Raw genomic sequence first — 72,089 nt, forward strand, 5'->3', positions numbered from 1 at the left:
GTATTTGCTTATGTTTCCGTTCTCTAGTTTAGTTCCCATTGATTCAATCAATGATCGTTAGCTCTCTTCTTTCTGCCTCACTCGCCTCTCCAGGGCCCTCACGCCGCCCCCGACTCAACTCCAGCAGCCTGGTTCCCCGGAGACCCCAAGCCTTCTGGATCGCCGGCTGTCCCTCCACGGGACTGTCCCGGTCCCCGCCAGGGGCCCCGTCGTGGGTCTGCTCCCTGGAGCCCGAGCTGGCCGGCGCGGCACGCTAGTCCAGGCGGCGGACGCGCCGGGCAGGAGCAGGGAGTGAGCGCACAGGCTGTTCCAGCTGCCTGCGGCCCGGGGCTGGGGCTGGGGCTGGCCCCGAGCCTGGAGGCAGGAGGTAAGCGGGTAACACCCCCGCGCGGTGCTCAGGAGAGAGACACCAGCCCAAGGCAAGGTCACTCGCAGAGGGAGCTGCGGCTGGGGTGGGGGACATCTCCTTCCAGTGGGTGCGGTGGTCACCTGGGAACAGTTTGCCGGGCCGGTGCGTCCGAGGGAGCTCGTGGGCATCTGGCGGGGCGGGGCGGGGCGGGGGCGCCCTGGGGCTGCTGGCCCCGAGGCCGCGGGCAGAGGCGTGGCCCGAGACCCCGCGCGCTTTCTGGCGGGCGGACCCAGGAAGCCGCTGCGCTTCTCAGTCGTCGCCACCCCAGCTTCTCCCGGCTCAAATTCAGCCTCCAAGTCACAGCTGCGGGAAGGGCTGCCGCAAGGGAAAAGAGGGTGGCGTTTGCTTAGGTCGCAGCGGCGCGGAGGACTGGCGAAGCCGCGGGGGAGGGTCCTGGAAAGCGCCGGGGAGCTCCGCAGCCCGGCCGCCGTCGGGTGGGAGGCGAGGGCGCAGGCTGAGCTGCAGGTTCCGCGGCCCGCGAGTGCCTTCGCTGATGTCTCGCAGGAACCCTGCGGCCGCCCAGTGTCCCTAGCCTTGTCCTCAGCACCCCTTCGGACGACCTCCTCGGTGCGAACCTCTGATTCTGTTTCCCAGGATTCCCCCTCGGCCCCCGAAAAGCTGGCAGGAGCTGCAGGTGTCACCCCGAGTAGTCTGGACCTGCGGTCCCTGCCGAGAGCCGCGCCCGGACGAGGAGGACGCTGATAGGGCTGAGATCAGAGCCGCCCTCTGCCCGGTGGCCCCATGGTCTGGTCATGGCTGGCAGGACTAGGGGCTGGAATGGCCTTCCTGCACTTTGTGCAGAAACTCCTGTTCCCTTACTTTTGGGACGACTTCTATTTCCTGATGAAGGTGGTGCGCAACGGGATCCAGGTGGGGCTGGGCCGACGGAGAGGGGCGCTGCGCACCGTGCTGGACGCCTTCCTGAGCCAGGCCCGGAGGCAGCCCCGGAAGCCTTTCATCATCTACGAGGGAGACGTCTACACCTATCAGGATGTGGACAAGACGAGCAGCAGAGTGGCCCGCGTCTTCCTGAACCATTCCTCTCTGACAAAGGGGGACACGGTGGCTCTGCTGATGAGCAACGAGCCAGACTTCGTCCACGTGTGGTTCGGGCTGGCCAAGCTGGGCTGCGTGGTGGCCTTCCTCAACTGCAACGTTCGCTCCACCTCCCTCCTGAACTGCATCCGCACCTGCGGGCCCCAGGCCCTGGTGGTGGGCGCAGGTAGAGTACGGGGTGTGGTCTGCTCATGCAGAACCGCCCGCCTGCTTTTCTGACCTCCTTTTTCTTTAGAATAGTTCGTAACTAATACTTTGGGTGTGTGATCGAGTATGCATGTTAAGGGTACAAAATAGTTTTGCAATTTATGACAGGGAGTTTAACACCTGTCTCCCTTTTCAAGCACCTACTCTGTTGAGGCTTAGTAATATCACACCGTTTCAGAAAAATTTTATGAACTTTCTGCTTCCTACCATTTTGGGGTGAGCGGTTTTACTGTTATTGGTACTTTCAGTGAATGCAAAAACACGCAGAGTTAGAACTTGTTCCAAATTTTATGAGCTCTGACAAAGTGTTTGATGAGTAGGAAAGTTATCTTGACTCCATTGTGGAATACTTTCATATCTCCAGTTGTAACTGTGTCAAGGATGACTACATTTGCAGAACAGGAATGTTTAATCAGAAGTGCCTGAATTCCTATCTTCTTGTCTGCAAGCTAGGATTTGCCTAGCAAGGTAGGGCCCCAGCCTGGAAGCCAGTAGGCGGGCTCTTGGCAGACTCTAGCCCTTTTCTCTCTTCCCTGCCCCCATCTGTGCATCATTTTCTTTCTTTCAGTAAGTTCTACCCTTCCTCTTCCCCCCACCTTGGATAGGATGTCCTTGGATACAAGTATTTATGCAGAACTATGAAGAAAAGTCTTTGACTTAGTGCCTGATTAACAAAGAGCCTAGGAAGATGGGTTGCTTAACAAGATAGAATTGAAATGTGAAAACTGATATTTGAGAGAATCTAAATGATTTATGCAGATTCATTGTGCATGGGAGTGGGAAGATGCAGGAAGAGGAGGATCCATGGCAAGGACCTTAGTGAAAATATTGAAGTAGTTTGGAGTAATAGATACATACTGATACCTCATATAGGGTTTTTACATTCACAGAGTGGTATGGAAAAATACATTTACACACTGGTTATCTCTAAAAGTATAGAACTTTCCAGGTAACATCAGTCATATAATATCTGCACATCACATAAAAATGAGTTAGGCAATATACAGACAAAAGGCTAGCCCCTCAAAGGCGTCACTCTTCCTAATTCTCAGTGTCCTTGCGGCTCAAATTGTGGCCTGATAAAGTGGCAAATGTTTACTCTTAAACACTAATTTTATTTTATTTAGGCCACAGGAATAGAAGGTTCAGAGTGTTTCTTGAGTATTGTTTCTTCAATTTTACCACTTGTGCGGGGGCCAATAAAAGTGTGAATGCAGGAGGAAAAATGCTCAGCATCCATCTCTGGATGTAATCGCACCCATAGTATCCCTCTGCCCACAGGATCACTCTGTTTAATTAGACTGATGAATCTCTGGAGCAAGTGCAAACTCCAAATTATGCTCAAAATAGATGAAGCCTTAAATTCCCTTTAGAACAAACTAAGAGGACCACAGTATCCCTGAAAACATTTCTGTGTCCGTGATGTTGAGGCCAACCTGAGAAACATCCCAAAGCCAGTCTCCTGAGGAATTCCTCTTAAAGTGCATAGAGTTGGTTACCTCTCAACATAGAGCATTGAAACTTTGCTGTTGACTGAATTGTTGCTTATTTAGGACTAATTAATCTTGCAGTTTTACTTGTGCCAGCTTTGCTTTGCTTGCCAATAACTAATTGCATTGTTTCCTTATTTTTGTTGTTAACACCAGCAGTCAGTTTTTGTACATAAAAAAGGCACTTTGGAATGCTGGAGTTTTATGCCAAGACTGGTTATTCAATTGGCTCAGGAAGTGGGTCACTGGAGAAATCAACGATAAATTTTACTAGCTATTCTTTTTGGCATACCTCCAAACCATGAAGTGCATATGTTTTGTAAAGATGGGATAATTCTATTTTGATTAATTGATATATTTTTTTGATGAGATGTAGCTTAGAACATAGTCACTTTTCTGCATTTAAAGCTCTTACCCTAAATACTATATTCTCAGCATCTTGAGTCTCATCATGGAACTATATATATATTATTTTTAGGACTTTAAATTTCCACACTCTTGGATTCTTACTGGATGTTTCTGATGGAGATGTACTATTCAATCCTTTCATCTCCAGGGAGAGTATATTGAGGTAGAAAGACCAGTCAAGGGGTTTACACAGAGACAAGGGGGTCTGAATTTCATGTGTGGTCTGCCACTCCCTAGCTGTGTCATTTAAGATAACATCATCAGCTACCCTGAGCCTCACTTTTTATTTAGTTGTCAAATGGTGATAATGTTGTCTACTTGACAGTGTAATTCTGAGGATTAAATGATGTAGCTTTTCTACAGTGGCTAGCTGAGTGCCTGATTTGTGCTAATTAGATCCTTAGTGAATTAAAATAGTTGCTATTAATATTATGATTATAGAGTCATACCAGGGCTTTTAATAAGGAATTTCATTTGGATTGTGCTGCTACAACCTAATTCTGTAAGAAAGACTATTTTATACATTCTTGTATCACTTAACAACAGAGTTACATACTAAGAAATGCATTGTTAGGTAGTTTCATTGTGTGAACATCATGGAGTGTACTTACATGAACCTGGATGGTGTAGCCGACTACACACCTGGGCTGTATGGTGTGGCCTGTTGCTCCTACGCCACACACCGGTACAGCAGGTTACTCTGCTGAATACTATAGGCAGCTGGGAAACAATGTTCAGTATTTGTGTATTTAAACATATCTCAACATGGAAAAGGTATAATAAAAATACAATATTGTAATCTTATGGGACTACCATCATATATGCCTTCCATCATTGAACAAAATGTTGTTATCATTGACTATGTGTTGGCAGTCCGTTAATGGCAGAAGTAGGACTCAAGCCCATGTTTGTCTGACACCAAGATGTATATTTCTCACATTCAGCCTTGCCACCTCTCTGAGCAGGCACAGCCTCCCTTTCAACTGTTTTTGCTTCTGCCAGTATTCGAGCATCGTTCCCTCACAGTAAATCCATGTTCAGCAGATAGTATAAACAAGAACTCCAGGGTCAGTGTCCCCATAGTCAGTAAAGAAAAAAAGATGGATGCATCAGTGTTTAGAACACCACCATTTCCAGCTACTGAGTTATGAAGCCGTTTAAACTTCCTATTAAAGTCAATTGTTTTATTTTGGAATGGAGGTAATCCTTGAACTAGCTGAGTCTAAGATGGAAAAAATACAAAATAGCTATTCTACAAATACAACTAAAAATTGAGAAGTGTCCTAAAAAGTAAAATAGATACAACATAATGATATCTTAGTATATAGATAAAATAATAAAAGTTCACATGAGCTATTTTTTAAGTCTATCTGAAGACGTAATGCTTTCTATAAAACTTTTAAAGGTCTTTATTTTCCTCAAACTCTTCATCTTGTCCTTGAAAAGCAGTTGCCTTTGTGGTTCAGGTCATTTGGAGAATTACAATGGCTTGGTTATTAACCAAATCATTTGCCCTGCACTGTCTGAATGCAACAGTTCCTGAAAACTAACAGTGCAAGGCTGCATGCATTATTCTGTGTTTCTAGAGAAGGCGTGGGATTTTTACTTTTGTGTGAAGAGAAACCCAAAATCCTTCAAAGTAGGTTGAAGCATAAAACACTATCAAATCTAAAGTAAAAGAGTTCAGGGTAATATGAATAGTGTTTTTTAGCTATCTATTTATAGTTATAATGATGTAATATGTCATATATTAGCAATGAGAGAGAGCAGAACACATACCACATGCATGTAAATCTGAAACTTCATGGATGGCTAGTTTATCTGTAGTACTTTGTACCTTTTGGGAGTGGTGGTTCTAATGCTTAGCAACATTGCTATCGACACAACAAAGAAATCCCAAGCTTATCTCTACCCTCAAAACCAGTTACCAAATGGACAGCAGAGAGTGGACATTTATTAGCAAAAATGTGCAAATAAGTTAGAAGTTACCATGTACTCATATGTACCTGCTAGTTTTTTGTTAGGTCTTTCTTTTATTCATTCATTTAGAAAATAAATACTTATTGAGTATGTCCTTAGTCCTAAGTCCTGAGAATTTCGCACTGAACAAAACAAACTTCCTCAGCTCTAAGAGCCTGCAGTCTAGATCTTGACCTGTTCCTCAAGGCTGTGCCAATATCTGTCTGTGAATCGTCTAGGAAAACTGTATGATTCTATCAGGTTGCTGTAAATAGCCGTCGTGTACCTGAGGCAGGTGAGTTCAGAGGAAAAGATACTGAGAGAAGGTAGGTAGATAGAAGGTTAGAGAAACAAGGAAGGGATGGGGAAACAACGGGGAAAGGGAGGGGATGGGAGAAGATGGAGATGACGGAATGAACAGGAGCAGAAAGGAGGACACAGTCAAAGGGGAAACAGCAGGTTTTTAGATTTAGCATCGGAAAATCTGGACCATACTGCCTTGCCTAGATGTATGAGCTTGAGTGTATTACTTGCCCATTATAACCATGCTTTCCTCATCCTTAAAATAAGGGTAATTACCTCTCATGGCTGTAGTGAAGATCACAAAAATAATGTGTAAAAACAGTTTGTAATCTATAAAGTACTTTAAAATGAAAGCGATTATTGTTTATCATAATCATCATTATTTTGGCTAAAAATGTTAAAGGATATAGAGATGATTGCATATACTTTTTAAATGATATACAAGCACCCCAATATTTTTCTATTTGCACTAAGAAAATCATAGATCAGTAGATGATAATCTTGGCAGCAGACATTACTGGAAATATCAGAGATGAAAAATTGAGGGGAAAGGTCTAGGTTTAATCTAAAACACCTTAATTTTCAATGAGTGCTAAAGTTTTCAGAAAATTTGAGATGTCACGTGATACATCTTCTAACCCAAAATATACAGATATTAGAATTCTTTGCAAGTATTTTTGAGTCTGCAGACCATGTGGGAAGGAAATAATAGTTTTATTAAAATTTTGACTTTTTTCCTAATTATCTATGTATGAAAAACCTGATGGCAACTTTTATTTTCATTTTATTTAACCTGAATGCATTTTTAATAATCATATCAAAATGCAATTGACAGTCCCAGAAACAATTGGACTATATAGGACAGCACAGTCTTAGAGACCAGGTTTTGAGTCCTTGCTCTGCAACCTACTAAGCTGCGCTACCCTAAACAAGTTACTTAATTGATTTGCATCTCTGTTTCCAAAATGTAGCACTGCAACTGCTTCTCAGAGCCACTGGCAGTGCTTTATCGTAGTCAGCCTTGAGTAAATGGCAACTGTTAATATTTTTGTTAATGACAATAACACTGAGAATAACATTTGCCTTGTGTCTATTGCCTTTGGCTTATTCCTGAAGACCGTTACCAGATACCAACCGTAATGGAAACTTCACCTATCACCATGGATGTTACCTGGCCTGGCCTATAAAACCTGTTTGAAATTGGTTCCATATAATTTATAAGAAATGGAATTTTTCTAAAACCTACCAAAATACTGTGTTCAAGGTCCTATTTCAAACAAATTACACTATTATTTGAAGCTATCTGGAAATGTTTAAATATATAAAAAGTACCAGGAGATATAAATTAAAAATATAACACAAAATAGTTATAACGACATTTTGGTCAACAACAGAATGCATATAAAACATCCCCCAAAATTATAATACTGTATTTTTATGTTTAAATATGTTTAGATACACAAATACTTGCTATTGTGTTCCAATTGCCTAGAGTATTCAGTACTGTATTACAAGTGCTATATGGGTTTGTAGCCTAGGCTATACCATGTAACCTAGGTGTGTAGTAAACCATACATCTGGGTTTGATGATCAATGAATATCACTGGGTATTGTGTGAATTAAATGTTAAAGACCCGATAGAATACTTGGGCCGTGATGTATATTTAATAAATGGTTGCAATCATTATTCTTAATTGCACAGTGGCAGACAGACACACGTGGTTAGGGGTCAGTTTTGCCCAGGCCTCTTTGACATGTGTCATGGGTACAGGGCAACTAGGAGACCCAAGGCGATGTGTTACACAACTCTAGTGAATCAGCCTTAAGCAGCTGTCTTGTTCTCCCCAGTAGCAGTACAGTCACACTACTTCCCAGCCCTAGGGTCCAAGGCTGGAATGCTATCAGACACAAGTTTGGAAGGAGAAGTTTAGCTCCCCTCTGGCCAAAAAGAGGAGGGTTCTTTTACCATTAATAACTAACAAGGCATGAGGAAAACAGCCCTGTTGGGATCTGAATCTTGCAGATATACTACCTTGGAATTAATTGCCTTTTAAAAAAATTATAACCTACTTGCTCATGAGTCTAGCTGTGTATAGAGGGTTTTGCTCTGCATTTATTCTACTAATTTCTACTACTTTGCTACTGAAAAATAGCAGGCCTGGTATAACATATGATTTTGTCCCATTTGATTAATAATTATTCACTGGCAAAAGGAGATGTGTTGGAAATGACATCAAATGAAGTATTATAATTTTTCTTTTTTGCATAATTTTGTTCATGGTAAATATACTGACTCTTTCCCCCAAAAATCTGAAAACAGCTGAGAGTGAAAATACAAAAACTCACTTACAAGCTTGTGTTTCAGGGCAGTAAAAATCATGTCAAGGAAGAATAGGTTATCACGATAGAAAGACTTGTGCTTCTGTCAAACATCAAATTCACATCTTGTTTCTTGAGAACTTTGATAGTTTAAGTGAGCAATGAAATCCCCACTCGCCCTTGCCTGGTTTTGTACTTTTCAGTAGGAAGAGGAAGAGCAGTGGTCTGACTTGGAAACTACACTGACCAGAATCCCCAAAAGCTCCTTTCCCACGTAAGGTCTGGAATTCCCAGTTAGTTCCTGCCCTTCCAGTCTCTGTGATCTCTTCTTTTCAGGCTTCAGCTCTCTATGTAACGAGTCTGAGCTCATTACATGGCCATGATCATCACCATAATCACAAGCAATAGTAGCAATAATAACAACAACATTAGTAGCCACCATTTACTAAGGACCAATGCTGGGCCGGACACCAGAATGAATGATGTGTGTTTATCACTTAATTTTCCCAACAACTATAAGAGTCGTACGGAGGCTCAGAGAAGTGAAGTGACTTGTCCAAGGTCATGCAACTGGCAAGTGGCAGAAGCAATGTGTAAATCCAGATCCTCTGGTTGAAAATCTGTACCCTAAGAAATCAACCTAGAATTTCAACATTTTGCTGAAACTCTATGTTTTTATTTGAGTAGGGTCCGCACTATAGGTTGGAACCCATCCTTGGGCAATTTCTCTGTTTCCCAGTTGTTAACTTTTTTCGTTCTTCAATTCCTTCTTATAGACTCTAATTCCTGCTCCTGCAAACACAGAGTAAAGCCAACATTTGTGTGGAATCTTTATTTTTTTAAGTATTAATAAAAATAATTTATTTTTGTCACAACTGAATATGACCTGTTAGATGCATGAGAAATTTGATTCATAATTTTTTTTTAAATTCCAACTTATTTTTTCATCAGTAAAATATAGCATTTCACAATGTTCCCAGAGAATGAGCCTCCTATGTGTAGGAAGAGGATAGTCTTACCACATCTGCTATCAATTAAGTCAGCTACATGGAAAATTTGTCCAAAATTTTTTCACACTGATGTTTCCACTTGAATAAAGTAATATCAGTAGTCATTATCATGCCAATGCTGAAGAATTAACCATTCCTGAAACAAGGACCAATCTTTACATTAGCATTTCTTGGTTATGGTTCTTAAGCACAATGAATTTTCCTTAATGAAGATGGATGGATTAAGGCAAAAGGATATAGCCTAGTCCCCTCAATCACTTATTCCCTATTTTATTTAAAATTGTTGTTGAGGCTACACAAATTACAGATCTGCTGGCTCGAAAGACACAAGTTGTCCCTTGGATCAAGTCTGGCCTTTTAAGCATGAGATTAAAATTTTGACATTCACCTCATCTTCTCTTGATTGTCATTATGATCATTCCTCAGCAGAACTCACAATGCTGATTTTCAAATGATACAAGTGCTATGTATCTTGGCTGTACACAGAGCATTTTTCCTTATTAAAATATTTAAGAATAATTGGGCTCATCATATTTGGAAGATTCCTACTCCATTTGCAAGTCACGCTTTTCACCCTCTGGATGGCTTCCTTCAGAGTCTACTTTACCATATATACCCTTTTATTTTTCCATTGCATAAGGTGTTTTATTTAGGTTTGCATGTCTTGCTTAATATCTGGGCAATTTCCATTCATGATGGTGATTTTTGTGTCCCACAAATGTTTAAATTATCTTGGCAAATGACACCTGAAAAATCCAAAAGGAACAGAAGAGGTGACTTTAATCAGATTTTTGTTAGGATGAAGTGGTTTTTTTTTTTTTGGTCAGGTTAAAGTGACTTTCAGATGCCTTCTCCAGTATCACATTGCAGACTGTCCAAATACACATTTTTATTTACATTTTTCTGAACATATTATTAGTTTTTATTTTATATCAATAGGAAAGATACAATATAACAAAAGCCATCTGAAATTATCAGTTACTTTATAAATAATACAGTTTAAAAACCAAATTAAACGAACTATTTTCTCTAGTGCTCTGTGATTGGTGTTGTTAAAGCCCATGTAATATGCATTAAACGGGACAACAAACAGTTTCCGAAGTATATGAGAACACTGCATTTTTTGACTACCTAATTGTAAGCTTCATCTTGAAAAATGAGTGAAAATAGCAAAACAATCTTTTGAAATAATAATGGTTAATGAGAGGTTAGTAATACAACTGGCTCTATGAAAAAATTATAAAGCTACACTAATTAAAAAGCATAGGGAACTAGAATCTATATAGAACTCAGGAAAATCAACAAGGAAAAATCAAACAACCCCACTGAAAAGTGGGCAAAGGACATGGACAGAAACTTTTTAAAACAAGATAAAATAATGGTCAAAAACATATGAAAAAATGCTCAACATCTCTAATCATCAGGGAAATGCAAATCAAAACCACAATGAGATACCACTTTTCTCCAGTGAGAACAGCCTTTATCAAAAACTCCCAAAACAATAAATGTTGGCATGGATGTGGAGAGACAGGAACACTCATACACTGCTGGTGGGACTGCAAACTAGTGCAACCCCTGTGGAAAGCAATATGGAGATACCTTAAACAGATTCAAGTAGACCTACCATTTGATCCAGAAATCCTATTACTGGGCATCTACCCAAAGGAAAAAAAAGATATTCTATAAAAAAGACATCTGTACTCGAATGTTTATAGCAACACAATTCATAATTGCAAAGATGTGGAAACAACCCAAGTGCCCATCAATACATGAGTGGATTAATAAAATGTGGTATATGTATACCATGGAGTACTACTCAGCTATAAGGAACAATGGTGATATAGCACCTCTTGTATTATCCTAGATAGAGCTGGAGCCCATTCAGTTAAGTGAAGTATCCCAAGAATGGAAAAACAAACACCACATGTACTCACCATCAAATTGGTATTAACTAATCAACACTTAAGTGCACATTTAGTAGTAACATCTTTCAGGTGTTGGGCAAGTGGGAAGGGGGAGAAAGGGATGGGTGTATACACACCTAATGGATGCAGTGTGCACTGTCTGGGGAATGGACATAATTGAAGCTCTGACTTGAGTGGGACAAAGGCAATAAATGTAACCTAAACATTTGTACCCCCGTAGTATGCTGAAATAAAAAATAAATAAATAAAAAGCATGGTATAATCACAAAACCAGACAGAGGATTGAGTGGGACAGAATGACCTATCACCTATCAATGGAAAAGGGACAAATTATTCAACAAATAGTATTGAGATTACTAATTTTGAAAATAATTATAACAAGTGGCAATATAGTATATGTCTTAAATTTAAGAGAATAGATTTTGGATTCCGGTACATGTGAACTAAAATACAAGCTCTATCATTTACCTACTTAGGGAAATTTTTCTAACCTTCAGTTACCTTTAAATTCCTTATGGTCAATCTCCTTAAAATGGAGATAAAACCTAGTTCTTAGGGTTATCATGGTTATTAATGAACTAATATTTGTAAACATATCTGGTACATTATGATAAAATGAGTTTTGGGGCCTTATATGAAGTATTAATATCAATATGAATTGCTTTAGAAATTGCTTATTTAACCATCAATTTTCTCAGAAACCATAGCCTACCCAGCTCATTGAGCTGCTCTGCATAGTAGGATGGTAGTTATGTGGTGAGATCTATAATTTCACTTTGGATTATAATATTGTTTTGCAATATGGAAAGCTAAAGTTAACCATTTGTAGATGAATTTTATATTAGATTTATTAATGCATAAAAGTTTAAAGTTCAAATGTTTACCAATGTATTAGAAGCTATAATCAATTGATTCCCTTCCCATACTTTTGAAAGTATTAGATTTTTTAAAAATGTAGAATAAGATAATATCAAGAATTTTTAGTGTAGCATGAATAGCATAATTCACAGTAATGGCATATTAGACGGATATATGACATTTCTGCCCATTGATTTTATAGTCTCCGAAATGTGAATAAGAGATATGATATTTAATTTTATTATTATTTTTTTAGAGACAGGGTCTTACTCTGTCACCCAGGCTGGAGTGCAGTGGTGTGATCATAGCTCACCCCAGCCTCATACTCCTGGGCTCAAGTGATCCTCCCACCTCAGCCTTCCAAGTACCTAGGGCTATAGGCAAGTGCCACCACTCCTGGCTAATTTTTAAAATATCTTTTAGAGATAGTGTCTCACTGTGTTGCCCAGGCTGATCTCAAATTCCTGGCCTCAAGCAATCCTTCTGCCTCCACCTCCCAAAGTGCTGGGATTACAGGCATGAGCTACCATGCTCAGCCAAGAGATATAAATATGTAGAAATAAGAAATTAATTTGTTCAAAAAGTGCTAGGCAGGGATTTGTTCAAAAAGTGCTAGGCAGGGATTTGTTCAAAAAGTGCTAGGCAGTGATCATAGGCAGGGATCATAATTTACCCATTTTTTTACTCACAACCCCACCAAATGCAGTGCCTTGCATGTGGGAGAAAAAGATACATAATTTTTGTGAGAACAGGTTGCTATGAAAAGGGAGAGTCATTAGAGCCTGGGAAATCCAGCTGTTTCATTTTTCTTGCAGTAGTTCACTGTCAAGAAATGTAGCCACAGTGGAGCCCATCGTGTAGAGCTCAGTTCCTCTAAGCGGGTGTCTATCCAGCACGTATGGACGATGTGGCCAGGTGCAGGGAGCAGAAGGACGGAGCAGGACACACGTCATTCTGAGACATTCACGGTCTGCAGGCGTCCGTGGTCGTACACGTCACTAAAGCATAAATCCTCATGAAACAAAGTGAAGTTTCCCTAAAGTATTTAAACAAATGGCATTTTTTGTCAGGATTCGATATTCGGAATTTACTTTCAAAATGATATGAAAAGATTTCATTTTATTAAGAACGGCTGGCAGTGATAAGTAACTCATGATTCTTTATTCCTACATGACTTTTCAAATTTGTTTTTCAATTTTCGCTATCTCCACCCACATTTCCTACAACTATTGAAGGGATAATTTGGTAGGGCAAAGTTCTATTTGGGAATTCTAAGTATCTCAGCTAAACAAATTTAATTTTAGTATGTGAAGGAAAGGAAATTGTAATTTCTCTGATTCCTTGGAGCCTGCTCATTTCCTTTTCTCTTGCTGTAAAAATTGTCACTCTGTAAATACTTGCTGTTTGTCTAGGCTCTACAATTCCAACAAAGATTTGGCACCACAATTAATCATGTTGTAACTTGCTTACTGCTTATTTTCTCAATTTAAGCATACTTACCATTAAGAACATATAAAAGTTTGTGCTGTTAATTTATCATTCCAGATGAGAGATTGGAAATTAAAGTAACAAAGTGAGTCTGTTCAGTGACTTGTAAATTCAAAATGCCAGAAAGAGTCACTAAAACAAAATCTGGAACTAACATTTAAAAAAATGTTTAAAACATTTAAAAAAAGAAAGTCTAGATCCTTTTCTCGTCCTGTTTTTTTCTGCTTATAACTTCTCTTGCCCCCCGCCCCATCTCTGGTGGTGTTTCACTTCTCCTTGCCAAAGCAATCTGTATGCAGCAGCATACTGCATATTTTAAGGAGAATTAGGTATTTTCCCCCGGATGCTTACATTTTATTTTATGGATGTGCTATAGAAATAAAAATTAATAAGACATTTTAAGCCTCCCATCCCCATCCCCTGCAGCATATCAACTCCGCGTTATTTCTGTGTTTCATTCTGGTTTCTCACAGGTTTCGTTTGTGAATTGCCTAGTCCCAGTTGACGTATTGCTCTTGTGACTTCTTAGCGATCAATCTAGGTTGTAGATTTTGAGAAAGTAAATCATGAGTTTCTCCTCAATGTATTGCCTTATAGTAGAACTAAACAATGATGGGCAGATGGCTTGTTGGGGGAACCAGAGGCTGATTTACATTTCCAGGAAATGTTCGATGTAGAACTCTGAATCCAGATTCAAAGCACAATATTTCCTGGGATTATTTTTAAAGCTTTATTTAAAAAATTAGAAAAAATATAATTGCTTTAGATGCTTTGCATGTATGGTACTTGAGCATTCTGATCTGGGTTTATTTTACATTTAACAGCATTTTTTTTTGTACCATTGATTTGTGTTATGAAGTGATGTATAATTTTTGAGTTAATTAGACTTGGGTTAGATTGCCAACCCTACCTTGCACCAACTTGTGACCTTGGGGTATTAATTTCCTAGGGGTACTAGAATATACTACCACAAACTAGGTAGCTTAAAGCAAGATAAAATTATTCTCTTACAGTTCTGGGGGATTAGAAATCCAAAATAAAAGTGTCCACAGGGCCATGCTCCCTCAGAAGGATCTAAGAGAATCTTCCTTGCCTTGTCTTAGCTTTTGGTGGTTGCCAAGTAACCCTTGGCTTTCCTTGCATTAACTCCCAAAGGCCAATGCGGTATTATCGTTTAGTCTCCCTAAGGATGCTACTGTAGGTTTTAAGTAACAGCATTCAGAAATCCCTTATACCTTATATAGCATGTTACAGGAATAAGAAAATAAATTTGGAGTGGCCCTGTAGAATATAAAAGTTGGACTTCCCTGTCAGAGATCCATGTTATAAAGTAAGGGAGTGGTAAATTGAAAAAGAATTTAAAGAATATAAGCAACTATATGTCTCTCTAGGGGGAAAAAATGATGCCTCCCTTGCTTACTCAAAAGACTGTAGAAATGATGACATTTTATTTCTTTTGTGTCTGCTAGGGTACAGGGCACCTTAATACTTAATATTTCCTCGTCAAGTACCCACTCACCCCCCCATCTCCCTTCTTTTCTACTGGTACAATCCTCCAGAGCATGTGACATTTTCCCCTACACTAATGGCCAAATTATTAATAAAAAGGTCTGGTTCAATCTCACAGATTAACTCAACATAGTTCCACCTCAACAATTGCTCTTTTGTTATCCTCGCAGCAGATACCTCCCGAGAAATGTGTCCCTTTTCCTTTCAGAACCCTGAATTTCAACCCAGACCCTCGATCTTGTCAGGATTCCTATGTCCTTCAGGCCTGAAGACACCACTCTGCAGGCTATTCTAGCTTCTCTTCTGCTGTTTCTGCTTGACTTAGGTTCTGTCTGGGCCGTGGGTCTCATTGCTACTGACAGTGGTCCATTCTCATCAGCCACTCTCACCTGCCGTCACGCCCGCCCTGCTGGAAAGCATGCTTTTTCCTTTTCTATAACAGTTTCAAAGGCTTTTATCTTTATTTATTGTGATCCAGAAACGAAAAGGCATCTCTAAGTCTCCTCACTTAACTTTTGGCTCTGAAATGGTCTCTAAGCCGCAATGATCCTCTGGCCTCAGAGCAGTCAGGGATTTTTCCAGACGTATTTGATTACAGCAGAAATAAACAGCCACAGACAGACAGACAGACGGATTTTTGGAATAACTAGCTACTGAGTTGCATTTCAAGAAAAATGTTTAGTGCAGTATCCTGAATTTAGATTTAAAGTATAAAATACTTTTATTTAAAAAATTGGGGAAAAAACATAATTTGGGCAGTGAAGTTTCTAAAATTCAGTCTGAATTGGCCTACTTGCACCGATCAATCAGGTGGTGGATAAGTAAATCTCCCTTTCAGTTTAGTCCTGTTGAAACAGAACCATACAATAGGTGAGATATTATTCATCCGACATTAGAAGGAAATCAGTGTTTTATTTACATTTTATCCCTGTTTCAACATGCAAAAGCAACCCCAAGGTGAATGGTTTGAGGTTTAAGTTTTATTTACCTATTTCTAAACTTTTGACTTTCAGACTTGCTTGGAACTGTAGAAGAAATCCTCCCGGACCTCCCAAAAGATATCAGTGTTTGGGGGATGAAAGATTCTGTTCCACAAGGCATAATTTCACTCAAAGAAAAACTGAGCACGTCGTCTGATGAGCCTATACCACACAGCTACCATGTAGTCTCAAGCCTCAAGTCTACTTGTCATTATATTTTTACCTCCGGAACAACAGGTATGACCCAATTCTTTTTAAGAAGGATGCAACAAATTTGCAAAGCAGCAGTATTGGGCAGCTTTCTGCCAGGTCGTGACCAACCCTCTGAGAAATCATGCATGCAAGAAGACATAAGGTTCTTGGATTCTTGAACTTTCAAACTTGGATGAGAAAGTTAAATTGTTTTCACTTTAATTTGACAAGCCATCATGTTCGTTTGGCCTTTGTCTCATTGGAAAAGATTTTCTTAAAGTTCGGTAGTACAAAGGGCCTGGAACATCTGAACACCTTGGTACGGCCCCAGGTTCGGTGTGTAGTATTTGGCCACCTTTGTTAAGCACGATCTTTGGTAGCTTCTCTGATTCTCAGATTTCTGATGTGTAAAGTGAAGAGCTAAAAAAAATAAAGAGCTTAGTTTACATAATTTCTAGCTATTCCCCTGGATTAAAAAATCTATTAACCTACTTGAAAACAATTCTCTATATTCCTGTGTAAAATGTCAAATCCGAAGCAAAATATAGCTATAGCTGCAATTTAAGCACCTGAATTTTGCACTTCCTGATTTTCCTTAGGGGAATTGGATCATGTGACAAATAGGAAGTCTTCAAGATGTCACAGGTTTAGGAGAAGATATAAAATAGAATCAAATAACTAAACTCCTCTTTTTAAGGGAAACAGCAATAGCAACAACAAAAAAGAATAATGAAATTGTTTGAGAATTCAAAAGAAATGTTAAACTTAACTGGTTCCTAGGAAAAATCAAATGGTATTAAATGTAGGCTAAATAGGCTTTTGTAATTAATTTGAAGATGGTCAGGGATTTGACTTAGGCATGTTTAAAATATTCTATTACTAATTTCTTGTGCGTAGGTAATATTGTAAGCAACTACTATTGCACAGTACATTTTTTCTTATTTTTAAAAACTATTTGGTGCTTAATAATCTTTTAGACTGGAGAGTAGAATATATTTTACATACTGTGATTAGAACAGCTTTGGTAAATGAACTGGGAAATGCTGAAATGTGTGTGACTGCTCTGTCCAGGCTCAGACAGCTTCTCCCTGAGATTCTTGAGGTGACCTAATCAGACAGGTCTAGAAGATTGAATAATGGCAGACTGAACACATACTGTAGGCCCTCAGGACTCAAGTAATGGGACTGGAGAGGGTGGCAATAACAGTGCAGCAAAGGTGAGGATAAATGAACGCAGTGCCTGACACAACAGCCCCAAGAAGCTGGAGCTTAAGGCGAAGCCCTGATGAAAGTTGATTTGCTCCCACAGAACCTCAAACAGGCTCCGACACTTGGGTACAGGTGCCTCAAAGAGCATAAGATAAATGTGGAATTATAATCAGGAAGCTTTATAGGAAGTTGTGTTTAAGAATCAGTTGTAAACCTTGGATTGCTTTCTCCACCCTGGTAGAAGATCTGAGTTTTATTCTCTGGAGAAGCTGAACTTATGGAAACCCCAGGAAGAGCAGAGGTTGAAGAAATAGGAGGGCATAGAAGAAAGTCTATGTATATCTCCAACTACTCTTTAACAATTTTCCAATTTTACTTTTCAAGATTTTTGACCGAGGAATCTGAGTAGCCCACGTGTAAAAATTGAAAAATATTTATAGCAACGGATCCCCCAACAAAATGCCCTGAACAATGAGACTAGTAAATAAGTCCCACTCAGCACACAGAACTTCTAGTTAAGATTCTGTTTGTTTGTTTTGTGTTTTGGTGTCTTCACTTTTAAATATAAATCAACAATCAATACCTCAACCAGATATTTGAGGAAACCTCTAGGATATCTCCTAGATTTGGTAAAGACCAGTCTATCCTAGATCAAATTGAGAGCAATATAAACCAAAAGATAAAAAGGTGTTGGGGAAATCAGAGGTAAGCTATACAGGAGAAATTTTCAAAAAATTATTATCATTAATAACTTCTACAAAATATCAATAATGCAAAAATAAAATTACTCAAAAAGAGGAATAGTCAGAGAACACAAGAGTGGGAAGATAAATCTCTCAAAAAAGTAAATGAAAAGGTAAGAAGAGGAAAATAAGATAGAAAATAAATTAGAAAATTAATAACTCAGTTCAGGAGGTCCAATCTTCCAAAACATAAGCGTTCCAAAGATGAAAGAACAAACAAATGTCATCAAAGAAGGGAATGAGCAAAAGGAACAGAAATAAAAAGGGAAAGAGAAGAGGATGTAGGAATTATTTTTTTCAAATTTAAAAAGTACGTAGAACTGTAAGACATGAGTTTCTAGACTGAAAAGACCTACACATTTCCCAGAAAAATGGATAAATAAGACCAGTCCTAGTACAAATCATCATGTCATAGACCAATAAAAGATTCCAAAATTTTCAATAAGAAAAAAATGAAAGTACCAGGTTGCATGCAAAAGAGAAGAAATCAGAAAGACAAAAGATTTCTCAATATGTATAATGGAAGTCAGAATCTTATAGAGCAATGCCTTCAAAATCCTGCAGAAAGATAATTTCTTATCTAGAATTCTATACCAATTATCATTTAAGTGCAAGGGTAAAAAAAAATATATTTTCAGACATGTGAGGACTTAAAAAAAAAAAAACTTACTTTCCAAATACTCTTCATCAGACAGGTACCGAAAGAAAACATGAGCTACTGCTATAATTAACTTCTAGAATCTTAGATCTGCCCAGAAAGATCAAACTATAAGATTACATAGAATGGGAGATGCTGTTCTACGCAGTGTGTCAAAGGGATGTTGCTAATGTCACCACAGCCCCTTTTACAAAGCACAAAGAATATTGTGATGTATTTTGTGTCCACTGCTAGAGTAGTTGATACCAGCATAGCCTTCCTTTCTCTGACACACACACAGACACACATGCACAGATACACACACAGACACATACACACACATTGCCTGTTCTTTTTCTTTTCTTCCAGGTCTACCAAAAGCAGCTGTGGTTTCTCAGCTGCAGGCTATGCAGGGGTCCGCTGGACTTTGGGCTTTTGGCTGTACTGCCGATGACATTGTCTATATAACCCTTCCTCTGTACCACAGCTCAGGAGCGCTCATGGGAATTGGTGGATGTGTTAATTTAGGTGAGTTTTTATTTTCTTTTTTTAATAAGTTCTCAAAATGCTTAATAATTTGAATAAGTTTTCATTAAGTTTGATGCTCTCAGTAGACTTCAGAGTGATTGTATGCATATTATGTAATTATAAAATAGTATTTATTAAAAGGACACAATTTTATGGCATATTCAGAGTATTTTTGATGTGAAAAGAGCAGTTGCCCGGGGATTCAGCCATGTAGTTGGAGCTGGCTATTGACTGGGCTTCTCTCCTTGTGGTCACTCAGCCTCAAATAGTCTGCCTCCAGATTCCGTAAATGGTGGTAAGTGTTCCAAGGGAGCACGTGTGGAAGTTGTATGACCCTTGAGGCCTAGTCTTGGAAGGTGCATAAATTATTTCACCTGCATTTCATTGGTCAAAGCAAGTCGCAGGCCAGACCAGACTCAAGATTCCAGCAATGGGGAAATAGACCCCACCTCTTCAAGGGAGGAGGAGCAAATCTACATTGCAAATGCAAGTGCTTAGAAGGAATATTTGAGGCCATCTTTGTAAACAGTCTACCCAGACACTCAGTGAGTCAGTTGGTAGAACTTGTGACTCAGTAGATTCTATTCATAAATATGCAAGATTATGCTATGTGTCAGTTACTAGACCTCAAATACATAAATAGAGATCATTTGTTACTACCTGTATATGTCCAAAATACTATAAAGTAACTTTTTAGAAGAGTATATTTAGAATATGATCAATATCTACCATAAATAAAGATGAAAGTCAAGACATTAAAATTTTCTGTTCACACTCATTGTTGTCAAAATTGTGTTGTTAAAATTAGGTTCTGCAGTTATTGATGAACTTTTTTGCTTATGCTACCATACTAATTCCTCACCTTAAGATATGTTGAGGCTGCCTTAAGCTTTTAAAAATAAATAGTATGTATATATTCAAGGTCAAAATTAACTGAATAATCTTGGTCTCTGTGAGGAAGGAACATGACTTTCTATGGTCATGTTCTTTACCGTGGTCCTTACCTATGGTCATGCTTTAATATTTGTAACTCTCGTACTTATTTTGACTGTTGCTTTTGTCTTGTATATTGCAATAAGCATATTTTCAGTCAAAATATAGAATTACAACATGAATTTTTTAAAGAGTTCATTAAAAATAAGATCAATGTTTTTAAATGAGTTCGATGTAAACAATCAATGATGAATTATAAATGCTTGAAAGTGAGCAAATATGTTCCAGAGTAACATCTGTGTGTTTTATGATAATTCTGCCCTTGAATTTTTTCCCTTAATGTCTGTTTTTGTCTTTTCTTACAGGTGCCACTTGTGTGTTAAAGAAGAAATTCTCAGCAAGCCAATTTTGGAGCGACTGCAAGAAGTACAATGTGACTGTGTTTCAGTATATTGGAGAACTTTGTCGCTATCTTTGCAAACAACCTAAGGTAAGGGTCATTATTATCAGAGAAAAAAGGTATTTCAGAAAGAATAAGCATTGAGAGAGAAAAAGTAATTTTTATTTCTTTGTTTATACTTCACCTTCTTCCAGAACATAATTTAGCTGACTTACAAAGATGCATGCAATACTCCAAGATAAAATAGTATAAAACAAGTCAGAGAAAATAAAAGGAGAGTGATACAGTTGTGTACTAACGTGCTTTGTATTGTAGATGGATAGGATAGACCTGTAATCCAATCCACTTTGATTTTAGGCTAATCAAAATTTCTATCAACATGACATGGTGATCAGATTATGAAATTAGATGCATGTTATGTTTACAGAAAGCAATTATTCCAAGGTTACAATAATGTTTTAAAATGGTGTTCTAAAAAAAAAAAAAAAAAACAACTAATGGCACTGATTATACTTGTTTTTCTGTTTTTTTCTTTTGAGTAAGTTATTACATTAGGATATTTCTTGTTTTGTTTTACTTTAAATTAAAAAGAAATTTTCTTTGATTTGCACTTGTCTCTACACCTAAAGCTGTCATTTCTACATTCTTTTGATCAGTTACCACCATCTGAAAAATAGATCAGTAAGCAGAGAGATTTGCAACAGCCTGAACTTTGTCTTTATTGGTTTGATTTTTTGCCCTCTGAAGTTATTTTCCTTTTCCTAGACTCATTTATCTCTCCAAATTCTTATTTTTTAACTTTATGATTCCTGAGGCCAGAAGGAGTGACTCTTTCTTTAATCAAATCTACACCAGCCCCTTCAAGAGCGGGAATCAGGATATCTCTCCTTGTGGGTGGGACAGCAGAACCTTGGCCTTCGAGACCCACCTTTCCTAGACTAGGGGGTCTCTCGCTCATCACCTTTGCCATCATCACACCTGCAGAAGGTATAGATGGGGGGCTGGGATATCTTCTCGTGTTCTCTGAGGCTAAAACACGGACACATAATTTATTAATTACAGCACCACTGAGACTGGGCTGGAGGCATTTAAATAAGACCTATTAAAGATATGGGCTTACATAGGGAAGATGAACACAGAAAAGAATGTGAAATTGGATGCTCTGATTTACAAAATGCTTTCTTTCATTTTGAGCTTGGAGTTTACCACAGAGAGACCTCCAGTCTTGCTCCTAACTCACCTCCTCATGCCAGAAACCATTTGTTTTCATTTTTTGTCTAGAGTGCTTTAAATAAGCAGAGATTCCATAGATCCACAGCCAATAAATGGAGTTCCAGAGAAATGGTTTAGGTTTTTGAAACTTTTTTCTTTTCATGGAGATGTTGCTTCAGATAAAGATTGTTACCTAAGGAGCCCAAATTCAGCAATTACAATGCTACAACTTCATGTGTTTTCTCTTCTCGTTTTCTTTGTATTCTTTGGTAATGTGATATGTGGACTAGGTTCATTTAAGGAATTACTGCCCTCCAGTAAGACTAAAGCCACCCTCAGATGAAGTTCCATGACTTTAGTACCCAGCAGGCACTACCAAATGAAATTCTTCGTCTTCTACCTATATTGTGAGCCCTGTCATTCCTGTTTCCTTAATAGCGACATTGGCTCATGCAAGGTCATTTTCCCAGTAAGTGTGGTTCAGTGCATGCATTCTTTTTTCCAAACTTTTACCCACTTAAACAATGTTGTGATTAGTATCTTTATGCAATATAGCCAATGTAAGGTCTCAGAAGTGAGTGTAAATTATCAAAGTCAATGGATGTTTTTGAGATTTTTTGTTACGGCATATTTCCAGATTGCTGTTGAAAGTGGTTTAAGTGATTTAGACCCTGCTCACAATGTGGGAGTGTGCCCCATGCACGGTGTCTTATCAGTACTGGGTGTTATTAAAAATAGTGCTTCATGGAAAGCCAGAAGCTCCTTTAAGCCCCCTCAAAAGTCCCTGAAAGATGGAGGTAGGAGAAAAAGCAGGCCAATCTCTAAGGCCTACCTATTTGCTTGGGCTTCTCAGTAACATTTTGTTAGAACAAAGGATGCTTCTGTTTTTTTTTTTTTTCTAATTAGGAAAATGATTATTTAATTTTATTTATAATTTTATAGATAGAAACATTAATTTTCCTCGTTAAGGTTACTGGCAAAGTGAGATAGTTCTTAGCTGTATTTCCCCTTGGAAATATCTGTTCTGAGTCTTTTACTCATTTATCTCTTTGGCATATAATGTTTTACCTTATCTGTTTGAATTCTCACTTTATATAATAAAGGTATTAATAGTTTTTCATATTGGCTCTACGTTTTTCTCAGGATTTTAAAAAAAATTTTTATTAAATGAAATATTCTTTTTACCTCTCTGAATTTGTATTGCACTAATTTTAGGAAAATATAGCTTCAGAGAATTTGAGAGAACTGAGAATCGAAAACAATATCTGGTTGCTTTTTATTTATTAATAATTTAATTTTTAATGTTAATTCTTAACTATCTTTGAAGAAAAGATGATGTTTAGGAAATAATCTCTAAATGCTTATGTGAATGCCAATTGAGGAGGAGAGAGGGAAATAAATATAGCTTTACCGGAAGGAAAGCTTAATTTTTTTTAAAGCAAAGAAGCATTGTACTATCCAATGCCCTTTTGTTGACTTCACACAAAATGAGTACAAGTGGTTTTTGGCATTAAAAATTAGGAAAAGAAGAAAGTAATTCTGTTATGACATCTCCCTCGAAGGAAGTCCTGCTGTCCAACTTTCCCTTCCATGACCTGCCCTTCAAAGGAGGGGCGGAGTCTGCCCGGCAGCCGGCGGGGCGGGGCGGGGCGGGGCCGGCGGGGCCGGCGGGGCGGGGCCGGCGGGGCGGGGCGGGGCGGGGCCGGCGGGGCCGGCGGGGCGGGGCCGGCGGGGCGGGGCGGGGCCGGCGGGGCGGGGCCAGCGCCGGAACACGGCCCTCACCTCCAAAGAACTGAAACTGAAGGTCTCAGGAGCTGTGGTGTGAAGCCCCACAGGCATTTATTTAAAAGTAATCCTTAATTTAAAATTTAAAAATAGCAAAACCACATTTTGTGTGAATAAATTCAGATTTGTTGTCAACTGCAGGGTCAGTAGCAGTATGTATTCCAAAGGAGATTTGCCCGCAGGTGAAAGTTACAGTCTGAATTGAGAGTTCCGGCCGGGCGCGGTGGCTCACGCCTGTAATCCTAGCACTCTGGGAGGCCGAGGTGGGCGGATCGTTTGAGCTCCGGAGTTCTAGACCAACCTGAGCAAGAGCGAGACCCCACCTCTACTAAAAATAGAAAGAAATTATATGGACAGCTAAAAATATATATAGAAAAAATTAGCCGGGCATGGTGGCACATGCCTGTAGTCCCAGCTACTCGGGAGGCTGAGACAGGAGGATCGCTTGAGCTCAGGAGTTTGAGGTTGCTGTGAGCTAGGCTGACGCCACGGCACTCACTCTAGCCTGGGCAACAGAGTGAGACTCTGTCTCAAAAAAATAAATAAATAAATAAATAAAAAATAAAAAATAAAAATAAAAATGAATTGAGAGTTCCTAGGTAGTTGCATAAAAGCCCCTAGAGTGGCTTTCCTTGGCCAGAGGCACTTGTCCATTCCCATCCCTCAAACCTTCCTCCCCTGCTTCTTTTCAAAACAGTTACAAAGGTTCCTTCCGCATAAACATTGGATGTGCCTCTTTAAAACTGCTGGCAGCAGCACCGTCCTTAAGAAAGCCAGAGAGACTGATTCCCTTTAGTCACAGAGGGATGGAATAGTTCTCTTCCCCACTTTCCATCTTCTAGATGTTCTATGTGACTGGAGTGCCATTACACAATTTCTGGTTGATCTAGTTCTGTATGTTTTTAATATTAATGCTGCCTTTAATATTGATCAGGAGGAACGTGGTAGAACTCTAGACATCAGTGGTCCTCTGAGGGAGTCCTGCTGCAGCATTTATCTTATTTAAATATAATAACTGCCTAAAATGCAGCCAGCAGCCATATCCAGGGACGTGTCTAGGGATAGGATCACATATGTCACTCACTCACTCATTCAGGTAACAGCAGATTAAGGTACACGGGAGCACACAGGACAAAATCAGATTGCTTTTCTCATGGGGGCAGGGGAGAAAATAAGCAGCAAACAAACGAGGAAAAGTAATGACAGACAATTACAAATGTTATGAAGGAACAAAACAGGACGAGGCGATGGAGAGTGATGGGAAGGGGGAGGGGCACTGCCAACGGGGGTGGGTGGTCCGGGACGACTTCACAGCAGTGGTAACCTGGGAGCCCAAGACCTGCCATGACAAGCCGGGTGCGGGCACAGGACAGCCGGGGGTTGCAGTCGTGACAGAAGAAACTGAAAAGGGAGAGGCCCGCAGAGGACACGGCCTGCACGTTTGAAGAGAAGGGGAGTGCCGCGGGCTCACCCGTTGACCAGGCCTTAGGAGCTCTGTAGACCCTGGACACAAAATTTGGATTTTATTCCCCTGAGAGGATTTGACAAAAAATGAAAGAAGAATTGGAAACAATTACACTACTTTGGTACCTATTTTGAAGGAAAGCCCACAAAACTTGTTAGATTAGGGATAGGGAGTGAAGGAATGGGTAAAATCAAGGAGGAGTCCAAGGTTTTGGGTTCAAGTGTCTAAGTAAACCAGGAACCATTTGCTGAGACAAAGAAAACAGGTTTGAGGAATGAAAATTAAATTTTCTATGGAACTGTTAAGTTTGAGGTGTTAATTAGGCATTCGGGTGAAGAAGTAAAATAGGCAGTTGGATGTAGGAATCTGAAGCCCAAGGAGGACAGAAGACAGGACCTAATTAACAAAGCAAGGACCTATGTTACGATGCGGATGTATGAGGCCTATTTTCAAGTTAATATTTATAATTTAACATTTAGACTATATAATTTGTCCATAGTTTTCAATGTAGAACACCCACATTTTGACATTCTCAAGACACAGTGTATACTTTTTAGTAGTATATTTTCTAAAAATTATATCCCTTTTCTTTATTTTGTTTTTCTAAAAGATAAGAAATTCACTGGAAGCCAGAAAACATCCTTATGATTCTGGATACTTTCATTAAAGTATATTAAAATTTTGACAAAATGTATCATAATTGATTCCCATTATGAAAAGAGAGGCATTTTTAAAGCATCTGTATATTCCATAAATATTTGTTGTTCATTAAAAAACATATAAATTATATTAATTTTTCAATAGTAATGTTTAGACAATTCTGCAGTGACCACCTAAAAGTTTGCTAGGTTTTTTGTCTGTTTTGTTTTGGGTTTTTCAGGGTAACAAAATGAAAATGTTGAAAGACAAGTCTGAAGCAAATGATGGTAGTGTGACTTTTTTTTTTTTTTTTTTTTTTTTGAGACAGAGTCTCACTCTGTTGCCCAGGCTAGAGTGAGTGCCGTGGTGTCAGCCTAGCTCACAGCAACCTCAAACTCCTGAGCTCAAGCGATCCTCCTGCCTCAGCCTCCCGAGTAGCTGGGACTACAGGCATGCGCCACCATGCCCGGCTAATTTTTTCTTTATATATTTTTAGCTGTCCATATAATTTCTTTCTATTTTTAGTGGAGATGGGGTCTCGCTCTTGCCCAGGCTGGTCTAGAACTCTGGAGCTCAAATGATCCGCCCACCTCGGCCTCCCAGAGTGCTAGGATTACAGGCGTGAGCCACCGCGCCCGGCCTTGGCAGTGTGACATTTTTTTAAGAGTTCAATTTGAAAGGATACTTACTTTATTTTTTCTAAAAAAGTCTATCATATTACCTTTCAAGAGTTTTTTTTTTTTTGTCATATATAGATAAGATATTGGGATAAGGAAGATTCAACAGTATCAGAGAATAAAATTCCAATAAAGGAGATTGAATGATGTTGACTTGATCTTGGTATCTTGAACTTGCTATTTGTTTTACCAGTTATCTTTTGAATGGGTCTGAAGACAGTCTCAGGGTAAAAGCTTAGCATTACCTTGTGCCTATTTATTCTTTCTTTCCTATTGAACATGAATATATTAAAAACACTTGATCTTTTATCATGTTTTCACTTTTGTAGTTTCTATATCACTGCAAGTGTTTTGTCATCTTGTTTTCTCTTTTCTACATCTTGTAAAAGATGTGGTCTATCAAATCAGTAAGTTTTAGAAAACTTTTCCGTCACGCTTCAGTAACCTTGAAAGATGACAGTTTCAAATAATATAAACTTTAATTATCAAGATGTCCTGATTTAGTTTCATACAATTCTCTGTAGCATTAAAACAATTGATTTTGTCTCTAAGATCTAGTTATTTAAATATATTCATACATTTTTATTATTTCCTTCCCCCCAATACTTGAAGAACACTATTATATGGTTGAGAAGGTCACCTCTCTTTTAAAACCCAATTTTCCTTAAATAAATCAAAGATGTGTATACTATTCTCATAATACATATGAAAGCATTTAGAAAATTTGACAAGGTATCACAGTCAGATTTTCTCCTTAGAAATTACAAATGTAGAAGTTTGAGGGACTGAGATAAATAGCTATTAGCTGCTTAAATAGAATTTAGCAGTCACTAGTGGCATTGAGAAGAGGCTGTTGGAAATGTTTCTGGGGGAAGTGGTGCTGATTTAGATCAAACCAGCAGTGCAGGTGGCAAGATGAGGTTTGTTTGGGGATGCATTTAAAGGTAGAATCTGTGGGATTTTCTCTTGGATTGGACAGGAGATGTGAGAGAAAGGAAATCTTCAAGAGTGATTCCAAAAGTTTTTCTTTTTTTGTCCTTTTTTCTGATTGGTCACCTGGAAGAATGGCATTGTCGTTGACTGAGACGGTCAAGATGCAGGCAAGAGCCACATTTTGATGGGAGAAGGGGTTAAAAAGTTGGACTTTGGCCATTTTTGAGATAAGATGTCAGATTTCTAAGTGGAAATGTCAAGTAGGAATCTAGAGATATAAAACTTGAAATCAAGGGAGAAGACAGGGCTGGAGCTATAAATTTGAGTTAAGTTGTAGATGGTATTTGCAGCCAGGAATATGTGTAGGGAGTAAGAATAGAGAGAAAAGAGGAAAGGTCTGAGCGTGAGTCCTGAGTGCTCTAACATTTAGAAGTCAGGAAGGTTGAGGAAGATTTAAAGCCATAAATTTGCATCTTGAGCCTGGTTTAGGTGAGTCTAATCTAAAGACATGTACTGATAAATTGGGTTCTGAACCTGTAAGGCTGCAGACTAGATCTTCAATTTTGGCATATTCACTGTGATGACAAAAAACATCTTGTGAGGTCTCTTGAGAGAAGGCCAAGTCTCATCTTCCAGAGAGCCCCCACTATTGTGGTCAATCTGTTTCCACTTGAAGTTCCACACTTAAGCTAACTCATTAATCCTTATATCAACTCTGGAAATAATTGTTATTACACCCATTTTATAGATGAGAAAACTGGGGCGGAGGCTGTTTAAGAAAGCAAGGTAACTGGCCCAAGATTACAAAGCTTATATGACACAGTTGTTGGTTAGGCTTGAATTTCACACTCCCCAACTCCAAGCAGCAAAGAAACCAAACAAATTGCCCCTGTGTCACATGGTCAATTAATGGAAAAGCTAGAATTAAATCTTTGATCTTTTTATCTAAATTTATTGTGTTTTCTTCCCACTGGGAATAAATAATCTAAAATGAAAAATTCTAGTAGTTTGCCATTTGCCAAAGATTCTCGTGTTTTCTGGAAAGCCCTCATTACAGAGCAAAGATTGACCATTTCTGACCTTGACTTTATGTGTCCATAGTAAGGAAGTGAAGAATAGACCATTTAAGGAACAGGCATGTGAAAAATAGAAGATAAATAAATAATTCTGGATATAAATTTTCAAAATGCTAAATCAATTTTAAATATGGAAAAATCTTATATACTGTATCTACAATAACAAGATATAACTCCAAGAGAAGACAGGCATAATACTTTCAGGGTTTCGGATTTTATATTTTTTAGTCATTTTGTGACAAGATACTATAAAATTGTTAATATTTTAATACTATTTAAGTTTTATTTTTAAATGATCGTGATCTATTGAAATGAACTTTTATAATCTGTATTGTATGATTTTTATTAGTCAAAGAACAACTATTTTTCAACAACCACAAAAATGACTCTAATTTTTAATGACATTCATGGAAATATTTTCAAACTATTATTTATGCCCTAAAATGGTTTGTTAAACTGAAGGCTGTTATCTGCGAAGGTGCTGCCCGCCCAGACTCTGGCTTGTGAGGCCACATCACAGACTGTTACTGCTGCGGGAGCCTGTGCTGTCCTTTTAAAGGTCCCTCCTTTTAAAGACTCTCCAACCCTTTCTTAAAAGAGGTCCCCACTCTCTCCCCCACCATTTCTTTCCTGCTTCAGTACAAGAAAGTTCCTCTCTTTATCCCTGTTTTTCCTGCCCCAGGATTCTCTGACATCCTGTTGGAGGTTACTTTGTGCTCATTCTGCAATCCCCATTTAACTTGCTGTCCACACTGTTTCAGTGTGTAATATTGCAGCGTCTTTGAAGAAATCAAACTGGTTTCTTCATTACTGTTGTTCTTATTATCACATAGGGTGTGTTGCTGTGACACACCAGCATGTATACTTATGAGTGTGTTTTAGGGAAAAAAGCTCTTATATTAAATAGAATCAAGATGGAAGAATCATAATCCCTAACGTATGTTGTTTGTATTTAAAATGGTCTTTTAGGAATGAGACCACATTTTTGTGCATTAAATAGCTAGTTATGCAGGGCTAAAGGCAGAAATGATTTTTCCCTTTGTTTTCATAATTTATTTTTCTTTTCTGTCTCCCTCCATCTATCAACAAACATTCTCTTACTGCCTGAAAAATTAAGGTTAATACACAATTACCTGTTTTTAAACTGAACCTCCCTAGTTTCACTTTTCTTAGGTGCATAAAGAGGCTATTCAGCCTGGATATGTTAGAGATTCTCTAAGTAGGACAGAGCACACCCCCTGGAAGAAAGGGACTTTGTTTCTAGGAGGGCATTGTTAGAGGCCTGCGGATTTCAGGAAATGAGTAGCTGGAGTCCTGACCAGTTCGCACTGTCTCAGCCACAGCGGCGCAGGAGGCTCTGCTGGGAACACAGCGCCCAAAGAACCTTTCCAAGAAACCAGAGCCTTGGTTCAAGCTGATTTTACTCCTTTATTGATAACATCATGTTAGGGACAGAAAAACAAATGAAAGGTAATGGAAATCGGAAAAACAGAAAGGAGAAAGCAGTGATAGAAAAACAGTAAGGAGGATATGGTTGCAGAAAAATAAAAAGAGGGAACGGCTATTTCGGTCTTACAGAACGGGGTCACTGGGCCATGGAACGCTGACCGCCAGTCGGACAGTGGAGAAAACGCCCCGGACGGTCGCGGCACTGCCCCGGCCCGCACGGATTGGGAAGAATGACCGAAACCTAACCTTTACGCCACGTCCATACCTGGAAAGAATTCAGTCCCCCAAACAGCGACGGATAGCTACGACTAACCTTTACTAAACATAAAGCACATAAAAAGAGAAACAGAGAAGTAGACACTTGTGGAGACAGACCGGTTTCCCCTTAGGAAATGGACTGTCGCTTTGCACCCTGAAACTTTGCGCTCAGTAAGTTCGTCACACGTGCTCGCTGAGCGCGTCACCGCCCTCCACGTGCGGCCCCGCTTGCGACTCCTCCAAGCCCGGAGCCCGGGGACCGGGCGACGCTGCGGAGACTCAGACAGAGTAGAACTGGTAGATCGTATTTTATGAACATGTTCAGCGTTAGTAGATACTGGCAAACACTTTATCGAAGTGGCGGTACTAGACCCCTACCCTGGTCTGTGAGGGTCCTATTGCCCCACATCCTTGCTAACATTTTGGTGGAAATTTTTTGATGGAAAAGTTGCAGTGCTAAAGAAGAAATAGTTCGCTATTTTTGTAAATGTTTGTTACTCATAGCGCTTTGATTTGCATTTCTCCGATGACTAATGATGTTGAGAATAGGTTCATAAGCTTATTAGATGCTTGGATATTTTCTTTGAAAAGTCCCTGCTTAACAGTTTGTCAAGCAGTCCCTGAATGGCAGCACAGCCACGTGATCGGCTTGCCACACTCCCATGAAACCGGTTGGAAAGCACACGGTGAGCCCAGGTGGATCCCCACAGTTTATCCCTCGGCACAGCAGGCTCCTTTCGCGACAGTTCGGCATCCCCACGTGTCCCCTGGGGTCCAAGGTGGGCCGGTGGTTACTGTTGTCGCGCAGGTCTGCGCCTCAGCTGAGATCCGCCCTTAGGAACCTCCAGTCGTTTAAGGGGCTGCCGGCAGACCTGCCCTTTCTTTGTATCTGAGGAAGAGTAAATAAAAATACGTAAGCAAATATTCTCCCAGAGGAGGAGGGAAGGTAAACAAATTTTCTATTTCTAATTATTCTATTCTATCTTGAAAAGTAAATAAATTTTCTGTTACCCAAAAACTAGCTCTAGCTTCCAAGGCTGTTTGCTACACAAATATCCTTGAAAAGATAGTCTGATATAGATATAAACTGTATGGGTATAAACATATACATGTACATATTTATTATAGTTCTATGTATGCCTATGTACCTACAAACATATCTTACATAAATATACATATATCAGCCTATCATTTGTACATATATAATTTTTAATAATATAATGTATATGCTATTTGCTGTATAAACATCTTTGAAAAGACAGTCTGCTATCGTCAGATGCATAACAAATAATATTTCAATCAACAACAGACCACATATATGACAGTGGTCTCATAAGATTGTAATAGTGTATTTTTGCTGTACCTTTTCTATGTTTAGGTATGTTTAGATACACAAATACTCACCATTGTGTTACAATTTTCTGCAGTATTCAGTACAATAACATGGTGTACAGGTTTGTAGCCTAGGAGCAATAGTCTATACCATATAGCCCAGGTGCATACTAGGCTATGCCACCTAGGTTTGTGTAAGTACACGCTATGATGTTCACGCAAAACGCCTAAAGATGCATTTTTCAGACCATATCTCCATTAAAGATACATGACTGTATATATCATAATATATATGTATTAATATATATGTGTGTATGTATGTCATGAAGAATTATCTCCCAATAGACTTTTGCCTATTTTTCTGTATGGTATCTGCCTTTTTCTCATTAATTTTGAGAAACACACACACACAGAGGCACACACATACACATACATAAACACATAGATCATAGCTTTTCAATATTTCTTCTTTAACATAATAAATTTTCCTCAAAGCATTGCTTTTGCTGCATACTATGATTTTTATTATGTCTTATGTTTCTTATCATTCAGTTTCAAAATATTTTCTAATTTCCATTGTAATTTATTTTATTTTGATTTGTTTAAAATTGTGTTGATTATTATGCATACATTTGGAGATTTCTAGTTTTTGTAATTGGTTTCTGGTTTAATTTTATTGTGGTCAGAGAACATACTTTTGAGTAAAGTTTAATGCTTTGAATTTTGTTAAGACTTGCTGTAAGGCCCAACACGTGATTGTTCTATTTTGTTAATGTTTCATGGGCACTTGAAAAGAATGTGTGTTCTTCAGTGATTCATTATACTGTTCTGTGTACATAAATTAGGTCAAGTTGGTTATTTTTCTTTAAACTTCTATATTCTTATGATTCTTTTCCTGCTTATTCTATCAGTACTAAGAAAGATAAGTTAAAAATACATTTGTCTATTTCTCCTTTTAACTTTGTCAATTTTTGCTTTATATATTTGACTATGTTATTCAGTGAATAGAAATTTAGAGCTTGTATCTTTGTGGTGAATTGATCATTTTATTATTATTAATTGTTCTTTTTTATCTCCAGAAATGTAGACTTAACGTCTACTTTGTCTGAGGAAGGTTATGTTAGCTTCCTCTTGAGTGCTGGTTGCATGATAGATGTATCTTTTTCCATTCAACCTTCATTCATACCTTCATTCATACTTATCCATTCCATTCAGACCTTCAATTTTTGTGTCATCTAATCATTTACCATGACCATATTGATAATATATTTTTACTCTAAGTTTAGGTCAGTGTATAATTCATGTTAATTAACACAGTGCTTATTGAATATAGAACAAAGTATAATCCTATTTTTCCTTTAATTCTAAAATATGAACTAGAAATAAAAATATGAGAATATTGCACATTCTAAAACAATATTTACATATAGTTGTTACAATTTTTTTGTTTGTTTTGAGATGGGATTTCACTATTGTTGCCCAGGCTCAATTGTTGCCTCAAACTCCTGGGCTCAATGATCCTCCCACCTCAGCCTTCCCAGGAGCTGGAATTACAGGAATGTGCCACTGTGCTTGGCTTTTCATAGTATTTGACAGACAAATGTTACATTGATTCTATGGCCCCAATGTATTGTTTACTTTATGCTAGGCACTATGTATTACTGTACACTGCAGCATATAAGTGGAATAGGTTATTATCTTTTTTTTAAAGATGAATAAACTGAGAATCAAATTGGGAATCAACATCTTGTTCAAAATTATATCGCTAATAAATCATAGATCTGGGAGTATAAACTCAAGTATTTTTTTATAATATTTTATAATATTTTAAAGTAATGCTTTTATTCCTGGAAAATGCTTTCTTTCTTAACTGACATCTACCAAAAAAAGGCTTCAGTAATCTGGAATTTAGAATGAGCTTCTCCCCAGATATAGGGAAATACAAACTATCACCCTTGGCCAGTGTTAACTTTCACTAGCTGTTGGACACAGTTCTGCAACAGACTTATGTGATTTTTTTTTTACTCCCCTTCTATTATTGCATGCAACTTACTTCTAGGATATTTGTCATTTAAGTAATAATAATAAAAAAAACAAAAAGAATTGGGGACTGAAATTATTTACAAGTAAAACCTTTTCTTCTAACAGAGAGAAGGAGAGAAGGATCATCAGGTGCGTTTGGCGGTTGGAAATGGCATGCGGAGTGACGTATGGAGACAGTTTTTAGACAGATTTGGAAATATTAAGATGTGTGAACTTTACGGAGCTACTGAAGGAAACATTTATTTTATGAACCACACTGGGAAAATTGGATCAGTTGGGAGAACAAATTTCTTTTACAGAGTAAGTACAGTATTTTCTTGATGAAAGAAATACATCAAGGTCTGCTGACTCTCTTCTTTGTGCTTGTAAATCATGGTAAATATTATCACCTTTTTTTTTTTTAAGTTGAGAACTTCTATAAATAAAGTAGTGGCCTCTAGGTGAGAGATAGTGCTCTGGGTTATGCAAAATTCAGTCATCTCCCATGGTTTCCCTCTATAATATGGGGATAACAATGTCTAATTTTTGTTCAGTTTTTAAATGTAATGATATAATGTATTAATAGCAAGCATTAGTCCTGATATGTATTAATTTGATTCTTTCCATTTTCCTTGAGGACTTTCATTGCATTATTTCTACTTTTATCATTCATATCATTCAAAAATTCTGTATAGGTTTTTAATATATATATTTTCTTAAACTATTAATATTAATATGTCAAGATAACACTAAAATCCTAAAAGCAGCCAAAGAAACCACCTTTTTAGGAGTAAGAAACTAGTAGTTGATTCCTCAATAGCAACCACAGAAGACAAAAGACAGTGGACAAATATCTTCAACAAGCTTGGAGAAATAACTGTTAAACTGGAATTAAACTCACCAGTAATATTTCTTAAAGAATAAAGGTGAAAATAAAAATTTATAAAGCAAAATTGATATAACCTCAAGAGGAAACAAATCTTCAATAATGCAGAAAATTTGAATAATAAACAAACTACTGATCAGCATATAAAGGCCCCTGCATCTAACAACTTCAAAATACCCATTCTTTCATGCACTTATGAAATATTTTATAAAAATTACTGGGCCACTTAAGGGAATTCTAACAAATTTCAAAGGATCAAAGAAATATGGATTATGTTCTTTGACAACAGTTTGAGATAGAAATAATTTTTTTAAAAGACAACTGGATAATCTCCTATGTATTTGGAAATAAAACATTTCTAAATTGCCATGGGTTGAAGAAAAAAATCATAATAGAAATTAGAAGATATTATGAGCTCATAATAAAAATGTCACACTTAAAAACTTGTGGAATCAGCTAAGAACAGCTGAAAACTTATTGTATGCAGCTAAATATCCATATCTGTAAGTTAACTAAAAAAAACTAAAATTAGCTCAAAATAAAAGGAAGGAAATAATAAAGAGCAGAAATTAATGAAATAGAAAAGAAACATTCAGTGAGGAATATCAACAGAAATATAAATATAATATTTTTAAAAATAAAGAAAGGGATTCTGATTGATAGAGCACATAATATCAGAAATGGAAAAGGGGACATTGGTACAGATGCTTTAGACACTAAAACAATAAAATAGGATTTTATTTGAATTTTATGTAGTTTAATGAGTTGATTTTATTTAGTCGAATGAGTTCATATCAATAAAGTTGAAATTATGAGATTACCTGGACAATTTTCTAGAAAATACAATTGACCAATACTGACAAGAATTACCACACTAAATAAAATAAACATACCCAAAAATCTTACCGTAGCTCTAGATAGCTCCCCTGTTAAATGTCCTGAATATTCAAAGAGCAAATAACTCCAATCTTACAAACTCTTCCAGAGAATAGAAAAGGAGAGAAAACTTCCCGCTCACTGTTTGACTCCCAAACCTGACGTGACAGTACAAGAACAGAAGGTGACAGGCTGGTCCAGTCACAGACATGCGTGTATGGAGCAAGTCTGGGTGTTAATCCCTCTCTGCTCGGGTGCGTTTTCTCAGTGGCCTCGCTGTGCCCTGAGGAGGGCACTATACTGTGACATTGCTGTTGGTGTTTCCACAGGGCCATACTCAAGCTTTTGAAAAGAGCTCTGAGAATTCCGTAGTGCAAGCTTTGGTGCATCTGTATCACTTGCATTCCTAGCTGCTTTAGTTTTATAGGTGAAGATTTCTGCATAACAAACTTCCCTACATCAAAGAACACCTGGAAGCAACAAAAAACAAGTGTTTGGTTTTCTAGTCTGTGGTGATTTTTTGTTTTCAGTATCTGTAAGTAATTGACACACGTTTTTCATGCCACAGTGGTTTGCCTTTTTAGTTGAGCTGGGTACCCAAAGCTGGTGTAAATCACACTAATGTTCTAATTCTAAAGAAGGTGCAAACTGCTTTGATAATGCGTTCTTCTAAGATTTTGAGGGTCTAGTTGACATCTCAGAAATGTGCTTGTATTCTGAACAAAAGTATTTCGGGGAAATTTAGTACTGATATTGCCGGGTTTTTCATTGCATGCAGTTAATTTCTCACTTTCGTTGCACTGGTTCCATTACAAATTCGGTAATCACATTAAGCCCTCTTTGCGCAGCTGAATCATACTAAGTAACCATCCAGCGAAGCATGTGAAGATATATTTTGTATTACTGATTTGACTTCGTTATAATTTTCTAATGTTTTAAATTTCCTGTCAGACTGTGATAATACCAATAATGTCAAAAGTCATTGTTTTTGTCTCTGATTTATTAGGAAAACTTGGTTTTCAACTCAGTTTTCTTTTTCAGTTTGGAAATGAAAACATCATACCTAATACTAGACGTATGCTAGTCTGTCTTTTATCATTTTATTCACATGCTGTTTTGTTAGATGGCAGGTAATCGGAAAAATTTAAGTGGGGAGATTCGCCGAGTGTCTCTCAGAAATGTCAGCCCCATGCGAGCTGGCGCCTGCTGTCTCCCAGGGAAACCAGCTCCAGGCAGGAGGAAGATCAGGCGGCAGGGCAGAGTTCCTGTAGCCCAATGTCCTTTCCATGTGCTGCACTTGACCATTTACATGCCTAAAACCGAGGAGATGGTGTCCCACCTGTGCCCCCAAGGCAAACATTATAAACTTTTGGTGACAACGTATTTGAGAGACAAACCCAAGTAAAATTATGAGCTTCCTTCTCTTTCCTACAGTATTTTCACCTGGGGAAAATAATTATGAAGGGACAGATATGAAATTGATAGATGAAATAAAGCCTGAAAAAAGGAATAATCATCAATCTAAATAAAAGCAACTGAAAAAATATGAATTCACATCGAGATAATAAGTCCTCCGAAATGGCCAAGAAATGTTTAGAAAAACAAATTCCTGCAGGCTCAAAAAATTGCTATATTATTCTCTATAAAAATAAGAGCTCAAAGGAGAGGAAGGATCAAGGAAAATATAAATCAACAAAAGGAATCCAAAAGTAAGCGTGATCAACTCAAAGAGAAAAACAGAAGAAAAGATGAACATATTACAGAGATGAGGTCCACAGTGAAGGTCTCAGAAACCAGCAAAACCGTAAGCCCTGCAGGGAACAAGCTGGGTGGGGTTAAGGAGTCACACAAACACAATAAAAAGGATGAACAAATGATAATTAAAAATTAAGAAAAAGGGTTTTGAAAACATAGATGGTGATCTGACGTGCTTAATTGGTGTTCCTGCAGAAAAGGACAGATCAGAAAGAAAAATAATTATTTCAACCCTAACAAAAGAAAACCTCCTTAAAGTAAAGACTTGAATATTTAGCAAAAGAGCACACTATGGTCCTGCGAAAAAATATATGATACAAAATGATCATCGGAAAAATATATCCTGGTGAAATTAATGAACAAAAATTAAAGAACTATAAGCTGATGATGAGGCAGAAAAAGCAAAGAATGTATAAGACGTAACATAGGTGAAGATGGGAAGCATCTCGGGCATCTCTCAAAATAAAAACAAAACACTCAATACTAGGAAAAAAAAATGAGAGAAATGCCTTTACCTAACAATTTTAGTTATGGCTAAATTGCTTCTCAAGTATAAAGGTATCCAAGAGGTTTTCTCAAAATCTTAATAAATCAGAGAATATAATACCCACATATTTACAGGACTATAGTACTTCTTTATAAAATTCACCGAGAAATCCTGGTCGACCTGAAGATAAAACAGAACTTAGAAATGAAGGAATCACCTCCAGTTAAAAGGTTGATGGTGAACATTGTAACCATTTACATATAGAAGACTGAACAGCTCTGAATTATATTTACACAGGGAATAGAAATATAAAACTCAACAATATAAAAATAATATAACACTAAGAAACGGGAGTTTGGCGGGAGGAGAGGAGGAAGCATAAGTGGCCATTCATGGTGCTAAATCCGTGGACACACTGCAAAGGCAAAAGATAAGATTCATAAAAAGTCTCATTTTCTTAAACATTTTCATGAGTTTTTTTATTGTCTTAAAATTAGGCGTCTTTTAGGGACAAGGGAAGTTAGCCAACTGTGAAGTAAGGGGACAGTCTCCACAAGACCACCCTCACTTCTGATATCACTTGCAATTTGGGGAGTCCCTAAGACCACGCTTTGGTTTCATAATTTTCTAGGACTCACAGAACTCGCTGACAGCTGTTCCATTTGTGATTACAGCTTATGGCAGCTAAAGAATACAGGTTAAAATCAGCCCAGGAATGGGGCACACGAGGCAGAATCTAGGAGGGTGCCAGGGGTACAGCTCTGAGTTGTCCTTTCTTGGGGAGTCTGAACGTCATTACAGTCCTGGAACTGATGGGAGACAGGACACACGGAGTATTGCCTACTAGGGAAGCTCACCCGAGATTCTTGTCCAGAGTCTCTTTGGGGCTTGATCCTGCAGATCTGGTTGACTTCTATTTCCGGCCCCTCAGGAAGTCAAGCTGGGTGACCCAAAGCCCCTCCTCTACATAACATTGTTGGTGAGGCTCCGAGATCCTTTTCTAAATCATGTTGTTACTATCTGCTTGGCCCAAGGCCCTAAGACAAATACACTCCTATCAAAAATGACAACCCAAAGGCTTATACATTACCTCCCAGAAGATGAGCTGAGACCTGTTTCTAGCTAAAGTTAAATTCTTTACTACACAGGGACGGATATCTCAGTTCTAGGCCGAACTCTGCCACTACTAGACTTTGTAACTTTGACAAGTTACTTTCCTTGGGATTCAAAGTCTCCTTATGTATTAACTGAGGACACAATTTTGTGTTCCTTTTCCAACTCATAAACTTACAAACCTGAATATGCAAAGGCGCAGGAGGGTCTGTAGAGAAAGTCCCGGCCGATGGGCACAGCCGGGCGGGTGCGGATTGCAGGGTTGTGGGCAGCGCGCCCCTAGACGCCTGTGACCGGCCCGCCTGTGGCTGTGCTCGCGACACGGACACACGTCCATGGACGCGAACAGTTAGGGATCTTGAAGGTATGAAGTCCATTTTTTATATGTGTCACTATAATGCAGCCATTTTTGTGATCTCATAGGGACCTCTTGAAGGCAGGAAGAAGGGAAATCCGTCTAGCTGAGGAGTAATGCTCTGATCCAGACTCCTAGAGATGCTGTGACATATTTAATTTCATTTGAGTTATAAAATTATTCAGTTTTTGACCACCAAGTTCCCTATATCTGGTGACAGACACACTGCACAGTAACCGAGTGCGGAATGACTCTCACCCACGTACGTGGGGTGACACTAACGCTGGTGGCGCGGGCTGTGTGACCAGATGAAGCAGGTCAGCACAGAGAGAAGGCAGGGTGAGGACAGGGCAGTGTCCTCCTCCGGCCGAGATGAGAGAGGCAGTTCCTGAACTTCTGGAATCTTTCTTTCTACTAGTCCTTAGGCAAGTGGCCATGTCCTGTTATCCGGTTATAGACAGAGACAGACCAACAAGGTGTCAGCTTGCATTTTAATAAAGAATTTTTATGTCTAGAATAACAATGCATTTGCTTCATTGCCTCTTGCATTGGCCCTAATCTTAAAATGGGATACTATTAGTTTCTACCCCACAGAGTGTTTTGGTGATTAAGTTAAATGTAGCTCTTAAGCTCTTAGCACAGTGTCTGGCATACAGTAAGTGCTCAATCAATGCTAGTTGCTCTCATTCGTATTTTAATTCAAATTGTGATTCTAGTTTCATGCTGATTGACTAATATTAAAAACCATAAATTTTATGCTTAATTTTTGATAATAAATAATACTAACACATTTATCTCACTAATGTTATTCATCTTTCCCACTTACTTGCTCTATTAATAGATTTGTTCATTTCTCTCCTCCCCCTCTCTCTTCTCTCTCTCTCTTTTTCCTTCCCTCCCTCTCTCTGCTATTTGTCCTTTCTTATTATTTTCTTTCACTTAATTTTATTACCTTTATGTTAGTTTACTATTTTCTAATTTAGCTTAGTAAGATCATAGGTTTCATTGGTGAGTGAAACCTCAGTTTTCTTATAGAAAAAGTGAGGGGGTTGAACTAAACCCAACCTGCAGTTCTTCCCCAGGGTCAAAACTTAGTGGATATGTGAGTCTCCATGATATGGTAATAATATGGACATTACAGGGGCAGGGGAGCTGGAAATACTTGTGATGGAGGGGACAGCTGATTAGCTTGGTTGCCAGCACAATGAGGATGTTCTAACAAATCTGTCATCTTACACCACAACGGTGTAGAGAAGTACTCAACGTTAGTTTAAGGGCGTTAAAGTGAAAAACCCAGGGGAAAAGGCCAAAGTAGTTTTCAAGTAACTGCTCTTTTTAGGCATTTGGTCACTTTTCTAGAGACTATGAGGAAAAAATGAGCAACAAAATCTTTGCATTCACATAACTTACATTTTAGTTCTGTTAAAACTTTCTATTTCAGGGGTGACTGCAAAAATGGTCCTCTTACCTGTAGTTAGTAGAGCTTGAAACTGAATGCCTGGATTGTTTCTGTGTCTTGGCATCATTCATTCACGATTAAAATTAGTAGTGTTTGGCTAAGGGAAAGTGCAACACAATAGAAATGAAATTAAATGCCAGTAAGTGAATGCTGTTCACTGATACCTTCAGTTTTGATTTTCAAATAATTTGTTTAATTTTGTATCAATAAAAGTTACTTGTTTTAATAAATCCATATTCTATTTATTTCAATCAAGCATAAAATCTATTCCCAGTAGATGTCATTACACAAATAACCAAATGCTTATTTAATTTTGTTTCTCCAGCTTTTTTTCAAATTTGAATTGATAAAGTATGATTTTCAGAAAGATGAACCCATGAGAAATGAACAGAATTGGTGTAGTTGTGTGAAAAAAGGTAAGACTTGTATTTAAAGACGTCTCTTCAAATGAAGTTTCTGCACTTCCATCTAGTGTTGTCCCTCAGCATCCTCAGAGCGATTGGCTCCAGGACCCCTGGTGGATATCAAAATCCACAGATGCTCAAGTTTCTTGTATAAAAGGGTGTAGTGTTTACATATAATCTACACACATCCTCCCAAATACTTTAAACAGATTACTTGTAATACCTAATATAATGTAAATGATATGTAAGCAGTTGTACTGTATTTTTAAATTCATTTTATTTTTTATTATTGTATTGTTTTTTAATTGTTTTTGCCAAATATTTTGGATCCACATTTGGTTGAATCCATGGATGCAGAACTGCAGATACCAAGGGCTGACTATAATACTGAATTAGTAGTAGTAGTATTTGATGAATAAAAATGACTAGGTCCACTATGTAATTTGACTTTTTTGAATTTTGGTACAAGTGGAATTATTAGGTGTTAAGAGCCCCAACTGGGTCACTAAGATGGTAAATTGTTAAAATTGAACAGTGGTTACTATTTGGCTCATATTTTCCTTAATCTACCACTTCTATTTTGTAACAATGGCATATGTCTAATGTCCTATGTCACCAAACTATAATACAAAAATGAATGAATTAATTTATAATTCTGTGTATAGTAGAAAGTCAGGCCAACTTGAATTTAAACCTAGGCTCTGACACTTAGAAACTGTGCAACTTTGGGCAAGTTAGTCAACCTGAGTCTCATTTTCTTCATACATAAAGAAGAGATGGCAATATTTATTTTGTGAGGTTATCATTGACAATTAAATGAGATGTATGTAAATTCCTACAGGGCCTGGCATGGGACTTGTTTCCTTTCTCCTTCTCTTCTGTCTCTCATTCCCCTCCCCTACCAAGATAGATTTTCTTACAATTTTGGGTTAGAAATTTCAATAAAAGCACGTGCCTCTAGTAACTTGCTGCTGTGTATAATCAAACTAGGAAATAAAATGTAGAGATGTACACTTAGAGTTCCAGTTGGAATAAATCCAGCCAAAATTACTGTTTACTGCCTCTGCATTTGTTTAAACTACATTTCAGAGATAACTTTACTTCAAATGTGAAGATTAAGGTTGCAGACCTGTTTTTATTTTCTGGTAGCTGAAAGATTGAAAAAAAATTACAAGCTTTATCTATCAAAAAACAAATCTCCCAAATCTCTGTATTGTAACCCTGAGGGCTTTTAGCAAGTATCTTTCCCTAATTCTACTCTGTGGATACTGTCCAAGAAAAAAGCACTTTCTGAAGAGATTACAAAGAACTTAAACACACTTTTCTAGTGTTTTATTTATTACAATTACAATAATATCTGATTTGGAACTTGAATCTCAGAACTGTGCTTATATAGCCTCAGAGTTTCTTAAAAAGCCAGTTGACCCCAAATATCTGCTTTACTATTTTGGAATTCTCATTATGAGCTAGTCAATATTTTTATTTCCATTAAGGCCTTATGTCTTCACAGTGTAAATTATTTCTAGACAGGAAACATATGAATAAACTATGACCTATTTAAATATTTGGAATCATTAATCAGAGAAGAAACTGTCACCTGTGTTCTGAAGACAAAAAACAAAGAACGTAAATTTTAAGAGAGATGTAAGATTCTTAAAAATTGAAGTAAAGGGCACCCAGACTAACAGGATGCCATTGATCTATCCACCCAGGGAGCAAAAGAAATTTAATGCATCTTTTCTTTCATTCAGTTCCCTTTTGGTTGGTTTTTCCAAAGTAGTTTGTGTTTGTGGTAATTTGTAAAAGGATGCACTAGATGTAGGCACCAAGAGTAAGTGATGTCGAATCTAGAAACACATTCAGAGGAAGGTGAGATGGCAATATCGGTTGTGTTGGCCAGATATAATTTAGATGTGTGCAGGGCGTGTGTAACAATAATTGTAATCAGATAACTGCAAAGATGCCCTTCTCTGTTGCAGGAGAACCCGGACTTCTCATTTCTCCAGTGAATGCAAAGCATCCCTTTTTTGGTTATGCTGGGTCTTATGAGCACACAAAAAACAAATTGCTTTTTGATGTTTTTAAGAAGGGAGATGTTTACTTTAACACAGGAGACTTGATGGTCCAAGATCAGAATTTCCTTTATTTTTGGGACCGTATCGGAGATACTTTCAGGTATGGAATATCATGGGATGCACAGCTTGTTCCGTAAGTGTGAACCCTGCTCCTATGGAAACATCAGAGACCACATGCTCTTTAGCTTTCAGGGTGGCAGAGCCTTTTTATCTCCATAATGTTTTCTCATTTAAAAATTTAGTGGCCATCTCTTTCTAGATTGAACTACAAGTTAAACTTTGATGTAAAATGTTATAATTATTTTAATGAGCCAGTTTAGTTCAAATCAGTGTTTTCCTTTTTTAGGTTATAAAACTGGCAGACAGATGAGAAGTCTAAATGGTGGGGTTAAAACAGAAAACCAGTTTAGTCAAATATGGTCTAATTCTTAACCTAATGATAAAAAATTAGAACAGCAAAATTCCCCTTTGTTACATTTTTAAAAATTCTCCAAGATTATTTTAGGCCTATGAAATTATTTCACTTTACTAGCCAATGACTAAGTAAAGCATTCAACAAATGCTTGAATGAATAAGTTACTTCCTATGCCCTTTTCTTCTTGTACTATACTCTAAACTCACTTTATGCAAATTATGTTAATTAAAATAAAATATTTATATGCATTAAAGGAGCCAAAGGGTTTAATACCTAGAAATTAAAGTGGGTGAGTATACTGAAAGACAACTGTAGCTTTACTTTCTTCAGAAACAGGGAATGATTTGCACTTAATTGTTGTTACTTTACAAAATAAAGATTTTTGCAATGATAATCCTTATCACTATTTTCATGTGTATTATAAAACATTTTACTGTAAGCAATTTATATTAATGAGATATAAAGTCATTTTAACTGAAAAACAGTGCTGATTCTGTTGAATTACTGACAATGTACTTCCTTAGAAATATCTTTCATTTTGAAAACTACAGTTAGTATTGATCATTCGATGCTTGGAGGAGCCAAATGCAAGACATTAAAACTAAAACTGGATGTCTAGTTCTTCAAATACGGTACACTAACTGGAATTTGTTTTTCATTTAGATGGAAAGGAGAAAATGTTTCAACCACAGAGGTTGCAATTGTTATTGGAATGTTGGATTTCATACAAGAAACAAACGTCTATGGTGTGGCCGTGTCAGGTATAAATATATTTCAGATTTTGGAACAATGCTCAAGATAGAATGTGATACTATTCTTTAGTTTTATAGGAATCTTACTAATTCAACATTTTAATTTTTATGTATTAAGATAAACATCTTAGTCCTGTCTTGGCAGATAATGCCCTTGACCAAGCTAACAAACCTCATGGTCACATCAGGGGAAAGGTACCAAGTGAATTTTAATGCCTGTGTTTATTTTTAAGCAGAGCTTGAAAACTCTGGTCAGTGACTCACTGCTTGAAAATTGTTATAGCTTTTCCATAGTCTGTTATCTTGCTCTTTATGACTAGAGTTTGTACATACCACCAAACAGGAAGGTGTTCTACATTAAATGTTTAATAAAACTGACTTGTACTTAAGGTGGGTCTTTTTAAAAACATTATTTAAATTTTTTTCCTCATTATTTTTATAAATACACATATGAGGATCATCTCATGACATTGAACATAGCACAGAAAAGTGACTAATTTGAAGTCACAGGACAGCCATTCTCCATTTTCCAGCTGACACTTGTAAGTGCAGGGGACATCAGGGGTGGGAGTGTTTGGGTAGGAGAGCAGAGGAAGGGAATGGTTATTGAATATTAGAGAAAGGTTCCAGAATGTTCTGATCCCCTGTAAAGATCCATAGGATCTTTATGTTCTGATCCATAGCAGTCAATGAGCTGTGGAATTAATTATGGAAATACTGGTTTCTAGTTTCTTTACTTAAAAATATACCCTTTAATTTTTTTGCATTAATGCTTAAAATGTACATTTCTACATTTGCCTTTAAATAAATGTTTCCTTTCTTAATATTTGTGTAGTGGTGTTAGGATACAAATTATAGGGAACTTACAGTGTTTTCCATTCCATCTATTTTATTTCTGTAGTGTAGACAATTAGGAATAGACTGTGGTCTTCCCTATTCTTGACGTGTTTCTAGAGAGTAAATAACATGCTCAGGGAAGGACACAGAGCCCTTGATGCCACATTGCCTTGTTATCACCACGACAGGGTCAATGTCGCTGTAACGATCAGTAGGTAAGTAACAGAATTGATTTTAAAAAATTAATCTAGTACTTACATGATTGACTCTATTTCAAACTTTTTTCAGGTTATGAAGGAAGAGCAGGAATGGCTTCTATTATTTTAAAACCAAATAAGTCTTTAGATTTGAAAAAAGTTTATGAACAAGTTGTAGCATCTCTACCAGCTTATGCCTGCCCAAGATTTTTAAGAATTCAGGTAATTTTACTGTTTGAATTTACTATCAAGTTTAAGACCAGGAAACCAGGAGGTAGTTTCATTGTAAAATAATATTGTATGCTTTAGATATGTGTATTTTATTTGTATTAGAAAATTTCAGGAGTAGTGAGAAGCACCAGGGTGTCGAGTTGATGCTGACTGATGCCATGTTTGATGCCTAATTATAGAGGGAGCGTGATGAAATGCTAGGACATATTTATCTTTGTCCTGATTATAGAATGGCTCTGTTCCTCTTCAGTCAGGACCTCAGAGCAAAATGTCCCAGTGATAGCGGCAAGCCAACACCATGTCTCACATATACCTTGTGGAGACATTTGGTGCTAAATGCCTAGAATGATCAAGTAGACATCTAGGAGTCTGTGGGTCGTGTGCAAAACCTGGAGGCAGGTGGCTTTAAGCAACTCTGTTTTTAATTTTATTGTCATTCTACTCAACCTCTCCCTCACCCGGACCTTGTATTTTGGGGAATTCTAAGTGTAATTATTTTTGGGTGAAGCTCTGTCTTGTTAGGTTGCTAGTATAAAGTACAGTGAAAAGAAAACAAATTTACTCAACTACTGGGTAACTTTACTTACTGATCATCTCTTAACATCCAATCACGTAGACTTATTCTGAAGATATTTGATATATCACTATTAGATCCCTAATGGAGCAATAGACTGCGTCATATTCTGTTTTAAAGCATTTACCAACCAGGCAATCCTCCTAGCAAAGTCACTACTTGTCCAATGAGACACATCATCTGAACTATCAGAAAATTAATATTTCATTTGCATTTTTTACTTTTCAGAGTTTTTACATACATTCTCAGATTATTTTCATAGTAATCCTCTGTAATACTAAAGATAAGTAAATATGAAGCAGAAGTAATATATTTTAATTGAAACTTTTATAGAAATGACTATAGATTTACATACAGTTATAAGAAATAACAGAGAGAGATCCTGTGTGTCCTTTACCCAGTTTTCCCCAAGGATAAAATTTTGCAAATCTATCACAATGAGGATATTAACATAATCTACCCATCTTATTAAAATTTCTCCTGTTTTACTTGCACTCATGTGTGTGTATTTTCCATATACTTTATCACCCGTGTAGCTTCATGCATCCATGACCCCAGTAAGCATATGAACATTCCAACACCACAAGGATCCCTCACGTTGCCCTTTTCTACCCACAGCCACCTCCCTCCCATCCCTCCTGACCCTACCCCATAGGTAATATATTTTGATGGAATAGAAAGTTGATACAGCAAATAATATTTTCCCCCTATGGCTACTTAAAATTCACTTTCATTAAGCTGAAGAAAATATTTTGCCATAGGACTACTCTAGAAGACTAGATTAACCTTGAAAAAATTTAGAAAATATTTCAGGATTATTAAACACCTAAAAAGAACGTGGACCATGACTGTTATGTTTATTACAGTATTTCTACAGTTAGCACAAAGCCTGACATTTGTTTAATAACTGTGTTATAATAATAAATGATCTGATAGAAGGAATGCAAAAGTAAAAGTTACTTCTAACAAAATGAGTAAAACTGTCTTATTAAAATTCCATTTAGTGCAAATTAAAAAAAGAACCTTTTTGTCAGTAATGTATAAAAAAATTTTAAATATGATAATAGCATAGCCGGAATAAAACTAACTTTGTCCTTTCGTTCTGTTTGTGGAGACGTAAGTTGTTATAACCTCTCAGAAAACAATTTGGTAATATATGATCAGATCCCTAAGAGTTTGCATATGTTTTGACTTACTAATTTCACTTTCAGAAATTTGTCCTTAGGCAGTAATCAAAGATGCATCAATATTATATATGAAGATATTCTTCAAAGTATTATTTGTGGTAATAAAAGTTTTGATATTCTCTATAAGTTCAAGAATAAGGGCAAGATTACTTAAAATATAATTAAATGAGACCTTATAAAACCATTTTTAAAAGTGCTATTTTGAAGAAAATTATAAGACCTAGGAAAATATACTTTGTATAATATTAAGTTTAAAAATAGCAGAACACCAAATTGTGTAAATACAGTAAGCTTCTAATTTTTTAAAAAAGAGAAAAAGGACATGTGTGCCTGCACAGCCACCTCTGATTCTGTGATGACCGATGACCGTGTTGGGGCCAGGAGCTGTGGGGGGAGGAGGGAGGAGGTCAGGTCAGGGAGGGGGGCTCATAGCGAAGTTGACTGGAATTAGTCCAGAAGGATGAATGGAAATAGCCAGGTCACTCAGAATTTTATGTGGGTCCCTCCATGTCATCCCATTTAAACAGGTTGTTTTTCTGTCTCTGAAACTCCCTCCCACAAAGAAATACACTGTCTCCTTTAAATACCTTAAAGCAGAGATTCTTAAACTTTCTAGACTGGTGGTCTCTTTAGTGTCTCAGTAATTTTTTTCATAGCACTCCTGGGTCAAAACAATACCTAAACCTTTGTTTATTCACTAGTTAAATCAAAATAAATAAGTAAGTATTTAGGTTTAACAAATTAGTAGCCATTTGAAAAAATAATGCATATCAATCAAAAGGAAAAATACTTTTGTTTCGTTTGCAAATGACCACAGTCGCTTCCTAAGGAGAGATGTAAGCTGGGCATTGTGCAGCTCTTCCTCAACTTGGTTCCATGTTCCAGCATGATTTTTGGCTGTACTTGCTTTTTATCACAGCAACCACCAAAACCCCATTTTGCAAAGATACGGCATCATTGAAAGAAAAGTATCATAAACTACTTTGAAACTATAAACTACCTTGAATTTGTGAGTGGTGACCAACAGATATCACTGGGTTTCCCTTGAAAACTTAATATATTCTGTGAGGCTGCTGGAAATTCACTGAGATGCCACAAGTTTGGGGACCCAGGTTTTAGGGTATCCTGTATCCCCTGTGGTTCTTGTAGTATTCTACCTCGTGTAATAGATTTGTGTATACTTGTAGAAATTGCTTTTATCTCCTTAGTGTCTCATAGCATTCTCTATAGATAATATTGAATTGGTATTGAATCAAAGAGATAGCCTATGTGTTTTAGACCTACTTATAATCAGTTTATTGATTATGTTCATAATTCTTATATATTGAATGAGTTAAAATTTGAGTAAAGTTTACAGGTAAATCAAACTAAAGACTTAAATATGCTACAAGGTGATTTTTTATTTCTAATGTTTTTAGTAGTAAATGTAGAGAAGATTATTAGATATAAAATGTTATTGTTAAATATATTTATAGTGTTAAATATTTTCATTACATATAATAGCTCTTACAGATAATATTAAATGCATCCACTCATCTTAGTAATTGTTTTATAGGAAAAAATGGAAATGACAGGGACATTCAAACTACAGAAGTATCAATTGGTGGAAGATGGATTTAACCCACTGAAAATTTCTGATCCACTTTACTTCATGGATAACTTGGAAAAGTCTTATGTTCCATTGACCAAGGAAATTTGTGATCAAATAATGTCAGGGGAGATAAAGCTTTAAGATTTTGTCCAGTGATATTTTCATACACTTTCCTAGGAAGAGTGAGAGGAGAGTATGGTATTCTTCATTATGCAATGGGGAAAGGGAACTAACATTAATTAAGTATGTGGTATATTTCCTTAATATAGAAGAGAATGTCTTTAATCAAGTAAAACTTTAATTTGTTTTAATTGACACAAACTTTAATTGATTATTGTTTTTACCCATTTGGGGATTCAGGGCATAACTAAATATTTGTCTTAAAGATTTTAAATAATGAATAAGTGGCTAACAGACAGTAAAAATGTTTTTTCTAATATGTAAAATTTCTAGTTTTGAATAAATGGTTAAATTTTATAGAAATATTATATTTTTATGCATCCTGTCCTATAACTCAATAAAGTGATCTTCATTAGTATGTGTTTTGAGTTTTTGTTCTGATGTTTTTTTACTATAAATTTCCAAAGGAACTGACTAAATGCACCCACACTCATATCTCCTTTATTTTAAACTCACATTAAGATGATTGATAGAAGAAATATAAAAATTTGAAGCAGCACAGCAGAAATCTGGTAAGCTCAAAGCATTTAGGAATTTTTGAAGATATATAAATGGGATCAAATTGACAATAAAACCAACAGAGCTGTTGTAGACACTAATACCACAGGGAAAGAATAGAATAGGACCCTGGTATTATCACCAAGATCAGAGTCAGAAAAGCCTTCGAGTTTGAACAGGTTTGTGAGTAGTTAACTGGGAAATTTATTGCAAGGGTAGTCTAATGAGCACAGCTGTACTTACCCCAAGCTGGAAGCAGCGGACTCCAGGTGTCTCTTTCAAGCTAGAAACTCAAAAACTGTTGCGGCCCAACCAAGTTCGTTCTCCGCTACCGAGGAGGAAGCCAAGCCGCCCAGACAGCAGGGTTTAGGCAGAGAGTTTATTCTGCATGGTGCTAAGTGGGGAGACAGGAGAATTTCTCAACTCCGCCTCCCTGAGAACTTGGGAGACAGGGTTTTTAAGGATAGTTTGACAGGCAAGGGGTCAGGCAATTAGGTTTGTTAATTGGGGCAAAGTTATAAGGGTGTAGAAATCATCTTGTGTTGTTTCATCGTGCAGGTATCTAAACTATCTGGCCAACACAGCCGATATTGCCATCTCACTTCCTCTGAATGTGTTTCTAGATTCGACATCACTTACTCTTGGTGCCTACATCTAGTGCATCCTTTTACAGATTACCACACGCACAAACTACTTTGAAAAGACCAACCGAAAGGGAACTGAATGGAAAGAAAAGATGCATTACATTTCTTTTGCTCCCTGGGTGGGTAGATCAATGGCTGTTTGTGGTGTCCACGGAGCAAGAATGGGCCGGTCCTGTGGGAAGGTGAGAGCTGGTGGACAGCTGCGGTGGGCTGGCAGAGGGCTTGCAGACCTCTCAAATTCCGGAGACAAGATTAATGTACCCTGTGTCCGTGAGGGGTCCCTTCCCAGCAGGCTCTGGCTGGCTGCAGACTGGTGCAGGTGTGGAAGATTATACCAACTTCTCTTTGATTTTTCTTTAAAAAAACAAACAGGGAATGACAGCTAAAACAAGAACCTTATTAGTGGGCAGGCAAGAACTGTCTTCCGGTAAAGGGAAGCTATGGCCCTTTCCAAGGTTAGACCTCCACGAGCCCGGCTGCAGCGGAGCCAGAGGGAGACTGAGGGGAGGGCTGGGCAGGGCGGCCCTGGGGTCTCTGTGCGCGGGGTCCCTCAGGGGCTATCTCTGGGGTCTCTGTGCGCGGGGGAGGGGGACTCTCAGGGGCTATCTCTGGGGTCTCTGTGCGCGGGGTCCCTCAGGGGCTATCTCTGGGGTCTCTGTGCGCGGGGTCCCTCAGGGGCTATCTCTGGGGTCTCTGTGCGCGGGGTCCCTCAGGGGCTATCTCTGGGGTCTCTGTGCGCGGGGTCCCTCAGGGGCTATCTCTGGGGTCTCTGTGCGCGGGGGGGGACTCTCAGGGGCTATCTCTGGGGTCTCTGCGCGGGGGGGGACTCTCAGGGGCTATCTCTGGGGTCTCTGTGCGCGGGGGAGGGGGACTCTCAGGGGCTATCTCTGGGGTCTCTGTGCGCGGGGGGGGGACTCTCAGGGGCTATCTCTGGGGTCTCTGCGCGGGGGGGGGACTCTCAGGGGCTATCTCTGGGGTCTCTGTGCGCGGGGGGGGGACTCTCAGGGGCTATCTCTGGGGTCTCTGTGCGCGGGGGGGGGACTCTCAGGGGCTATCTCTGGGGTCTCTGTGCGCGGGGGGGGGGACTCTCAGGGGCTATCTCTGGGGTCTCTGCGCGGGGGGGGGACTCTCAGGGGCTATCTCTGGGGTCTCTGCGCGGGGGGGGGGACTCTCAGGGGCTATCTCTGGGGTCTCTGTGCGCGGGGGGGAGGGGACTCTCAGGGGCTATCTCTGGGGTCTCTGTGCGCGGGGCCTCAGCGGGGTGGGGGCGAAGCGCAGCTTTCGGTGTCGCTGCCCTTGGCATGTGCCCCAGGCGGCCAGTGTCAGCCGCCACCCCAGGTCGCGCTCCGCGGCCCCCACGTGTCACACACGGGCTGAGGAAGCTGTGGGCCGGAGCAAGCGCAGCCCGTAGCCTGGCCCTCACACGGTGTTGTGTCTTTGATTCTGAACATGTATTTTGTTGTTTTTGTTTTGGGGGGTGGTGGTGGTTTGTTTTAAACTGACCGCTTGGAAGAAATGCCTCGGCTATCCGCGGTTTTCATGCCCTGTCCCTGCCCCCACCAGTTTTGCCGGGGTGTTGCCTCTCCGCAGCCTGTGGCAAGAGTCTGCGCGGCCCGGGCAGGAGGGAAGCAGCCGTCCAGGAGGCCCAGCGCATCCTTATGGCGGTTGTCTGGCTTCAGGCAGGCTTTGCGTTTTAACCGGAATAATCTGGATGGAAAAAGCAAACAGCTGTAGTAACATTCCCTGCCCAGCTCTGTTCATATGAGGAGTTGGTTCTTGCCCTACTCTCGAACGTGGTTATTCAGACAAAGCATCGACGTTATGGTAAGAAAGAAAGAAAGATAGATGTATATTTCCAAAAACAGACAAATCTAAGGCTGTGAGGTAAAGGAGTATCTGTGTTTGGGTCGCACAAAACCAAATCCGTGCTGGACAAGGTGAGGTCCCTGTGTGGTGACATTTGGATGCCATGTGCCTCTGTCCCTTGTGTGTGAGCCCCGAGCCCTGTTTTCCGGTGCAGATCCTTTGAGTGGCAGCGTCCTGCTCACGAGAACCCCGTGTCCGGAGCACGGAGGGTCCGCCAAGGTAATTTACTGTGTGCTTTTACTGTTTACTGGACAAAAGTCTGACTGCGTACTCGGCTGTACTCGGTGGCATGTTCGTGGCGGTCCCCTGTGTTTGCCGGAGACACTCGAGTAGAGCTTTCCCCGCTCATCACCTCCCTGCCCCGGCCCTCAGCGTCAGCTCTCGGGAGTGTCCGCAGCCCCTTGCGACAGAAGACAAAGATGGAATTTCAGCCAGAACTTTGATTGGATCTTCAGTCCACGAGCTTGGACCAGCTGCGGCCCCGACGTCAGCCCTGTGCGGAGCTGCCGGAGGCGGCTTTGGCAGACGCCGCGGCACCGCAGGGCCTGCTTCCCCCTCCGAGCCGTGCGCAGGGCGCGCTGGTGTGTGGCCGGGGCTGGCTGCAGTGTCAGCGGCCTGCACGTGCCTTTCCCGCCACCATTTCTAAAATCCCAAATCACCCACCGAAGTGTCTCAAAGAAAACAAGTTTAACCCAAATGAATCCTCCTTCAGTTAACTGAGCAAATGGGTGAATTCTGCCCCTCTCGAGTGTCTTCCCCCAGTCAGAGTGGGAAACTGTTCCCAGCGTTAACTGTTGGATTCACTGCAGCATCCTGCCCTGAAGGCACAAGGCAAAAATGCAGCCTGCGAAGCTGGACTTGATTCCCAGGTCACATCCTGGCTCCTGCTGCGAGGGGCTACCCTGCTCCAACACAGAGAAGGAAATAGAGAATTGAAGGAATAGTTAGGGGGGCAGGGAGATTTGATTGACTCCGTTTTTAGGTGAATGAACAGGCAAGGTTAGCAGCGGGTCTGGTGCTGGAGTCACATTTGCAAGTGCGGTCATATCCCTGCAGGAGGCACGGCAGCATTTGTCAGTCATTGTGAATATGTGTATTTTAAGCAATAAGATTCAGCTAGTCAGATTCCCCTGGGCAGTGTCAGGGACACATCTCCCATGCTCTGATTGTTTTGAAGACAGAGTGGCTCTAACCGCTGTGGAAAGCCCAAACAGGCGGTGCGGTGGCTCATGCCAATCATCCCAGCACTTACAGAAGGCTGAGGCGGGAGGATCACTTGAGCCCAGGAGTCTGAGACCAGCCTGGGCAACAGAGGGGTCCCCACATGAAGAACTAGCGAAAAGAGCCTGGGGCAGCCACAGCCACTGAAGAGTGAGTGACAGTCTTCCAGAAAGGAGAGAACCAGAGAGGTAGCCTTCAATTTCTGTGGATAAATTTTTCCTGTCTCTCTGGCTGATGTTTGATTACTCATGCGTGAGGCAGACTTCAAGTAGCCCCGTCCAGGTTAAAGCCCAGTGAAGACACCACAGGCACCGCGGGGCCTGCCTCGCCCTGCTGCGTCCAGTGAGTGCAAGAAGGCTGCCGTGTGGCCGTGGTCGGCTGCGGGCGTCAGCAGCCCTCAGGCTAAAGGATCTGGTCTGAGATTTGAGCTGCCGAGAAAAAATTTACAGCTTGAGTCCAGTCACTTTACTTGCCTGCTAAAACAAAATTAAGCAAAAGTAAACCCTCTTCAGAAGAATATATCAGAATCTAATATCAACACAGTACAAAACACTCACAGTGCTCAGAATATCATTCAAAATTACTAGACATACGAACAAATAGGAAAATGACCCATCCTCAAGAGAAAAGATAACCCAAGTGTTGGAGTTACCTGAAAGAATTTTTAAAATAGCTATTATAACAAGTGCCTTTTGTGAATGAAAAGATGGGAAATCTCAAAGAAATACTAGCTATAAAAATTAATCAAATGAAAATTCTAAAACTTGTACTATCTGAAATTTATAAATTCGCTTGTTGAACTAGCCAGCAGAATGGAAATGACAGAGGACTGAATCAATAAACGTGAAGGGAGAACAATAGAAATTATCCAATCTACAAAAATAAATTAAAAAATGAAATAAAATGAACAAAATTTCATGGATCTTTGGGGAAATTGTGATATTGAACTCTAAGAAGCAGACATAAGAGAGAATGGGGAAGAAAATTTATTTAGAAAAAAATGTTCAAAGTTTCCCAAATTTGGCAAAAGACATACCTTTTCAGTGTGCAAAAAACTCATGGTTAGGGACTGTTTGTGTCACCTTAAAATTTATATGTTGAAACTTTAACCCGAAATGTGATGGTGTTAAAAGATGGGCCTCTGGGAGCTGATTAGATTTAGATGAGGCCATGAGAGCAGAGTCCATGTGATTGGATTAATGTTCTTATGAGAAGAGGAAGAGCTGTATGCACCCACGCTCTGTCTCTGTCTCTGTCTCTCTGGCACACAGCATAACTGAAATTGAAAAAATGCACAGAATACCACACCTCGGCACATTATGATCAAACTGCTGGCAAGTAAAGATAAAAATAAAATTCTTGAAAGCAGACAGAAAAAAATTACATCAGAACACAGTTTGAAATATGTCTGACTTCTCATTAAAACTGTGAAAGCCAGAAGAAAGGGGAACAATATCTTTGAAATGCTAAAGAAATAAACAACCGTCAAACCAGAATTCTAGATCCAGAAAAAATATCCTTCAAGAATAAAGGTGAAATAAAGGCAGTTTCAAATACACCTGTCTAAAAGGATTTATTGATAAAAGCCCTGTCTAAAGAAATGCTAAAGGAGGTTCTTTAAACTCAAGAAAAATGATACCAAATAGAAACTCATATCTTCAGGAAAAAATAAGATTATTGAAAATGGTAAATATAAGGGCAAATATAAAAGATGATTTTATTTCTCTTTTTAAAAAAGCACATAACTATTTAAAGCAAAATTTACAACACTGTCTTGTGTGTTTATACTTAATGTAGATGAAATACAAGTGACAACTATAGCATAAAGAATGGGAAATCCAGTGAAAATAATAGATACATTTTAAGCACTGGGAAACAAATCTTAAAACTCATTACTAATTAGGAAACTGCAACTTAAAATAAGGATGAAATATCTATGAGAGTTGGCAACAAATAAGAAATAGGACTCTTAGAGGCGTTGTTGACAGAAGTGTAAATGAATGAAACTTTCTGGGAAACAATGTCTGTCAGAATATAAAATGCATGTAACTATGACTTAGCAATTCTATTTGTAGGAGTAACAAATATTATTCTTGATAGTGAGCTGGGATTTATGCATAAGTGTGTTCAGTTCAAGACAGTATTATTTATAATATTGAATAATAGGAGACAAACTAAAATAGAAAAAGATTAAATGAATATTGATAGGATCCATACTTTGTTATGCTCCGCAGTGATTACAGATAACTGACATGTCAGTATTCACTGACACTGAATAATACCCATGCTGTATAGCTAAGAAAAAGAAGTACAAAGGGTGTTTATGATTTGTTTAAAATACATTGAGAAATAGAAATATTTTGGAAGACAATTTTAAATAATTTTACTTAGTTAAATAATTAAGAAGTGTAGAGCTGGATCGGGTATGGGTGGGTTTTTACTTTTTACTCTATACCTTTTGTATTATTGGAATTTAAACATTTCTATGTTATGCTTTCATATGCTTTTAAGACAATTATAAAAGTTAAGTATTAATACACTGCTTTCTGTAAGGAAAGAAAGCAAAAAATTAAATAAGTAGTATTATAGGAGGGAATTTAAGATACCAAACCATTTCTCAGTAGGAATAAATATTAGGTTGTCACTATCTCTCTCTCAATATATTTCACTTCCCTGTAGATTTTACCACTTCTTGACATACTTAAGATGAATCATTTTAAAACCATTAAAGAGTAAAAACACGTGATATTCTCTATGAACCTTATACATGAATGTTAATTTCTTGGGGAAAAACAATCTAGCTGTTAATTTCAGTAAATTTGTAAGTAAATTTTTAAACGTGTTTAACAAAAGCCAAGTTTGAACCACATTCAAGATGATCTTTCTTTGAGATGCCTGCACATCTGTGGCTGTTTTGCTGGTGAAGGGACTCATTGCTGGAACTGTGGCTTTCAGCCAGAGAAGCTCTGAGCAATATATTCAGTAGAGTAAAAGTCAAAGTTAAAATACAGCAGTAAAAATGTCTATGGGGCTTATTTTATGAACTTCTTGCAGTGTTTAGCCTTGTTCAGAATATTGGCTTCTTGATTTGATGTAACTGACTTTTAATCTGTGCATTTTACTCTAATCCTTCTAAAGACAGGATAATAGCTGTGTGATTACCATCTGTGTCTGTGTTTCAAGGAGAAGGTGAAAGGGATCAAAGTGTGAACAGGTTTCTCAGTCAACGTGCCTGACCTTGTGTATAGCGAAGGCTCCTCCTCCCCCACCAAATCACGAGGTGAAATCTTTATTACCTTAGTTCCAGCATCTAACAACACACAAATGGCTCTCCAGGCTAGAGTGCAAAACAATCATTTGTGCAACTTTTAAAATGCAGATTCCTGGGTGCTAGCCAGATCTATTGAATCAGAAACTCTGATTACAAATCCTGAGAACATGCATTTCTAACAACATACATGGGATTCTGAATTCAGGCTATGTATAATATACCATTTCTTTATTCTCATATTCTAACTGTCCCTGCCTCCCACACTTTCCTCTGGGCCCTCTTGGAGCCCCAAATCTAAGTATATCAAATTCCCTATAAATTATCAGTATCTTCCCAAACCCATTCTTCCAACCAGAAACCTGGCTGTCCCTGGAGGCTACCATTTTGCTTTTGGTTTATGAAGGTGGAGGTTTTAACTCTCATACACATCGTATGTTGTTGTCAAGAGGTGGTTCCTTGTACCTTAGTTCCATCCAGGCCATTATGCTTTCTGCTCCTGTGGGGGCCCTGTCATCTTGCTTTAGCATCCTCACCTCCTGGTCCTTCCACTTCATTTTCTGATGGTTTCATCAAAGGGCTTGCAGCTTTCTTCTCTCCCCAGTTTGTGTCATCAGTCAATACCAGGCTCCATCCAACCACCTCAATTTTTCTCCACTATGAATATATCATACTTTTCCATGCTTTTCCAATCTTTCATTCCCTGGCCACCCCACTACATTCAGCTGATGGCTCTCTTTGTACTTAATTGAGAACATATAGGTGATCAGACGAGGACACCATCATCTTCACAGTATCCTAAATAACTTACATATATATGCCAGTTATCTCCCTTCTTCTTGCCATGGAATGTATGTTCCTTTTGCTATCAAAAGCCATTCTCATAATATATGTTCTAGAACTTATGTTCTCTCTCTCTCTCTCTCTCTTAAGAATTGTTCCTGAAAGTCAGCAGGATGGTAGGATAGAAGGCTCAGGACTCCCCCTCTGCCCACAGACATACCAAATAAACAGCTACACATGGATTAATTTCCTTTGAGAAAAATCCAGAAACTATTTGAGAGACCCCTGCACACCAGGCACTGAGAAAATACCCATCTGAAAATGGGTAGGAAAATATGAGACATAATCTCACCACAAGCCCCACCCCTGCCACAGCGCTGTACACTCAGCAGGGAAGCCCCGCCTTGCAGCTTCTGCCCGGGGAGTGAAGGTTCCTGAGGGACCAGCTCCTACCTTGCCTATCCTGGCAGCAGACGGGGCATTCGCTGGATCCCCAGGACCAAAGCGAACAAAGAGGCAGTTTTAAACAGGTTCTGTGCAAGCGCTTCCCACATCTCTTCCCCCTGGCTCAACGCAGAGTCAGCAGGCAATAAAACCCAGCTTCCAGCTTCTTCCTGGAAGGGGTTGGGTTGCACATCTAAAGTCCTGACTTTTCCAGATGCTGCCTAAGTGTCTGGCTTCTAACTAGCCCGTCTCTGCGAGCTGGTAGGGCAGGCAGACAGTCACTAGTCCTCCGGGCACTTGAACAGGCATATGGGGAATTTCCATGGCTTTTCCTTTCTAGCTTGGTTGAGCTATAAAACTAAGTCTCCAACTTTTTCCTGAAGGAGTTTGGACCATATACCTAGCACTCCTCAACTTTTCCAGATGCTATCTGAATGATTGGTTTCTAATGTACCTGGCTTTTTTCTTTAATTTGAAATTGTTTAATTTTTCCATTAACATTTAATTAATATGATTACTTGATGTTAGCCACTTGTATAGGTTTCGTCTAGCACTTGTGAGGCCCCTGGGGAAACAGAGAGCAAAGCAGTGTTTCAAAGGAGCGTGCAGCTCTGAATGAGCATGCAGGTGTTTGCCACAGCTCCCTTCTCGGCTTAGTGCAGAGCAAGCCAGTGATAATGTCCAGCTGTCTGTTTCTCCCTGAGGAGAGAAGAGATTGTGCCATCCATCTAGCGTCCCACCTTTCCAGCTGCTACTCCAGGGACTGGCTTCTCTCTTGCATGTCTTGGGACACTGGTGGAATTTGGCATACTCTAGTCTTCTGGGGCCACTAATAACAGAGACAATGGTTCGGATGAGCACAAGGGTTTGACAGGCACTCAGAATCTCTGGCCAGGCTCATTGGGGAGGCTCATCTCCTATACAGGGGCACTCTGTGAAGACTTGGAGAGGTTGCTGTTTTGTTTAATACATAGAAACCAACACAGAAAGTGAAGAAACATGACTAAACATGTTCCAAATAAAAGAACAAGATACTTTCTAGAAACTAATCCTAAAGAAATGGAGATATGTGATTTTTCTGACAGACTTCAAAATAATGGTCTCATAGATGGTCTCCAAGGTCAGGAGAGTAATGAATGAACAAAGTAAGAATTTCAACAGATAGAAAATATTTAAAAGTACCAAACAGAAATCATAGAGCTGAAGAATACAATAAATTAACTGAAATGTCAATAGAAGGGATCAAAAATAGGCTAGATCAAGCAGAAGAAAGGACTAGTGAACTTGAAGACAGGTCATTGGAAATCATACAGTCACAGGTGTAAAAAGAAAAAGAACTTTAAAAAAAAGTGAATGTAAGGGACTTATGGGACACGGTCATCTCCATTTAGTGATGGGGGGTTGCTGTGCATGCCCGTCCGGCTTGGTGGGTCAGTAACCCCCAGTGCATGGCAGGCAGCTCAGGACGCATGGCATACCTTGGCGGTGCATGGTCAAGTGTTCAGGCTCTGCTAAGGCACAGTAGGAGGCCAAGAGCTGTCTCTCAAAAGAAGACTAGTTATCTTCAAATAACGTCAGGGTCTTGCTCCCAAATCTCAAAGGCTCACACTGTGATTCACCTATGGGGGCTCTACATAGCATCCCTACTGGCCACTGTCACTTCAAGCCCCATTAGATCTACTGGATCCGATGGCACAAGTGGCACAGCAGCTTGCACAGCGGCTGGACCCTTCGCAGAGATGTGCTCTAGGTCCCAGCACATTAAAATAAGCCTTTGATTCAACAGTCCTAAAAAGCTTTGAGTACTCTCTTTCCTTGAGTAAAAAGCCACGTAGTTTCCTTAGGTGAATGGGAAATTACTACTGTATATAACTGCCCAAGTATTGCAGGGTCTTTCTTCATAGGGCCCCAGCCGCTTCTCCAGTCAAAAAGGGGTCATCGTGCAATTCTACAGGGGAAGGGCAGAAAGAGGAAGAAATGTTGATTGGCCTCCCCAAGTGCTCCTTTGAGTAATGTGAAGGTCGGGGAGAGAAGTTATGAGACAGAGAGCATAAGAAATGGAGTTTCTACCAAAGATCCAGTTTATCAGGATGAAAAGTGGAGGGGAAGGGCGACTTCCCAATTTTAATATTTAAAAGAACTAAAGTGTTTAAGAGAATGTAAAAAAGAGGGGTTCAAGAAGAATGCAGCTTCCACCTAGAGAAGAATTTCTCTGGCCTTAGAGGAGGAGAGATGTATGAGAACTGATAAGAATATTTCTGAAACAGAGTGATTTCTACAACTTCAGTTTTGTCAGGAAATTAATGGGAAAGCCACTGAGCTTTAAGAGACCTAGTGGCTGGGAGTGAGGAGCATTTCAGTGGATAATTGCCTGGTTCTTTGCTGGGAAACCAAATAAAACAATGACTGTTTCAGAGACCATTGCATGTCGGGTAACCCAACACCCGCCTCTCTCCAAGTGCGTTTAGCACACTCTCAAGATGTCCAGGGAAATGGCAGGCGAAAGAGGCCAAAATTGCCTGAAACGAAGTGCTACTGTCTTGCTTTTTAAAATGGAAATTAGATTAATTGTGGATGGAACTAAAATTTAAATTGCTTCCTGGGTAACTTTAAATTCTTAACATACAAGAAAAATTACAAGAACAAATCTCTGCAGGTAGATACTCAGAGGATCATCAATCTGTTAAATATTATGCTTCTTGGGAACGTCTAGTATGATGTACAACTCAGATCTCTTAGGATTGACAGATATTTTGCCTCTTTCCATCTGTTTGTAAATTAGGGCTGGAATAGGAGGAACAGCCAGGAGACCTCAGGAGCCTCAGTGTGCGTGATGGATGAGGACTGGAGCCCGTGCCAGCGAAGGGAGGGCCGCGCGGGCACAGACTGGGAATGCAGCTGATCAGCTAGCTCATTTGCTCTGTTTCCAATGTGGCTCTTCTTCGTGCTGTTTCTTGAATGTACTATTACCTATAACTGGATGTCTGACCCCAAATGCCATGTTTTCTACCAACATAGGTTTTATGAATTGTCAATGACATAATGGAAAATTGAAACAAGTCTCAATACATTAAGAGCTTCAGTATTCAGACTGGATATTCTATTCTCATACAAACAAGTTAAAAACATTGAAGATGACACATGAAAGCTTATGCCAAAAAGACATTAATGTAATGAGCAAATCCCTGTCAGACTGAGTTTAGTAAACAAAAAGCCAATTCTTTTTTGATGTTACCATAGAAACCTGGTAAGGGAGAAATATGAACTAATTGGTTTAATAGAAGATAAAGATGAAACCTATATCCATAAATCCTGCATTAGTCAAATATTTTGGTGATTAATAAGCAAAACTGTTAAGCTTAAAAAGGAAGTCTATTCTAAAGTACGAAGTATGTTAAAAAGGAAACAAACAAAAAGAAAGAAACAAACAGTAGGCTAAATCTGTTTAGCCTACTGTGGTCCAAACACGGTTTCAGAGGGTAAGCACTTAATAAATCTTGTCCATATGACAATTCAACAAATCAAACCCCTTCTTTGGGGTTTTCAGGTTTCCTTTCTGGCACTAGAAGATGATCTGGGCTCAGCTTTTATATTACTTGCCCCAGCCATTCCTGTTTCAGCCATTCCTGTTTCCTTTTAGCAAAGAAAGGAAGAATCCATCCCAGACTGCTGCTGGCCTGCTGTGGTTCTTGCCCTGCCGGCTGACAGAGCGAGGAAATACGCCTGCCCGTGTGAACCTGTGGACATGCACACACTATGAATGTTTCTGTCGGTGACGGTCTGTATCTACATTAGGCTAAACGTGGATGCACACTTCACTCATCCCGGCGCTAATCGTGAGCACATGGCTCTCTCCAGCCTTTCCACCTGGCTTAGCTCAGCCTCCCGCCCTGCAGGGTGTCCTTGCACTCGGCCCCCCACCCCCACAGCTGGCTCTTTCAAGGGCATAGAAGCACTTAGTGACTCTGTAGAAATGCTTAGCATGTTAACATTCAAGTATTTATTCAAAGTGTGTGATTTAAAGTTATCAGCACCAAATGAAGGCCAGAAGACAAACACTAATTTAAATTGCTAAAGTTACATAGATCTTTTTTAAAAAGCACATTATTGAATAAGCTTATACCTATAAATGGAATTTTAATTTTATATTGCTTATATTATATTGGGTAATTTTGGAAATATTGTCTTTGTGTAGGAGAGAGATCATTTTAACATTCTATAAATAATATAGAATAGAGAATAGGAATATTGCTTTTGATTATTAATCTGTAGTGATTTTTTTACGTCTTTAAAATTTTTCTGGCCAAATGATGGCCTCTGCCTACTGGCCCACACTGCAGAGCAGTAAGCTTAACGTGTGGCAACATATTTTCTTTTATTATAATAAATGAATTCTGAAAATTAAATTCATTGCCACCTTGACTTTGCTGTATCTAGTGTCTAGTCATGATGACTTCCTACTTAAAGCTCTCAAGTTCTTTTAACTCATAAACTTCATCCGTGAGATGAAACTGGAGTCAGGATTACTATGTTCTATTTTATCACAGTTTTGCCTTTTTACTAGCTGGGCACCTTGGCAAATCGCCTCTCTAAGCCTTATTTTCTTCATCCGTAAAATAAAGATTATAAATTTACCTTACAGAACTATTATAAGGATGAAATGAGCAAGAAATATGAAGGCCATGAATACACTCAATTTAAAAAATGTTTGTCACATCTATCTACAGAAAATAAAAATTGTGTGTAGCTTTCATTTTGCATAAACAAAGATGCCCATTTTTCTAACCTTAGGATTATATTGTGCAGCATAATTTCTATTGAATAAACAAGTGGGCATTTTAATTTATAAAAAGGTATTTAAATTTATAGCCATTTACTAATTCAGATAATAATTGAATTTATGACAGTGGAAATGACAAAAGATAAATTTACTTTCCCATAGAAAAGTGTATTTAGAGGAAGGTAACATTCCTGAAGGGATAGATTGCCAAACTTTATTAATCAAGACATGATAACAACTATCATAATTACCAAAACAAATTATATTCCTGTGTAGTATTCATCACAAAGCCAGCTAAAGTGTATATCAATCAATCAGCAAGTTCATACAGGAATGAACAGCATACATTATATGCATTTGCTTTTATTTGTAGACTCCAAGGAGTTGGGAAAGGTTTAGAGGAGGGGCCTGAGCAGGAAGGAGTTGGACATATGTCTAGAAAAGACTACACAAGCTCCACGCTGAGGCAATAGTCTGCTGGAGTGAGACGGGCACAATGCAGGGGTGGTAATCTCTAAGAGAAAAGAAACGTGCGTAATGAAAGCCAATGTGTTTAATTTCCTATGCCTGTCTTACACGGTGGTGGTGATGAGGATGATTTTACCCTCTTCTATTCATAAGGAACAGTAAGGTTTGTGCAGTTGACTTTGGCTCAAAGGGCACAACTGGCTGGTCTTGGTATTCCCTTCCCCAGTGGCTTGTTAATAACAGACATGAGCCTCATATTCTGGTTAATGAAGCACAAGAGCAGGTTTTCTGGGGAATTCTGGGAAAGTCCTTCCTTACAGTTGTAGAAGCGCAATGGAAATCAGCCCCTCCAGCCAGACGTGAGGGAGGAAGCACGTTGCCCTAATTGTTGATGGCAGCCACATTACAGTTACAAGGGTGGCAGTGGGGGGTTGGGCTAAGGAAAAACTAGAGAAGTGCGCGTTGAAGTTGACAGCATTGCAAAGAAATGAAGCAAAAGCTCTGATTGGACCACTTCTGCATTTGTTCCCCATTTGGACTTCTAGTTATGGGGGGCAATAAAGTCCCTTTCATCTGAGTAGGGTTCCGGTGGCCAGTTACTGCGAGCATCCTGATGTGCTTACCTCCTATTAAAAACACATCAGACTTTCGGCAGAGCAGCTACATTGGTTCGTGTGTGAGTCAAACACAGTGCCCAACAGAATTAGCAGCAGTATTAAGACATAACCAGAAGGAGGAAAGAGAATAAAATTAGAAGTGGTCATTACTGTAAAGAAATCACTTATATGAACAAATCTTGCCAAACATTAACCTATGTAAATAGGACTTTAAAAGATGAATTAAATAGGTTTCAAATACCAGAACAGACTGCGTGGGCAAGAGAGTATCTTATATTGCTTTGTTGCTCTCTGGGTATCAACTCTCTGGGTTGGCTGCCTATGTCTCTAGTGCCCACCCTCTGCTGAGGTCAGCCTGGGGGGCCCAAGCAAGTATGCCCAGCTGGCTGTTTTCAGATAGTTCCCTTTCTCTGTTGGTAGCGATGGCCAACCGAGACCAATACAGTAGTGCCCCCTTATCTGCAGGGGGTGTTTCAAGACCTCTAGTGAATGCCTGAAACCCCAGATAGTACCAAACCCTATACTATATACTGTGCTTTTTCTATACATGTATACTTATGACAAAGTTTAATTTATAAGTTAAGCACAGTAAGAGATTAACAATAACTAATAATGAAATATAATAAATTATAACATACTGTAACAAAACTTATGTGAATGTGATCTCTCTCTCAAAGTATCTTATTGTACGGGACTCACCCTTCTTGCGATGGTGTGAGATGATACGGTGCCTACATGATGAGATGGAGTGAGGTGAGGGCTGCAGGCATTGTGACACAGTGTTAGGCTGCCATTGACCCTGCAATGATACATGAGAAGGATGATCAGCTGACTTGGGTGATCCTAGATCATCCAGCCATGACAATGCTGATGGTTGGATGTCAGGAGCAGTGCCAATGGTTGGGGATCCTTGATACTTGAAGTATTTTTTGCTGAAAAATTTGGAAGAGCATTGTAATTGAAGTTGTTGGTCTCTTTCTTTTTAACTCACCGAGGAGATGCTGCAGAAGTTGTAATCCTTTGGTGATCGTATGGTGACTTTAATATTGTATTCCATCAAAGGATCATATTCCATAATATTGTCCTTCCATGTCTGTGCAACTCTAAACAGTTTGGCAAATTTTGTTAATGTCTACATTGCTGGTTCTGCTTCAGTTCCTCCTCCTTCTTCATATTTCTCTTCCTCTGAAGATGACTCAAATTCTTCCAATTTCTCATTTGTTAACAGTTCTCCATGGCCTTTGACTTGTTTTTCCACTTCTTCATCAACCATGTGGGCAAATCCTTCTCCACTTGTCTTGTTGTGTGAATGATTTTCCTAATTTCTCTATCAATCTGCAGGAAGCCTTTAAAATCATTCATGACTTCATAAGTTCTTCAAATAGGCATTTACAGTTTCTGGTTTTAATTCAGCCATTGCAGCTTTGATGAATGGTTTTGCAGCAGCAATAGCAAATGATTTCCAGACCTACTTTATACCCAGATTAGGGTCTGCCTTAGTGGCTGATTGAAGGCAATCAAATTCCAGGTGGGTATGAACTTGACAAACCAAATGATGCCTTAGTCACAGGACTGAAGTAATAAGGTTGTATTTGGAGGTAAAAATGCAACCTAAATGTTTTCATTTTCATGGCAAAGAGATTCAGGATGGCCAGATGCATTGTCTGTTATTAATAGCACTTTAAATTCCAACCCTTCCTCTTCCAAATGTTTTTTCACTTCTGAGATAAAGCATGATTGGAACCATTCCATAAACAAAATGGCTGTCACCTGTTGCCAGAACACAGGCAGATAGTTTTTGGTTTCGTTTTTGAGAGCATGTGGGTTCTTCATTCTGAATCCCACATCTGATTTTATTGTATGCCCTGCAGCATTGCCACATGGTGCCAGAATTCATCTGTCCTTCCATGTTTGGTGCCTGGTGCCTGCCTCCTTTGCACTTTTGTCAACATAGGTTCTATTAGGTGTGTTCTTCCAGAAGAACCCCATTTCCTCACTACTGAAAACTTGCTATGGATATTTTCCTTTCTCCTTAATAAACTTCTTCTATCCTGCCAGAAATGTGGCAGCAGCTTTTTCATCAGCAGTTGAAGTCCCTCCAGTAATTTTTATATTTTGCAATTCAAACCTATTCCTGAATCTGTGTAACCATCTTTTCCTTGCAGTCAGTGACTTGGTGTCACCTATTTCAGGGGTCCCTTGCTGAAGTCTTCATATAGGGTTAATGCTTTCTGGCACAACAGGCTGCTGTCAATCAGAACACATTTTCTTTTTGTTCATGTTTTCCACACACAAATTTAATGCCCTTTTCCTCTTAACTAAGCACTTATCACACACTGTGGCTGTACTTTTGCCATCTGAGGTGAGACAGCAAAACCAACGTGAATTTCTTTTCCTTCCTTCACAATTTCATGGATAGAAGACTTGTTCTTACCATAGATTTTAGCAACATCAGCATATGACTTTTTTCTTTCCCACTTATCAAGTTGAGAACTCTCACCTTTTCACTTAAAGAAAGCACTTCATGGCTTCTCTGTGGCATGTGTGAATTGCCCGCATCACTGCTCTTGTGCTTTGGGGCTGCTACTAAGTAAAACAAGCGTCACTTGAACACAAGTGCTACGACACCGCAACAGTCGAGCTGATACTTGCGATGGCTACTGAGTGCTAAGAGGCTGGGAGCTTCTGCAGTGCGGATCTGCTGGACCAAGGGGTAAATCACAGCCCTGGTGGGACAGCACAAGATTTCATGACACTACTCAGAACAGCATGCAAATTTAAAACTTAAGAATTGTTTATTTCTGGAATTTTCCATTTCTTATGTTCAGACTACAGCTGACCTCAGGTAACTGAAACCCAGGAAAGCAAAACTGAGACTAAGGGGGGACTACTGTATGCTTTCTGCCCTGTTAGCGTACAGCTCCCTTTATAGACTTCATTCTCCTCAGAATTAAGCAGATTAGCTACTTACACCCGGAGAATATTACACCTTCATGGGCTGGTGCCTAGATTCTTTTCCTGTTACTGTTTAGAATAGTATTGGCAGTGTGCTTTGAAAGATACAATTGTCTAGCAAAAACTCTGGTATTACTTTAACAACAATCCAAAAATATAAATTTAATAAGGAGAGAGAGTGAGAGAGAGAGGGAACTCCCTGTCTTAATACTTGGTAGCATCTGAGGTTTAGGATTCAAAGTCTCCAGTAAGGAGAGAGGATGATGAGGATGAGTTCTCCCTTTGTACATTTTCCCGAGGTCAAATTTTTCAACTATCCTATGACTTGAAGAGAACAAGCTTTAAAAGTGTGAGTGAATTATTTTTCTGTCCCAATACATTTCATTCCTCATAACAACTAAAAAATATAAAATTTAATTTATGTAAAGAAAAATTTCAATAAATAAAATTCCATACACATAAAAGAACTGGTTAATTAGTATTTTTCTCACTCTCTCACCTGTGTGGATAAGTTTCTATTCTAACCTGAATTTTACTCTCTAACACTATTCTTTCTTTAGAGCCATTTTTGCTTCACAGCTCACCTAATTTCAAGAATTCCACATAATTTAAAGAGCTCCGCCTCAGATACTCACTCTTACACTCGTCCCTTCTTTGTTGCATGAGTCTGAGACTCAGATTCCACACCTGGATGTCTGCCACAGCCACCCAGGAGGGATCCCTCCAGCCCCTCCCTCCCTCCCTGCCGGCCACCCCCCCAGCAGGCATCCTCAGCTCAACAAGAACAAAAACTCAGCTTCTGGGCTTGAGAAGCTTAAGCTGCAAAGTCAGAGCCAAAGTTTCCCGTCTCTGGAGATAATATTCAAGTCTGCCAGGCTGTTAGGGGTGGCTGTAATCGGGTTAGATGTTGGTGTGATTCCCAGAGGCGGGCTCTGTGCCCGGGGTGATGTCTCAGGCCAAAGATCATGGAAGAACAGGACGACAGAAACCCTAACTAGAGGTGGTGGTGGCAGTATCTGAACCAAACGAAGCTCAGGTGAATCCCTGGGTGGCCGCACGATCCCAAGGGCGGCAGCTCCCAGCGTGGTGTCGTGCGGGTAGGAGTCGCCTGTTGCAGGTCCAGACAGAAATGGCCTGAGACAGCCTGACAGCATCCTCCTTGGCCAGCACGGCTGGGAGTACGGCCAGGCACTTCCCAAGCCCGCGAGAGCGAAAGCTTTAAGGCCAGGGAGGAGGAAAGCTCAGCTGCGCCCGACGCCTGCAGGTGAGACGGGCCCATGTGACGCCATACAATTTGGCAGATGCCAGCATCGAGTGATCAGAGCGACCAAGGGCTGATTCCATCTCCTCTGTGCCTGACTTTCTGACCTGATTCAGTCACCAGTCACTGCTTATGTTTTCCCACCTTCCCCAGGTTTACTTTGCTGAAGGAGAGGAGCTAACTGCTTGTCTGTCATAAAATTTTTGACGAAAATAGCATCTGCCTACTTATTTATCAATTCAGAATTGTTAAATATATATACATATCTGAAATAAAATAAGGAAATAGGAGTTTGAATCTGATTTGTGGAAAAGGTATCATCCAGGTATATATTTATTTGTTTAAAAATTAATTTTTAAAATACTTCCTACACTAATATACCACTCTTAATTGCAGTTTTAAATTGTAATATGTTAAAAGTTTATTTAAAAATAATAATAGAATATAAATTTTATACATTATTATAGTTCATAATGAGAGATGTTCAGAAGGAATATAAGCAAAATTAAAAGAAAAAATAAACTAATTTCAAATATTGCTGACAGTGATGTTTGAACATTTGAAAAGCAGATGGCTCAGAACCTTAGAATGCATGACCTAGATAATAAACTACTATAAATTCATCTACTAAATCTGTATAATCAAATATAATAATTCAGAAAAATTTTGTACAATGAGTTGTTGACTTTAAAGGTTAGTCCTTTTCCTATAATTGCAATGTGATTTTTTTTAGGTTATATAAACCTAAATAAAAAAAATAAGGGCATAGTAAAAAACAAAGTATATCGCCATCATCTAGGATAGTTCCTTGGCTTTACAATGTTTTTTGAATGAATTAATGTTATCTTCTTTTCTAAATATTTTACTACTATTGATGCAATTTAAAACTGGATTATTTTATTTTATTTTTATCTGTACATTTATTTATTTTTGACACAGGGTCTCACTCTGTTGCCTAGGCTACAGTGCAGTGGCATCATGGTAGCTCACTGCAGCTTCTAACTCCTGGACTCAAGTGATCCTCCTGCCTCAGCCTCCTGAGTGGCTCAGACTACAGGTGTGCACCGCTACACCCAGCTAATTTATTTATATTTTTTGTAGAGATGAGGTCTTGCTATGTTGCCAAGGGTGGTCTTAAACTCCTGGGCTCCAGCGATCCTCTTGCCTCAGCCTCCCAAAATGCTAGGATTACAGGTGTCAACCACCATGCCAGGCAAAACTACATTATTTTTAAAACTCATATTGAGCATGGGATCAAAACCACAGCACTTTACTTTTGACAATACTTTTGGGCAATCATGTCTTTCTCATTGCATGCTCATGGTGTTTTTTTTACACATACACTTAAGTACAAGAATTTTTGATTGATTACATCAGGTCTTTTTTTTTTTTAGAGATGGGGTCTCACTATGTTGCCCAGACTGGCCTCAAACTCCTGGGTTCAAGGAATCCTCCTATCTTGGCCTCCCCAGTAGCTGGGACTACAGGCAACACCATGCCCAACTACATCTTACATCCTATACTTTTAAAGTAAACTGCCCACTGTTTTTTTTCTGTGTTTTTTTTTTTTTTTTTAGTTGATCTCAAAATATAAGATAATTTGACCAGGTTGTCATTGTGTACAGGTTTTATGTTAGAGGACTGGAAGCAAAAATAAAGAACATTTTTATCCTGTGGGTATAAGTATCTAATTTTAGAAGTTTTTCGCATTTTGTGGAATGACTATTCAGGTCACTATGTCCTACCAAACACTAGAAGTAAGTTAAAAACACTTAACTGACATTCACAGTTATTAATTTTATTCAACTCTTGTTGAAAATTATGATAATCAGCTGAGAGCTGATGTTAGAGATGAAAATAAAACGGGTACTGTGGTAGGCAGAATGATGTGTCCCCTAACCACAAAGATGTCTATGTCCTAATTCCCAGAAGCTTTTAATGTGTTAACTTAAATGCAAAAGGGACTTTGCAGGTATGATTATGGTAACGATAGTGAGATGGGAAGAGGAGCCTGGGATATGCAGGTGGGCCCAATATAATCACAGGGGCCCTTATAAGAGAAAGTAGGAGGTAGGATAGTAGAGTCAAAGTTAGAGATATGAAGATGAAAGTGGAGAGATTGGAAGATTCTAGGCTGTTGGCCATGAGGATGGAGGCAGGTGCCATGTGCCAAGGAATGCAAGTGGCATCTAGAAGCTGGAAAAGGCAAGGAAACAGATTATCCTCCTGGAGTCTCCAGGAGGAACGTGGTTCTGCTGATACCCTGATTTTAGGGTTTCTGAGATCCAGAACTGTAAGCTAATAAATTTGTGTTGTTTTAAGGCATGTAGTTTGTGGCAATTTGTCACAACAGCTAAAATTAATATAAATGCCAAGTTCTGTGACAAGTCAGCAGGGGCCTACCCCATCTTGTTTCTTAAATCTTCTTGGAAGTAACCTTTCGTATCATAGGATTGTGAGACAGCTCACTCCTCAGGAAGCAATCAATACCAAACACCTAGAGCAAGAAGTTCTTAATTTGGAAAACAGATTCCTCAGGAGATCTCTGTTTCCCAATAAATTGTATGCAATTGCCTGGGAAAACTGTCTGTAGCTTACTCCAGTTTCCTAAATAAGTCTACGGACCCAGGAAAGATCAAGAACCACAAAATTAGAACAATGGCTTACCGTTTATTTAATTTTATTAAGTAATCTGTAAAATTGCAAATTATCATTAAAATTACAATCATATGAGGAAATATTTCAATGAAAATATAAGTAAATAAGTAAATAAGGGGAGCTAATATATCCAGAGGCAAAAGCTGGAGACCCTCAAATTCCAGACTGCAGATGAGCTGTTTTCTGACTTGCTCGTGTGTCCAAGCTGTGCACACTTAACAACCGAGGATGCTCTCATTGGTGCTATTTCTCTGGCTCCTCCAGGCACTGGGTTGGTAGCCAGTGGACTTCTGCATTTGTGACCAGGCACCTTGGTAGCTATTTAACTTAACATGTTCTCTCTTAATTTTCACAAGATTCCCCCGAGGGTCAGAATCTTCCGAAGCACATGGCTGATTGGGAATAATTTAGGATTTTCTTTTTTAAGAAAGTTAGAGGGTACAAGTGTTTTTTGTTACGTGGATGAATTGTATCAGCCTTAAGTCAGGGCTTTCAGTGTACCCATCCCCAGAATAGGGTACAGTGTACTGACAATGTAGGTTTTTATCCCTCACCTCCCTTCCAGCCTCCCCCTTCTTAGTTTCCAACGTCCATGTCCATCATAGCTCTTTATGACCATATGTATGCTTCATCATCTAGCTCCTACTCATAAGTGAGAACATACAGTATGTGTGTTTCCATTCCTGAGATACTTCACTTAGGGAAATGGTTTCCATTTCCATCCAAGTTGCTGCAAATGATATTATTTCATTTCTTTTTATGGCTGAGTAGTACTCCATGGTGTATATATACCACATTTTCTTATTCCATTAACCAGTTGATGGGCACTATGGGTAGCTATATGTTTCTATTTCTGGATTCTCTATTCTATTCCATTGGTCTATGTGTCTTCCTTTATACCAGTACCATGCAGTTTTGGTTACCGTAGACTTGTAGTATAATTTGAAGTTGAGCAATGTGATGCTTCCAGATTTATTCTTTTTGCTTAGGATTGCTTTGGCTCTTTGGGGTATTTTTTGGTTCCTTATGAAGTTTAGGATTATTTTTCTAGATCCCTGAGAAATGACATTGGAATTTTGATAGGGATTGTGTTGAATCTGTAAATAACTTTAGGTAGTATGGATATTGTAAATGGTATTTTGTATTTCTGTGGTATCAGTTGTAATGTCTCCATTTTCATTTCTGATTGAGCTTATTTGAGTCCTTTCTCCTCTATTTCTGGTTAAGTAGCTACAGCTAGAAGTTTATCATGTTTGTTTATTTTTTCCAGGAACCAACACTTTGTTTCAATGATCCTTTGTGGGGTTGGGTTTTTGTTTTTTTTTTTGTTTTGTTTTGTTTTTTTGTTTTTGTTACTATTTCATTTAGTTCTGCTCTGAGCTTTATTATTTCTTTTCTTCTGCTAGCTTTGGGTTTGGCTTGTTCTTTTTTGAGTTCCTGGAGGTGTGACATTAGGTTGTTGCTTTGTGATCTTTCTGTTTTTACTATGTAAGCATTTAAGACTATGAACTTCTCTCTTTACCTTGCTTTTGCTGTATCCCATAGATTTGGGATGCTTGTGTCATTTTTTGTTCAATTCAAGAAATCTTTTGATTTCTATCTTAACTTTATCATTGACCCAAGGATCTTTCAGCAGTAGGTTGTTTAATTTCCATGACTTTGTGAAGATCTGAGAGTTCCTCTTGAAATTGATTTCTAGTTTATTCCACTGTAATCTGAGAAGATACATGGAATGAATTCAATTTTTCTGAATTTTCTGAGACTTGTTTTGTGGCCTAACATATGCTCTATCTTGGAGAATGTCCCATCTGCTAATGAGAAGAATGTGTATTCTGCAGTTT

General features: G+C 38.9%; 1 protein-coding gene across 1 annotated transcript; it reads left to right on the plus strand.

Moving 5' to 3' along the window:
• Positions 1-1,150: 1,150 nt before the first annotated feature.
• On the plus strand, positions 1,151-48,746 carry SLC27A6 (solute carrier family 27 member 6). Its single transcript, XM_069492578.1, has 10 exons — positions 1,151-1,631; positions 15,955-16,158; positions 19,072-19,230; positions 20,529-20,653; positions 33,538-33,732; positions 40,668-40,758; positions 42,726-42,921; positions 43,900-43,997; positions 45,114-45,244; positions 48,570-48,746. The coding sequence occupies exons 1-10, from the start codon at positions 1,151-1,153 to the stop codon at positions 48,744-48,746; spliced, it is 1,857 nt and encodes a 618-aa protein (XP_069348679.1).
• The last annotated feature ends 23,343 nt before the right edge of the window (positions 48,747-72,089 follow it).

Source organism: Eulemur rufifrons, chromosome 17 (assembly GCF_041146395.1).
Source record: "Eulemur rufifrons isolate Redbay chromosome 17, OSU_ERuf_1, whole genome shotgun sequence".
Taxonomy (NCBI): Eukaryota; Metazoa; Chordata; class Mammalia; order Primates; family Lemuridae; genus Eulemur; species Eulemur rufifrons.

Bases quoted from the DNA above. Each gene is read 5' to 3' on its own strand.
- SLC27A6 (XM_069492578.1), top strand. From the start codon at position 1,151: ATGGTCTGGTCATGGCTGGCAGGACTAGGGGCTGGAATGGCCTTCCTG. The intron at 40,759-42,725 runs GTAAGACTTGTA...TCTCTGTTGCAG, and splicing joins GTGTAGTTGTGTGAAAAAAG to GAGAACCCGGACTTCTCATT. The intron at 42,922-43,899 runs GTATGGAATATC...TTTTTCATTTAG, and splicing joins CGTATCGGAGATACTTTCAG to ATGGAAAGGAGAAAATGTTT.